The sequence below is a fragment of the Gossypium hirsutum genome, chromosome A04 (genome assembly GCF_007990345.1).
Source record: "Gossypium hirsutum isolate 1008001.06 chromosome A04, Gossypium_hirsutum_v2.1, whole genome shotgun sequence".
NCBI lineage: Eukaryota > Viridiplantae > Streptophyta > Magnoliopsida > Malvales > Malvaceae > Gossypium > Gossypium hirsutum.
In genome coordinates, this window is record NC_053427.1 from 18,581,894 (window position 1) to 18,653,982 (window position 72,089).

At 33.9% G+C, this 72,089-nt stretch overlaps 2 protein-coding genes across 4 annotated transcripts; one reads left to right on the forward strand and one right to left on the reverse strand.

The window, feature by feature from the left end:
• Nucleotides 1-16,231: 16,231 nt before the first annotated feature.
• Nucleotides 16,232-51,960, reverse strand: LOC121228147 (uncharacterized). Of its 3 annotated transcripts, none has more exons than XM_041111324.1 (4): nucleotides 51,506-51,936; nucleotides 51,108-51,215; nucleotides 50,667-51,009; nucleotides 16,232-16,347 (listed from the first exon to the last, which is right to left on the reverse strand). In XM_041111324.1, the coding sequence occupies exons 1-3, from the start codon at nucleotides 51,803-51,805 to the stop codon at nucleotides 50,698-50,700; spliced, it is 720 nt and encodes a 239-aa protein (XP_040967258.1). In that variant the 5' UTR covers nucleotides 51,806-51,936; the 3' UTR covers nucleotides 16,232-16,347; nucleotides 50,667-50,697. The 3 variants fall into 3 exon arrangements, with proteins under 3 accessions (XP_040967258.1, XP_040967257.1, XP_040967256.1); XM_041111323.1 differs by lacking the exon at nucleotides 16,232-16,347 and adding an exon at nucleotides 28,050-28,300; XM_041111322.1 differs by lacking the exon at nucleotides 16,232-16,347 and having other exon boundaries at nucleotides 50,417-51,009; nucleotides 51,506-51,960.
• On the forward strand, nucleotides 48,255-48,617 carry LOC121228055 (uncharacterized). Its single transcript, XM_041111184.1, has one exon. It carries the CDS (start codon nucleotides 48,255-48,257, stop codon nucleotides 48,615-48,617), a length of 363 nt encoding a protein of 120 aa, XP_040967118.1.
• Nucleotides 51,961-72,089: the final 20,129 nt, after the last annotated feature.

A 72,089-nucleotide genomic window follows, 5' to 3' on the forward strand; every position in this document is an offset into this window, starting at 1 on the left:
AATAGTGAAAGTTGAATTATAGATTAAAGAAAAAGTAAAAGGACTAAATAAGTAATTATGCCAATTACATTAAATGAGGCGGCATAAGTGTTTATTAGTATAAAAATTAAAAGTTAAAATATATTATAATATTATAATAAAATCTTAACATTTAAGTAAAATATATTATATTATATTATATTATTTAAATAAACCAAATAAATGAAAAGAAAAAGAATAGAAGAACAAAGTAGAAAACGAAATAGGGAGAAAAAAAGGAAAGAAAGAAAAGAAAGAAAGGAGAAACTAGGATTTCAAGGTTTCAAGCTTAATTGGTAAGCCAATTTAGTTAATTTTCTTGTAATTTTTATGTTTTTAAAATCCTGGTATTAAATATTACTTAACCTATGTCAAAATTTTTAAAATTATTGAGTTTTTAAATATTGTCTATGTTGAATAATTTGAGTATTATGGACTAAATTGATAGATTTTTAAGTTAGAATTGAAAAAAGATTGAATTGTGGAATAAATTGTAAATTTTGAGTATTAGGGACGAACTTGTGAAATTTCAAAATTTAGAGATTTAAGTGAAATTAGAGAGTTAAAACTAGTTTAAAGTGGGAATTGAATGAAAATATAGAATTAATTGTGAAAAACAAAGTTAGTCTCGGTTTAAGGACAAAATTGAAATTTTGACAAATGTTGAGTAAAAAGTTGAAATATTCAATGTGAAATTGAATTGTATTGTATTAATGAATTTTAATTATTTTAAATTTCCGTAGCCAATGTTGTGCCAGATACCTCGACTAAGAAAGGAAAGATAAAGTTAACGAGGAGTAGCTCGGAAGTTTCGGTTTATTTTTCTATAATCCGAATTTAATTATTAATTGTTGTATTTTGATTTAAATATTTATGGTAAGTAAATAAGGTAAGTGTTAGCATTTTTTATATTGAATTGAATGCATGTGAAATTGTGATTAATGTGATAATTGAGTATTGGATCATTGTGGCCTTTGAAAAGTGAGTTGAAACCCTATTGACTGTATTGGGCTGAGTCGGATATAGATGGCATACCATAGGATTGGAAGAGTTCAAGGATTCTTCGACTTCAAGTCGATGAGACACTAGGTGTCAAATTATTACTTCAGATAAATTCAATGAGGTACTAGGTACCAATTTACTTCGGCATGGCCGATGAGACACTAGGTGTCAACTTATTGCTTCGAATTATCCGATGAGGCACTGCGTGCCAAACTGGTGTGTTTTGGTTAGATCCGTGTATCCGTCTGAGTCCGTGTCATGTTAATAGGGGTTATTGAATAAAATAGTGTTATAATTGATATTGAGTGGTGATTTGAAATATGGTTAGAGACCCCATGATTTGAGTATGTATGAATTGAATATGAATGAACAATATTGTTGTTTAAATGATTTATGTTCATATTGTGAAAAGCTATCTGGGATAGCAAATGATAAAAATTGAATGTGTTATAAATACCTTATTTATGAATTGAATAATTGTATGACTATAGTTGTTGTATGTTATATTATTTTACCTTTAAACATTCGGCTTATAGAAATACCATTGAGTTTATACTTAGCGTACGGTTTGTTTTTTGTGCGCAGGTTAGGTTAAAGTCAGATTGCCGATTCAGTATCCATCAACGATCCCGATCTCGAAACGTGGTGAAGTATATTTCTTTTTGTGTCGGCATGTACCTAGGGTGTCTAAACGTTAAGTATTATATGGATTGATTGTAAATAAGATTTATAAGTTGATATTGATTGGTTTTATATTATGAATATGTGTTATGTTAAAACTATAATATGGCATGTTTTATATTAGAGTATAAATGTTCATGAATAGGGTAAAAATTTGATTGAAATTAGTATGCTTAGAATTTGGATTAAATTTAAGTTTTGATGTTATGTTTTGATAATATAAATATGGAATTTATGGAGAAACTTTAGATAGACATCTATATTGAGTAATTTGACATGCTTTAAATGTATTTGATTGTGTTTTGAATTGGTTGAATAAATGATTTTTAAGTTGCTTGGTGCTCAAAATTTCAGGATATGGTAAACTTGATGTTTAAGGTTTATTTTGAGTCCACAAGGTCAGACACACGGGTGTGTGACTAGACCGTGTGAGACACACGGCTAACACATGGGCATGTGTCCCTTAATTCTATAAATTTTTTTTATGTTTTCGAAAAAAATTTTGAATACCCAGTTTTGTCCCAATTTATTTCTAGCACATATATTGGGCCTCAAAGGCTCATAAAAGGGATAATATGATTTATTTACAATATTTTTTTGTTAAATGGTATGAAATATTCGTATATGATCTGAAAAGTCCGGTAATACTTCGTAATCTTATTTCGGCGATGGATAAGGGTTAGGGGTTGTTACAGTTGACCACTTGTTGTGATAGAATAAAATTAAGTGGTGAGTGTTTGTAAGGGAAATTTGGTAAATTGACCCTCATTTATGTTTAATTACTAGCTTAATTGATGATTTCAATTGATTAATTATGGTTGAATGACTGATTTTTGTAAGATTAATATTATATGTACAATAGTTGAATTTTTATTGAATAATGGTAAGTAAGCATTTAGGAGATTTTATGCAATTTAATTAGGCTAATTATATTGATGACTAGAGCATGGTTACTGGAGTTTTTTTTGTAACGCCCCAATTTTCGAGAATTCTGTGAATGTTGGCATAGATTTAATTATGTTAGTGGGCCTCTAGAAGGCCCAAGCTTAAGATAGAACCCGGGAATTTTAGTTAATTTTTGTTCCATAAGAAAAAGGGGGTGAAATTATGAAATAGAACCTATGTGAAAATGTTTGAAAATGCTATAGGCTAAATTGAAGTGGCCAAATAAATAGGAGTGCAAAATAGGAGGATTTGCATGACAAACCTCCCATTTTACATGAAGTGGCCAGCCATCATGTTGTTGTAGACAATATGAGCACTTGATATCCATAATTCATGGTACAAATTGATAATGGGTTAGGTAAATGTTCCATGATAATGGATTAGATAAATATTCCATGATAATGGGTTAGGTAAATGTTCCATGATAATGGTTTAGGTAAATGTTCCATGATGGTCATTTCATATCTTTTGTATTAAAGAATTAAATGGATGAAATATGAAATTTTATTAAAAGAAAAAGGGGTGAAAAGAACAAAGTTTTGTCCATCTTTGTTCATCATAGCCGAAATTTAGAGAAGAGAAAGGAGAGGAGAAAGCTCTTGAATGTTTGGTCACTTGGGGAAGAAAATTGAAGGTAAGTTCATGGTAGTTTGCTTCTATCTTGATGTTCATGAGTTCTTCTTGATTCTACCTTAACTCTTGAAGCATATTGTGGTTTTTAGTTGTGTTGTAAGAATTTAGTCATGAATTAAAATGAAGGAAATGGTTGTTGTTTCATGTTCTTTTGATGAAAAATGGAAGATAGGTGAAGTTGAGCCAAACAAATGAGCATGCATGTGCCTTAGATGCTAAGGGAAAAAAATCGGCTAACATGTTGTGCTTTAAAATGATGAAATGGAGATTATACTTAAGTAAAATCATAGATATGTGATGATTGATTGGTGATATACATGTTTAAATAACATGCATGCAAGTTAGGTGTGTGAAAGAGTGATTTTGTAATAAATCTGCTTGGGACAGCAGCAGTAATGTGACTTTGGAAAATCACCATAAATTGTGGGAGATGAGTTAGAAGCTGAGTAAATTATGTAATTAAATCTTAATGAGTCTAGTTTCAAATGAAATAAACGAGAACATATTTTGAATTCTGTACAATGAGAAATTTGATTCGTAAAGAAGAGTGGTCAGATTAGTTAAACAGTGAAACATGGGAAACTTTGAGAAAAATCTGGTATTGATTGGATAAACCAAAAATTCTGAAAATTTTATGGATAGAAGATATATGAGTCTATTTTTAGGGAAAATTAATGGAACTTGATTTGGAGTTTCGTAGCTCCATTTATAAATGATTTAGTGATTGTTGCTCAGGAAGACAGCTTGCAGTGAAATTATGATTATGTGGTAAACACTGACAAAAATTTGTTAATGAGTTGCTTATTGATTTCTTATAAGCTTACTCTGATCTATAGGTGTGGTTGGCCGAATATTGTAAGGGTTAATACGTAGTTCGTATTTGAATAGTTAGATTAACGTGTTAGTAATCCAATTGTAGGCGGTTCGTGTGTGGATCTCGTCAACATATCGTCGCAAACAGGTGTGTAACTAACACCCTCTTATAGACTAGATTGGCACAAGTCGAAAAACCAAAATGCCGAAAAGCCGGTATTTTGAGATCTTGCGAGTGTGTGAATGCTCATGAGATTAATAGTTTGATGTATATGGTAAATTAAAGTGATAAGACTGCAGAGTGAGCGATTCTGTGCATTTCGATATTTTTGGGCTTAATGGGCCAAAAAAAATGGGATAATGGGCCAACGGGCCCAAATTGGTAAGAAAACGCGGTAAGTGTTTCTGATCGTACGTAAATGACTATGTTATGTATGAAAACCTTAAGAATAGTTAAATTACTTGAATACCCCTATGTATGCAAAATTACCATTATAACCCTAGGGTTACTTTTGACTAAAAAGCATGACGATCTGATTCTGTATGATGTATGCCATGATTATATATCTGTTGCATGGGGACTTGGGTTATACTATGGAGGAAGCGTCCTGGTGGCTATGCCACAATTATCTAATCTGGTGGCTCTACCACATATATCTGTTCTGGTGGCTCTGCCACAATATCTGTATCTGGTGACTTCGTCACAATATCTGGCAGCCTCGCTGCGATTTCTGTGGTGTGTAGCGGTTGGGTGGGTTGAGTAGTCTCCCCACATGGTGTAAGGCTGGTACGGAGGTGTTATGGATGAATCTGGGTTGGGTTTCTGCATAAACATGTAATATCTGTTCTGTTCTGTTATGGGCCTATGGGCTTTATTCTGAATTCTGTTCTGGGCCAAGGCCAACTTATTCTATTTCTGTGGGTTGAGCTGATTTAGACTATGGTTGGGTTATTTTACACACTGAGTTTCCCCAAACTCACCCTTTTTATTTCCATCCACGCAGGTAATCCCCAACAATAGTGGGCTTAGAGCTGTGAGGGAATTCGGAGTGGCCACCTGTTCTGAAAGTTTGATTTTCTTCTAGTGAACTGAACATCCTTTTATTTACGTTTGAAGTTTTGGGTTTTTAAATGTAATAAGGCCGCTTAATTATTTTTGATGGTTTTAATATGTATTACTAAGATAGGTATTACTTATTTTAACTGTTGAAATTGGATAGCTTTAGGGCGCGTTTTCAAAAACAGTAATTGATTTCAAAATAACACGAAAACAAGCAAAGCTTCCGCAATGAAGATATTTTCCAAAATTAATCACTTTTCCTAAAAAGGACTTAATCAAATCGGTTTCCTAGAATATACATGACGTTAAGGTATGGCAATGGCGGTTTGCATGTCTAGGATTGGATTCGAAGGGAGTTTGGTACTTAAGCAGTCCGATGGACTCACCTCCTCTTTTTCGGTTTCCTACCTGGTGCACAGCTTCCATCCACTTTAACCTATAATGAAATCATCTTTTAAAACACTAAGTAAGTTTTTCTGGATCAACAATATAAAATGTTTTGAATGCTTCGATGTGGCATGTCGGATCCGACCATAACGTCTGGGCCGGGTTTGGGGTGCTACATTTTTTATCATGATATACTGGTGTTACAATTGTTAATTGAACATTCGAAAATGACAAATGAAATGCTTCATATAATTGGATGTTAAACGGCTATGTTACATGTTACACATAAGCATTTTGTCACATTAAATTGAGCACAATAATAACTCATTTATATGCTATGTTTGACTGAATATATTGACAACATGCATGGTAGATCCATTGGATATAGTGAGCATGCCATAGGATGTAACACCCCTTAACCCGTATCCGTCACCGAAACAGGGTTACGGAGTATTACAGGAACTTTCAAAACATTTTTCAGATAATTCACGTAAATTACTATTCATTAACCGAGATTATTCAAAACAACTTAAATGGACCCTCGAGGCCCAATACGAGCATTAGGATCAAGTCGGGACTTAATTGAAAACTCTAAGAATTTTTCATGAATTTTCAAAAATTTTCCAAGGTGCAGGACTCACATGCTCGTGTGGTCCAAGGGACACACCCGTGTGACCCTAGGACATGCTCATGCTGCAGCTTATGTTCAACCCGGTGTAACTCTCCAACTTGTGCACACGGCCATGCCACACACCCGTGTACTAGGCCGTATGGTTAATTAAATTCTTTCGAAATTAGGCGCAGGTTTCACACGGTCAAGACGTACGCCCGTGTTCTAGGCGATGTAGCACACACGGTTGAGACATATGCCCGAGACACATGCCCATGTCTCTACCCATGTGCTCAATTCTGAACATTCTGTTTCTCATAATTTAAGGTGCAGGGGACACACAGCCTAACCACACGCCCATGTACCAGGTAGTGTGTCACACATGGTTTAGACACACGCCCGTGTGTCTTCCCGTGTGGACAAAATAAAGTCATTTCTAGCTTCATTTCTCCCCCAAATTCACACCAATGACCTGCACTTAAACTTACATCCAATTGCCAACCAACTCAAGCATTCAAATTAAGCAACTTTATCATTCAACATGGCATATCGTTACATGCATACATGTTTATAATCTTACTAGGCATAATTTGAACAACCATTTAACATGTATATAGCTACCATAGTATGACATTGCAGTATATAAAAAACAACCATTACTAGCTATTCCAATGGCTAGATTACAAACCACATATTTAAGCCATCTATGGCCAAGTTAGCCTATACATACCATTATACCAAAATGATTTTACTATATATACCCAAAATGAGCTAGTGGATAGTGTGATGATGCTTCAATGACCTCTAACCTTTGCGAGCTTCCGAGCACTATAAAATAGGGGAAAATAAAACAAATTAAGCATTACATGCTTAGTAAGTTCGTATAACGAAAACTAAACTTATCAATCTCGTTTATTAAATCTAAGCATACAATATCCTATTTTCCATCCATTTGGCAAAATTGCCTAAACACATGCATTCAATCAAATATGTTAGTCAAAAAATCTTCACATCAATCAAGTAAACATAGATGAACTCATCAACGCAACATTCTTTCAAGATATTATATTTCATCTCATAATTCTATCATCATGCCAATTCTATCATCATGCCAAAGAGTTTTGTTAGTTGAATCATTGATATTCCGATGGATACTTAAGTAGTACACTCAAGGTGTACAATTTAATAACCCGTCAATTCTTATCCAGATGTACCCATTAGGGCACTTAATCGAAGAACACACTCTTGAGCCACATATTGTACTACAAGATTACTAGTCCAGGCTAAATCCTTTATGTAACGTATGCTCAGAAGAGCTCAATTAAGATTACCAATCTAGGCTAAATCTTAATTATAACATATGATCAAGAGGGATTACATCAAGATTACCCATCCGAGCTAAATCCCGTCAGCAACAAATACAGCATCTCCTTCATTTCGGGAAGACACATTTATCCATCGAAATTCAATATTCAAACGACATTTTACCCTTTTTCCAACATTTCTGAACATGTAATCATTTTAAACATTTAAAACATTCACATAAATATAATTTATATTGCATACAACCATAACATTCAAGTTAACATATTTACATGCTCGATTAAGTTACATAAACTTACCTCGACACTAGCTCGCGTATAAAATTTACTAGTTCGAAACATTTTCTTTTTCTCGATCTAACTTCAAATTTGTGTTGTCCGAATCTATATAAATAATTTAATCATCAATTTCACATATTTCATATTTATTTGGACTCAATTTTCGTCTTAGGAGAAATTACCATTTTGCCCCTAATTTTTCCATAAATTCCAATTTCGTCCCTAGGCTCGAAAAATGAAATTCATGCAATTTACTCCCTATTCCAAGCCTTATTGAAATTTAAATCTAAAATTTACAGCATATTTTCTATAAATTTCAAAAATTTTCATCAATTTTCACAACTTTGCATTTTAGTCCCTAAATCATGTTTTCATCAAAAATCACTTTGTAAAAGTTGTTTATCTATCAACAACCTTCCATTTTTTACCATAAATTTATAATTTTTAGCATATACATCCATTACCTAATTTCCATACTTTGATAACTCTTCAAATTGATCCCCCAAATAAATAAATTAAGCTATCTCGGTTTCAAAGATATCAAAATTACTAAAAACGGGACAAGGAAACTTACCCAATTAAGCCATGAAAGTTTCTTTTCTCTCTCTCCTAGAGTTTCCATGTATTTTTAGGGAAGAAGATGAGAAAATAAGATGATAATTCTTTTATCATCTTTTAATTAATTAAATTGTTTCAATTTCCAATTTAGACCTTGCCTTTTTTTCTAAATTTCCATGGATGAGTCACTAAAATATCTACATACTGTAATTTAATGGTCTAATATCATATAAGGACCTCAAGTTTTGAATTCCATAGCTATTTAGTCCTTCTAGCTACTAGAATTTAACTTTTGCATTTTATGCGATTTAGTCCTCGTAATTAAGCACATAACCGATAAAATTTTCTTATTAGAATTTTCACATGACATTTCTAACATATTACGGACTAAATAATACAATAAAAATAAATTTTATTTTCGAATCGGATTTATGGTCTCAAAACCATTGTTCTGATTTTCATTGAAAAATGCGTTGTTACAACTCTCCCCCCTTTTAGGATTTTTGTCCTCGAAAATCTTACCAGTAAAAAGATTCGGGTATTACTTCCTCATAGTATTTTCTAGTTCCCAGGTAGCCTCTTCTATACTGTGTCGTTGCCAAAGAACTTTTACTAAAGCTACATTTTTATTTCTTAACTCTTTTGTTTCCCGAGCTAGGAATTTGATCAATTCTTCACTATATGTCATATCATGCTGAATCTCTACCTCTATCGGAGAAATAACATGTGAAGGATCAGATCGATACCATCGTAGCATAGACACATGAAAAACATTATGAATCTGATCAAGTTTTGGTGGTAAAGATAACCGATATGCAATCGGTCCGATTCTTTTTGTAATATCATACGATCCAATGAACCGTGGACTCAGTTTTCCTTTACAACCAAATCGGAGAACTTTCTTCCAAGGCGATACTTTCAAGAATACCTTGTCACCAATTCAAAATTCTATTTCTTTTCATTTCAGATCAGCGTAAGACTTTTGATGATCAGAGGCTGCTTTCAAACTGTCCCAAATTACTTTCACTTTTTCTTCGATTTCACGGACTAAATCAACTCCGTGTAACTTTTTCTCACTGAGTTCTATCCAATACAATGGAGTTCTACATTTACGACCATACAAAGCTTCGTACGGTACCATTTTGATGCTGGACTGATAACTATTATTGTAAGCAAATTCAACTAAAGGCAAATACTTTTCCTGTAATATCCCGATTTTTGGTCTACTTAAAACAGTAGTTTCGGGACCACAAATCCGACGCAATAAAATTTATTTTATTATATTTTTATGGTCTACAATTTTATGAAACTATTCTGTGAAAATCTTGTTCGAAAATTTCGATGTTTGGGCACTCAATTTAGTTTTAAGGACTAAATTATAAAAAGTGTAGAACTTCAATTTTAGATGTTAAAGGTGTCCAATTTCTATGCAATTTTAAATTAGAGGTTCTTATATGATAATTAGACCATTGGTTAAGTTTATGGACAAAAATGGACATGATTAGGTGAAATTTTAAAGTAAGGCATTAAGGGCATTTTGGCTATTTGGTTATTAAATGAATTAAAAAGGGAAAATAAAGCCAAAATTTTGTCCATCTTCTTCACCATAGCCGAAATTTTCAAGCTCTCCATAGCTAGGGTTTGTTCAACTTTCAAGCTTGATTGTAAGTACATCCTAGCCCCGTTTTTAATGCTCTTATGTTTTTGAAGTCGTATTCACCTGATCTTTCTATTTCTACAAATGTTTTGAAGTAGGGTTCATGTTTAAAATTTTACTGATGTATGTGTTTTTATGTTTTATGGTAGAAAATGAAAGTTTGATATATAATAAACAACTTTTAGTAGGTGATTTTTTATGGAAATGCATAAAAGGACCTATTTGTAAAAATTTATAAAATGGGTAGTAAAAATATGATTTAATGGAAAATGTGGGCTGATATGAGCATGTATATGCTTCGGCTAGACTTCGGTTACCAAGAAATTGAACACATTTCATTTTACGAGCCTAGGAACTAAAATGTAAAATGTCAAAAAGTTAGGCAGAAAATGGTAACTTTGTCTAGGATGCAAATTAATGTAAATGCATGTGTAAAACGATAAATTGATAGTCAAATTTACTTATATAGACCTGAAACAACCGATTACAAAACTAAATCGAGAAAACGAAAGGTCTCTGAATAGTTGAGTTCGAATATGAACCATTCTCAAGGTAAGTTCGTGTAATTTAATTTGGTATGTTATTATGTTTTAATTGAATTGTGTGATTGGATAATATATACGTAATGATACACACTATGAAATAATCATAAGATGAAAAAGATGAATAAAATGTCATTTTTCCGGTTGAGCATTGTATTTCGATGGATTATAATAATTTCCTTGAACTGAACAAAAATAATATAGAAAGGACTTAGCCCGGACGGGTAATCTTGAGCTACACTCTCTTGAGAAAATGTTATGAAATGGATTTAGCTCGAACGAGTAATCTATAGTAGGCTCATTAGAGCTAACGTTACTGAAGGGATTTAGCCTGGACTGGTAATCCTGAATAAGCTCTTGAGAGCAAATGCCAAAGATGGGATTTAGCCTGGACTGGTAATCTTATTATATAAATGTGGCTTGAGATTGTGCTCTATGAATATGTGCTCAATGAGCACTCTGGATGTAAATTGATGGACGATTGACATGTATACCTCGAGTATACTACCCGAGTCTCCGTTGAGATTTACAATAGTTCAACGAAAAGAAATCTTGAAAAATGAAAATTGTGAATGATATGGAAATTTATATTATGGTGAGCACATCTATGTTGGTTTGAATACTTCATGATGTGTATGACTAACTTGTTAAATTAGCGAATGTATTTAGGTAACTTGTCAAAATTACTGATGGAATGAATGCGTAAGTATGCTTATTTTAATAATTATGACTGGTAAGTTTTCTTTCTATTACGCAAACTTACTAAGCATGAAAATGCTTACCCCATTTCACTTTTCATTATTTTATAGTGCTCGTAAGGCTCGCGAAGGTTGAAGGATTCGGTTGGAGCAAGATCACACTATCCACACATCTCATTTTGGTATAGCTAAATGATTCATTTTCGTATAATGACCTGTATAAGCTATTTGGCATAGATGAAGGGTTGTAAGTAATATTTTGTGACTTAGCCATTGGAATGGCTAAGGATGTTCAAGTGGTGCATGTCTAATGTTAATGTATATCCAAACTCTTAAGTGTCAAGTATGGTGGATGATACTTTTTGTAAATGGCCATTGAAATTGGCTAACATTGGTTTAAGTTTATATGCATATGATAATGTCTTTCATTGATGTGGAAATTACATGGTATAAGTTAATAAGTATGTAAATGATGTGTGGATCCCTTGGTTGTGGCTGAATTGGTTGTATATTTATACTTGGAATGGTATTACATATTGTTGTGTAGGTTGTGTAACACCCCGAACCCGAGACCGATACCGGAGTCGAACACGAGGTGTTAACTGACTTTAACCCCTTACAAAATTTATTTTCCAGACACTGCCCAATCTGTGTACTAGTCGTTTTAAAAATCATATCTTGAGTTTCGTAACTCGAAAATCAGTTTCGTAATTTTTCCCCGAAACTAGACTCATGTGCCCATCTATGTATATTTTTCTAGAATTTTTGGTCGGGCCAATTAGTACAGTTTATTAGTCAAAGTCTCCCAAGTTGCAGGGATCGACTATACTGACCTTTGCCCATTACGACTTGGATATCTCCCTACACGGGGCTTCAATACTGATGCCGTTTGTTTCTATGAAAACTAGACTCAGAGAGGAATCTGTACATATATGGTACGACCCCTAATTATCTCTGGTTAATTTGTAATGAATTTCCAAAGTCGGAACAGGGAATCCAGAAACCGTTCTGGCCCTGTCCCACTATAATCTGATTTTCTCTTAATATACTGCCCATATGATCTTTTCGTTACTTCCTCATGAAAGCAGACTCATCGAGCTTCGATTACATAATTTATTCATCAATTAATTCCACTCCTACTATTTTTAGTGATTTTCAATCTCATGACACTGCTGCTGCCAGCATCTGTTACGAAAGTAACTGAGTCCATCTCATGCCTACCCTTGATCCAACTCAATCGAACATTCGTGCCATTTTCGCATGGCTTAAAGTTTACATGCCAAAATTCAAACACAACGTAATAGCTTATACATGCCAAAATGTTCTTCTAAGCCAACTAAGAAGAAAGTACCAAAACTTGCTATCCGGTGTGATGACTTCGATGACGGCCCGACCCCGCAAAAAAAATAGATGAGTCCAAGCAACCTATAATGGGTGACAAGGAAACATCGAGTGAGTTTATAACTCAGTAAGTCATAAGCAATGCACTACCATCAATCAATAACATTATCACAAGAGGAAACAAAATGGAACGAGACAATTTACTCCATCCATACCGAACCATACCATAGTTCCTCCAACCTATCGATTCAATTTCATATCAATTCATGCATTCACAATCCATATACTCATCAATAGGACATTGAAGCATTTACATAAATCAATTTATTTTCGTTACAATCAAACGACTAAACGGCCTTTCACCCATCCTACGATAAATTTTATGTACGTGACTTCAAGTATAGTTGTCACATAGGTTCAACTTACCGAGCTCAACACCAAGAATAAGCATAGCACCTATTAGCCATGTACTCAAGACACTTACCCGATCCGCTGTCCGCGATCGACTCAATAGTGTCGCACACATAGTGTCCATAATGATTCACGAATGTATATTGAGCCCGCACACTCAGTGCTATATAATCAACTCGCACACTTAGTGCTACGTAATCAAATCGCACACTTAGTGCTACATAGTCAAACTCGCACACTTAGTGCCGCATGGTCAATTCGCACACTTAGTGCATCATATTCATTTCGCACACTTAGTGCAACATAGTCAAATCGCACACTTAGTGCTGTACAATTTAATCCCGCGCACTTAGCGCCAATCTCATGGTCATAAATGGTTATCCCGCACGTTTAGTGCCGAGATCAACAACTCAGTACATCTTACCTCTTTTCTTTAATTCAACAATTTCATCATCACATACGTACATGCATATATATATGTATATTTATTCATTCCATTCAGCATCAATACATAAACATTATGACCATTTGAAATAATACCAACTACATGCTTAATGACTTACCTCGTGTTGGGTAAGACGGTTCCAACTCGGCTACTCGATAACCTTTTCTTTGCCTTTGCTCGATTCACCTCCTTTAACTCCTTGAGCTAAATCAATAATTTAACTAGTTTAACCACCTTGCTAAATATTTACAATCCAATTTCACATGTATATGTATGTTAGTATATTCGGCTAATAACCTCATGCAACTACCAAAGCCGAATCAACTAAATATACTTATGAATATATATATATCATCATCGAAATCACCTAAGCTTAGACATCAATTTTTTTAATTCCAAGCAAGTTGCCGAATGCAACCTTACTAAATTTTCATGGATTCAAGTCATGGATTCAATATACCATTACCATGAAATCAACAACCAAAAATTCATAGACAATTTAGGAAAATCACATTACAAATCTCATATTCAAGCAAAGACCATGGCCGAAATGCACATATGACCACATAACAAAAATATTGAACCTTTGGTTGCCTAACTAGCTTAACATCCATCAAATTTTAAATCAAGAAACTCACCTCATCTATAATCAACCCTCAATACCCTAAAGCATCAAAAACGACATCAAAGAAATACAACCATCCATGGCCGAATGTCATAGCCGAATTGTTTTAACCATGAGTAACATAACAAGCATAGATCGTGTTTATGGATATACCATGGCCGATTCAAGCTAATCACCTCCAAAATCATCAACCATTTTCAATGCATATAACATATATAAACATGAATAAGTTTCATATAATCTCTTAACACATTAATTTCTTTCATCAACAACCTTTTGTTTCTTTATCCATCAAAACTTAAAGGTAAGAAAAAATCAAGTTCTTCTCACACATACCATAACCGAAAGCTCCATCCAACACTCTAAATTCGAAATTTTAGTATGGCTAGGTAAGAAAAACGTGATGATTAACCCAAACAACTATTATTTCAAAAGAAAAATTAACAAAATTTACTAACCTCCTCTTCATTCAAAAGGCCGAATGCCTTTGCTCCCCCTCCTTTTTCTTCTTCTTGTACGGCTAAGAAGAACAAGGTAATGACCCCCTTTTGTTTTTTTGTTACTTCTTTTATTATCCTTAGTATTTCTTTTTATTATTTCCTTTCCTTTACATAAAATAATGACCACTTCATGGAAACTTACCACCTATTCTAATATATGCTCCATCATGGCCGGCCACTATGTATAAAAGAAGGGGTATTTGACATGCAAAGCCATTATTCTCACCACATGCTTTAATAGGTCCTTGTAATTTAACCAATCACATTTCCAGATTTTCTCACATAGGTCCTATTTACTAAAATTCACCTTCAATTAAAAAAAATTCAAACATGGAATTTTCACACATGCATATATACATATAATAAGCATCAAATATGACAGCTAATTATTTTTATGACGCGGTTTAGCGGTCCCGAAACCACTTCCCGACTAGGGTAAATTTTGGGGTGTCACAGGTTGTGCATGGAAGGGTGGCAAAAAATCTTGGTAAATAGCTTTATTTTTGTCCACGTGGGTAGACACACGAGCGTGTGTCTAGTTGTGACACATGGCTTGCCCCATGAGCCTGTGTTCTGGCCGTGTGTCCCTTACACCTTAATTTTTACAAAACAGAATGCCTAGTATCGAGCACACGAGCAAAAACACGGGCATGTGTCTCAGCCGTGTGGACGGCATGGCCTTGAACACATGCGTGTGCCCTGGCTGTGTGAAGTCTGCACCTATTTTATGAAAAATTATGAAAATTTATGGACGTCAATTTGTTGATGACGTCACAAACAGAGAGTTACACGGGATAGAGATACAGGCGTGTGTGACCACATGGCCTGCCCACACGGGCGTGTCTCAAGCCACATGTGCGTGTGAGCCCTATTTTGATGAAAAATTTCTAAGCATTGTAAAATTTTCTAAAGTTCTCGGTTTAGTCCCGAACTACTTTCAATGTATGTTTTCAGTCTTGTAAGCTCGTTTTAGGGACGAAATGAATGTTTATGAAAAGTTTTAAATTTGAGTGAAAATTCGTGTCTTGGTTTTGAATGTTTGTTTGAATTCAAGTCCGGTAATGCCTCGTACCTTGTTCTGGAGTCGAATACGGGTAAGGGGTGTTACATTTCCCAGTTACCTTCAAACTCAAGTATACAACAAAAAAGCATATCCTCTAAGATCTGTATTACACGTTCGAGTTGACCATCTGTATGTGGATGCAATGCAGTGCTAAAGTGTAATTGAGTACCCAGAGCTTCTTGCAATTTGTTCCAGAATCGAGATGTAAATCTAGTGTCTCTACCTGAAATAATGGAGACAAGCACTCCCTGCAATCTGACAATCTCAGAGATATATAATTCAACCAATCTGTCTAGAGAATAATCCATACGTACCGGAATAAAGTGTGTAGACTTTGTCGACCGATCAACAATCACCCAAATGACATCTTTCTTCTTTAGAGATAGAGGTAATCCCGATACAAAGTCCATGGTAATTGTAACGCCCCTTACCCGTATTCAACACCGAAACAAGGTACGAGGTATTACCAGAATATAACACATACCATTAAATAAAACCAAGACAAAAATATGGCATCCAATTAGATCATGAATCGTTATAACATATGCCTTTACAATATTAGCCAACTTGGCTTTGTACAAAATAATCAGTCAAATACTACAACCAATATTTTAAACCTAGGCAATTATGACACGTAACAAAATAACTAAGCCTACTATACATGCCATAATTCAAAATGTTTAGTTCAAATACCAAAAGTATTAATAGTGCAGGCAGATCTTCAACGATCCCTAACTCTTGTGCTAGCTGGGTGACACTATAAGACAAAAGAGAGAAAAGAAAGTAGGCTTATAGCTTAGTAAGTATGTATATAAATAATAAATAAGGAATCTAATATGTTTACAAAATAACTCAATTATATCTATTTTTAATTTCACTATTTACTCCAATTTGATCAAACTGTCCCTCCTGCGTCATGTTCACAGAATAAATAATAACTCGAGTTACGAAACTCGAAATTCAAATCCATAAAATTTTTATGAAATTAGACTCATATTACTTCTTACTAAAATTTTTCTAGAATTTTTGGTCTAGCCAATTAGTACAGTTTATTAGTTAAAGTTTCCCCTGTTATAAAGCTCAACTGATCTGACCTCTATTCACTATGAATTAATTTTGTACCTGTGCAAAAGTCAAATAGCCATGAAATTTGTTTTATTTAAAACTATACTCAATAAGGAATCTAGTAATGTAAACTATATTTCTTAATTACCTTTGTACAATTTTTAATGATTTTTCAAAGTTAGAACAGGGGATCACATAGTCATTCTGAACAAGTCTCACAAAAATATAAATATCTCAAAATATAGGATTCCTTTACTTGCTCTATTTATTTTACATGAAAATAGACTCATTAAGATTTAATTTAGTATCTCATTCAGTTTCTAATTAAATTCCTACTATTTTTGGTGATTTTTCAAATTCACGTCTCTGCGACTGTCCAAATAGTTTTATTATCAATTTTGATCTTTGGTTGCATTCTTTGCTTATCCTTAACAATTTTTCCAACTTCCAGTCACATATCGAGCTTATTACTCATACGTTACACATGTGTATTCTTACACTTATCATTACAAGGTTATACATAATTTCATTTAGTCGATTTTCCCGTTGAACACTTCGGATCGAGTCTCCAATACTTGGTGGTTTCAGCGCGTAGTTCCACCCATCACATAGTTCAGCTCTCTTGTACACATGGTGAACATGAACACTTAGTACCACTCATGTGACCTAGCCATTTTACCTCGTAGCTCTCTTATCTACATGGTGTCCTTCACCTAAAACCACACATGCGACCTAGCTACATTTATCCCGTAACTCTCTTGTCTACATGGTATACATCCCGTATCACACATGTGCCCTAGCTACCACATAGTATCTCATAGCTCTCTTGTACACATGATGTGCACTTGGCACCATACATGTGACCTAGCTACATACCATCTATATCTTTCGATTCCGAAGGTTCAACCAGGAAGTATTTCACTTTCTAATACTTGTTTTCATTCTTCCAATAGTCGATTATGATTCAAAATCAGCTACAATATATAAAATATGCTGAAATATAAAAACGTAAATAAAGATAGTGTATTATTTACATACAAACTTACCTCAGTGCAAAATATAGAAATTTTGTAATTTAGTCCAAAATATTTTCCTTCCCCCATTCGAGGTCGATTTCACGCCTTTCTTGATCTATAACAACACATTTAGCTCATTTAACATTCATACTATCTATTTCAATCCAAAAACCAAATTATGAAAAAAATTACGTTTTTGCCCCCTAACTTTTACAAAATTACGATTTTTCCCCTAGGCTCGAAAATTTAATTTCAGCCCTTATTCTTATGTTTTATGACATGATGAACATTTTTCTCTTCTATGACAACATCAAATTCTCACTCTAACATGTACTTATGAACATTAGGTATTTTTACCGATTATGCCGTTTTGCTCGTTTTCGCTAAAAATCGCTTAGAAAAGATCGTTCTCATAACTTCAAACATTCATATTGTACCATCAAACATCAAAATACATGCATATCATTCATGGGTAAATTTTTAAACATAAACTTTAACTCGAAATAATGGTAGAAATAGGTAGACCGAGCTACGAGGATTTCAAAAATGTAAAGAACATTAAAAACGGGTCTTGAATGCACTTACTATGAAGCTTGAAAGCTTGGGAAAAACCCTAGCTATGGTGTTTATGAGAGTTTTGGCCAAGCTTGGTGAAGATGATACCAATTTTGGCTTTGTTTTCCCATTTTATTATTTTACTTACCAAATGACTAAATTGCCCTTCATTAAAAACTATAGTGTTTTATCTTCCTTTAGGTATTTTTGTCCAAACTAGTATAATGGTCTAATTACTATTTAAGGTCCTCTACTTAAAACTCCCATTTCAATCAAGTACTTTATGAACTAGAACACACAGTTTTCACCTATTTCAATTTAGTCCTAAACATCAAATTAAACACCCAGTCATAAAATTTTCAACCTCAGATTCGTGGTTTTGAAACCACTGTTCTGTTTTGGCCCTAAATCGGGCTGTTATAGTAATTCTTTTCCATTTCCATTCTGGTATTGTGACTGGCTGTAGTAATTTCGAAAGCAACTGATGTTCAGCTTTTACTTGCTGACATATCAAACATTTAGATACAAACTCAGACCCGGCCACTAGTACATCTTTTTCAAATCATTATACATTTTATTACTACCAGGATGGATAGACATGTTACCATTATGAGCTTCATTCAAAATCTTCTGTACTAGTTCTGAATCTTCATTATGAGTTTTTGGGGGTTTGAATTTTTGTCTCTTTAAATTGGTATTCTAATTTGTCCAAGTTACAATTTAGCCTTGAAAATTGACTAGTCTAATTAGAGCTTTAGATGATAAGGAAACTTGGTAAAATTTTAGGATTAGTCTCATAATGGGTAAAATTCGATAGGAATGCACTTAATTTATAATTTGGAATAAGTACTGATAGTTTACATTTGTTACAATTTACTCCCTAATAATAAAAACTTGATTTAGACATAGTAAACGAACTCAAATTGAGTTGAAAATTTTTAGGCTTCTATAATTTGAATAAAAGAAGGTCAATAAATACTTAGATCTAAAATTAGGTTATTTTTACCATAGGTGATAAAATGACGAAAATGTCCTTAGGTTAAATTACCTATGAAAAGTTTAAAATTGGTTTATAATTTGCTTCTGAATTAATAAATAACTAATAATTAGATAAGATTGAAGTGTTATAAGTCGGGGTGTGTCTTGAGTGGTTGTTAGCCAAAGGGTCACTTAGATGGATAATGTAACGCTTTGAATTCAGGCTAGTCAGTCCCGGTTAGGTTTGAGGTGTCACATTCATAGTCTCAGGAAAGGATGTCCGTGTTTGCTTGCTGAAAAAGTCTCTTTATTACTTGAAACAGTCACCTAGGCAGTGGTACAAGAGGTTTGTTCATTTATGAGTACTCATGATTTCAAAAGAAACAGTTTTGACAGTTGTGTTTATTTTAAGAAGAGTAATGATGGTTTATTTGTAAATTTACTTCTCTATGTTGATGACATGTTGATAGCAGCCAAAGATAAAGGAGAGATAAGAAATGTTAAAATCCAACTTAGTGAAAAATTTAAGATGAAATATTTGGGAACAACAAAGAAGATACTCGAGATGGAGATTCTTAGAGATAGAAAAACATGTAAATGTACCTAAGTCATAAATATGGTACATTGAGAAAGTTCTTTGCAGGTTCAATATGCAAAGTGCTAAGCTTGTTATTTCGCAATCTGCATATGAGTATGTTAATCATGTTAACCTGTTATTTTTGTATCTTCTTCCTTTATTTGTTTTGGGGTGAGATTTGTATATGTGGAAGAAGTATTCTGTACGGCGATAATCGCCTATTTTCTGGCAGCTTGGTTGCAAATTATCTTATGTGTCATAATGACACGATATGGTGTGTAGGGTTAGGTAAGTGTTTTTAACCCCACATGGTGTGATGGGATGGTCGGAGTTGGTGTGTAGAGGATGAGGTTAGGATTCTGATTATCTGATTTTTTTATCTAACTCTGTTATCTATATCCGAAATGGGCATGAGCCCGAATCTATATCTGACTGTATGTGAGTTTTCTACATGTTTGCATGTCTATTTCTGTTGAGTTACACACTGAGTTTATGTAAACTCACCTTTGTTTGTCTATTCTGTTCAGGTAATCCACAAATATAGGCAGATTAGTGCGACGGAGACTCAGCGGTGACCACTCATCTGTAAAATTGTTTAAACTTAGTATTTATGGTTTATTTAAATATTTTGGATTTATTTAGAAGTTTGTAAATTCTGGGACTCTCTAGACTGTTTGGTTTTTAACTGTTAATTTTCTGTTTGTTTGACAATTTGATTGCTTTGGTAAAATGTGTTATGAAAACGACAATTTTACGTAAATAAAGGTTTTCTGAAAATGGGAACTGGATTTTTAAAATAGAATGGTTTTCGTAAGCTTTCGCTGCAGAACATGTATTAAGGCAAATTAACAAATCAGGTAACATTTTGATATTGGATACAAGCAAATAAGTATTGAAAAACTGAAATGGTTTTATCGTATTGACTTCGTTTTCAAACTCATTCTTTGTAACATCTCCGGATTTGGCCATAACGTCTAGGCCAGGTTTGGGGTGTTACAATATTTATTTAATATTACATCTTATATATTGTATATTTTTGATTGATTAGGAATGATATTTTTTCTTTTTTTTAGTTTGCCTTTTAATGAGAATTTTAATTTTAAAAAATATTATCTTTTAAGTTTTGAATATTAAATTTGTCAATAACTTCAATTATGAATTCTTGGTCTTCAGTTAACATAATTATTAAAGGCTCTTTTTCATCAGGGGATTCAAATATTCTATTTAATTCATCTATTTATAATCCATCTAGTTCAATAGATGTGTCATTTTTTGAGGTAGTGGATTCTAGAAAAATTTCATTGATCATTTGTTCTGTTTCTTCATCTAGATTGAACTTATCAAATTTTCTCTCAATCTTACAATATTTTGAGATTTGTTCTAGATTTCCAAATCTATGACATTTTATTGTTTTGTTTATTTTGTTTTATGATTTTTGTTGTTTCTTTTCCTTTCAATATTTATTATATTTTGGTTTTTTATAATATTTTGATATGTTATTTTTCCTATTTTTTGATTCTACATGACAACATATTTTTGAGAAAGAAAGTTTACTTCTAACATTAAATTGGTGGTAAAATTATTTCAATTACTTTTTACATTGATATCGTTCTTTCGTTAGTTATTCCTTTTTAATTTTAAATCTTGATAGATTTTTTATCCCTCCTTCTGTGAAACTAATTAGTTCACCCGTATATAAGTTTTACATATAGAATAATACATTTGTAATTCTCCTTAATTTAATTTCTAATTTTTTCTCTTAATGAAGTAGAAAGTCCTACTCGAAAATTTTCTTTTTAAAATTGTTGTTGGTTATCAGATCTTTATATGATTCTACAAATAAAGACATCTTTATACCATTTAAAATCTATTAATTTTTTACATTTTAAATTTAATAATAATTTTGAAGTTCTATCTTTAAGATGACAATGATCTCCTATAAAATTTTTAGAGACTAAAAAAATCAAAGTTACAACCGCATCTTGGATTTGTTTTACTTGTTCATCTAAAATGATTTTTCCTTGCTCATCCTTTTTTACTACTTTTAGAATTTCTTTTTGTTGGGTTTCAGTAAGGGTATGGTTCCACCATCCTTTTATTTGGTCAATAAATCTGGTAACTAAAAGATTGATTATAGCATGATCACTAATCAACACATTTTGGTTTTAAGTTTTATAAACATTTGAAGTAATTGTCATTTTGTTGTAATAAACTGAGAATATTATCTTCAGACATTTTGTCTCTATTCCATTCATAAATAGTGTTAGCATTATATTTATTTTGGAAGATGGGTTTTCTTTTATATTAGGATTAGGTGCAGTAATTTTTTTTGGTAATATAATCTTTTTGGCTAACTCCAAGCCATTTTGTTAATTTTTGTTCTTTTGATTGATCAGAGTCAAATTGAAAAGATTGGTGTAATGTGCTTACTGAATGTTGAGCTTGCATTGGGGGTATTTGTGGCTACTAATTCAAACTTGTAACATTCCAAAGCATCAAGTCTATTTTGGATTTCTGTTAAGAAATCATTTTGGGGTTTTTGAAAAGATATTGGTATTTCATATGGTGTAAACATTGATTCGTTAGAACTTTTTTCAATTATTTCTTTTGCTAATTATTTCCTAATTGACTAACTTTCTAAAAATTTTCAATATAATCTAATTGTTTTCCTAATTTATGAAGGCCAAGATCTGTATAGTTGTTTTGTCTCACTATCATTTTAACGTCTTTTGATAAGATTTATTATCTTACATTAGGAGCTCTCATTCTTAAAGGGTTTGTTGCTTTTTTTTCTAGTATTTGTATGAAGATATTGATCCTCTATTAGAGAGGATGTTGATATTCAACTTCTCTATTTCTTTGCCATATAGTATTATTATTTTTATAATATTGATAGTTTCCAAATAATACTTTTCAAACTCCCTAAAGAATTTTATATGAATTTTATGAGTGTTCACAAATTTGTAATATTTTTGGAGAATGCTCTTTTTCTCGTTATAATTTTTAAAGGAATCTTCTCTTTTTGTTCATTCATGTTGGAATAGAAGTGTTTCTTACACCATTTTTCATTGATCTTAAAAGACTTTTCTAGTACAAAAGTTTCTAAATATTAAGTGCATTTTTGGGGCTCCCTTCCTATCTGATATTGATAGGTTAGGCAATATTTGAGGAATTATCTATTCCTTTTAAATTGGTTCTAAATGTTATTGGGATGGAAGAGAAAGAGACTCTAATAGTTTTAAAACCTATTCTGTGTGTTTTGTGATTTGATTCTTCATCTATATTTAACCTTCTAAAGGTTATACTAGTAATTTCTATTTCAAAAGAATGCCTCAAGGGCATTCTGAGTGGTTTATTGAATATTAATTCAATTGTCACCTTGGTCTTAAGAAATTTCATTAAATAAAGTGTTTCTAATAGGTGTTGGTGCAATTGGGTCTTTAGCACCTTCTAGCTTCCATTTGGCAAGGACATTGATTTCATATCATTGTATTGTTTTTGAAATTGTAGTATGAAATCTTAAAGTGTTTATTTCTATTAAAAGGGTTTCTCCTTTTGAGCTTTAGAGTAAAGCTTTGGTGTTGACTACAGAATACATGACTTTGAAATGGAGTTGATAGACTAATGTTAGCACTTTGGATCTAGGGTGCATTTGGTAATTATGAGTATGAATTTGAAGGGTCAATGATTTTAAAATGTTTTTATCAATTAATGAAACCATAAAATTTGGGTAGACATTACAATGTATCGAGCCATTACATAAGTTTGTTTCTACTGTTTCTAGTAAGGTGTCATTAAACATTGTCTTTGGTCCATTAAGACAATTAAAATTGAAAATATTTTGGTTGCTTTAACACTAACAGGTTTGACACCGACTTGAACTAATCCAAAATGAATGTATTTATGGTGTAGTTCTTTAAGCTTATTGATGATAACTCTATCTAATAATTAAATAGTTTCATATTCCTTTTGGATAGGTAAACTTTTTTCTTTTGCTTTTATAATATTGCTACAAAAGGCTTTTAAAGTTTCAAATCTTTTTTTATTTATAAATTTTGTTTGTTGAAACTCTTAAAAGAGTCCAAGTATCACATCTTAGGGGAACATTTTCATAATGCTCTTGTTCATTGACTATTATTGGAAGTTTGGTCAAGCCCTTGAGATTGATTAAAGGTAAAGCTTGTAGAAGAATTAGTTTTCCTAAGGAAATGAAATATTTTTTTTCATTTTTTAATTTACTACTATGGGTTCTACAATCAAAGTTTCAGGATTACTAAAATTGTCTATAGGGATACTTTGTCATTAATACGCCTAACTCATGACTACCTGGACTGTGTATCATTGCTCAACATAAATAATAATACATGAATAAAAACAATTAAACCATAACTCAAAAATATTGAAAAAAAATTAAAGATTTCCAAAATTTAGAATTATCTATTCCTCCTTAGCTCTGACACCAAACGAGTCTCAATGATCTGAGGGATAGATAGAAATGTGAAATTTAAATTTTTGAATTTAAATTTTTAAAAAGCAAAAACTTAAAATTTTTTGAAGCTAAGAGACTATTTTGGAGAAACTTTACCCAAGAGAATTTATTATGTCGTTACAACAACCCGCCCGACAGAGACTCAATATCAAGTTACTGTTTGGTAACTAAGTTGGTTAAGTCGAGTAGAATTGAGTAAGTAAAATATTTGTTTTGGCTGAGTGACTTACTTGGTGGGATTCATCATCTAACGAACTCCAAGTTTTTGTGAACTCTAGGGCTTGACAGACTCATATGTTAAGTATCTGCCCACCCTAGATGTTTAGAGCGAACTCGTTAAGTTCACAAGTTTTAATAGTTATATTTATATATTTAGTGCATATTATGAAAACTTAGCTAGTCATGTTGGGATTTAGTTGAGACCTAATTAGAACTAAACTAGAATAATGTAAATAATTAGACCTAAAACTTGTTAAGTGTGTTTAATCATGAAAATCAAGTGTTAGTGAAATCATCTAATTTTCCCACTAAACATTGTCTCTGTTGCATGAGTATATAAGGATATTGTTGGCTATCATGAGTCACTTTTACTATTCTGTAAGTTTCTGAAAAACCTTAATAAAGATATCAATGTTTAGGGAGTACTTACGTTTGTACCAACTTACTGGTAATTTCTAATAAACCCATATGTTATTATAAAAGAGATTCATGTGTTCTAGTATTACATACATAGACCTTAGAACTGTTCGTGAGGAAGGAAACTTCTTGATTCTGGGATATTTGATACTAAATCTTACATACATGTTAAGTTTCAATAGTTTAATAATCTGATGAGATATTTATCTTTCTTTTAGCTTAAGAAGCTACGAATGTCCCAATAATAAATGTAAAAGACCTGTTGAGTATATCATTGTACTAGAGTTCCTGGTCAGTTTTCACTTCAATGTTTTGTAAATTCCCTTTTGTATAAATTGTGTAAAGTAAGTAATCTCTCTCAGTAATGAATAGTGTCTGTCTTGGTAGTGGTCATCCAATGTCATTAGTGTGAGTATAGTCTGTCAGTATGAGTACCCTCTTTATTACACAAGCTAGTACCACCAATATGTAATATGTGACAGGTGATATGTGAGATGTGATGATGAAAAAAGGGATTATGTTTGTGATGCCTCTGGTAAAGTAACTATATTACTTAGTGAACCACTATAACCATACCTTTAGGGATACTTGGCAATCTTGTTTGAATTGCCATGAGTCAACCATATACTACACCATTTATTTCGACTGATACCATCACAATGTTATTTTAACGCCCCAAATTTTTGAAATGTTGTTATTTGTTTCTGTCAATAATTAAGTATCTGCTTCAATGATTAAGTATTCTATGGTGTGATTGGGGTTAGGGGTTCAAGTCTCACTTTTAGAAAATTTTGTTATTCTTTTGGTTAAAATCTTATCCTTTAATGTTTGCCTTAAGTTTATTTTTGTGTTAATCTATGTTAAGAATAAGTATGCTAGTTTGATGGTTAAGTTCTGTGTAGTATCAGGTCCTATGTCTGAGTCTCCAAGCATGCGATAAGAAAATATTTTTATGCTACTTGGTAAAATTTTAGTTATAATTTTTTCCTGAATTAAATAGTTTTTAAAAAATAAAAACAAAATGTTCTTTTCTTTTCTTCCTCTTACCATATTTCTTCCTTATTCTCCTTATTTTCTTTTCTTTTTTATTACTTCCATAAATTGTGACTAGGTTGAATTGGGAGTTTTATGTTGCTCATCGTGTCGATTGGAAGGTTATTGTGTAAGTTCTGTCGCGATTCTGTTATACTTTAGCGAGTTTGCGTTTGTTATGGTTCATTTTGTCGATATAGGTTTTTTGTTTATTTTGATCGGATTCCCTGTTTAAGCATTCGATTAATTTCATTTTTAGGTTGAGGTTTTACTAGAGATGCTCCTCCAACGTGCTAGTTCCATTTTTTGATTTTACGTGTAAGGTGAGTGGGTGAATTTTGGGGTTAAGATTATGTCTAACTTCAACATAATTTTGGGTTGCTTATTATTTCTTACGATTTGTTTGAGATTGATTGTGTAATTGGTCATTAGATTGTCATTTTTAAGTCTCATATTAACCCCGGTTATTTATACGTTAAAATAATGTCAAGTGTATAATAAAAACCTAAATTTTGGGATTTGCGAATGCCGAAAAATATGACTGTCGGCGCACATGGCCGTGTGGCAAGCCGTAACTCATTATTTTTGAATTAGGGTCATACGGGTCAAGGACACAGATGTATGTCCGAGCCGTGTAACTCACTATTTTGGAATTAGAGTCACACAGACCAGAAACACGGTGTATGTCCATGCTGTGTGAGAGATATTTTGAGTTTTGAGTTAAACAAGCGTGTACTTGGTCGTGCATGGCATTAAGAAGGTCATACGAACGTGTGCTAAGCCGTATGGACAATATTGGTGAACCGTCTAGGCCGTGTGAGTCTACAATAACGTGTGGGCCAAAAATTAGAAATTTTCTTTCAGGTCGTAATCATCATTCGAATCGAACGTAAGCCTACCGTAAGGTCTATATGATCTGAATTAGACAATAAGACTGTATTCTTATGATTTGTTACTGAACATTCTGTTATTTTTAAATATATAGTTGACATGAAATTTGAAAAGTAATTGTTGTAATTTTATAAGAGCATGATCTGAATTGGTATTTCTGTATATACATATCTTATATATTAATATGCATCTGTATTGGGTTAGGATTGCGAAAAGGAGGAAGTGTGGGCAATTTAATATTCTGCCAAACTTAGTGGCTAAATCAAAATCTCATATCTGACTTAGCGAGTTATCACATTTTGATCCGACAGCTTGACTGCAATATTTCTAAAGCGTGACACATAATAACTATGCGATGTGTAAGGATGGACAGAGACGATGTGTAACGGTTAGGGGTAAGAATTTGCATTTGTATCTTAATTGTTATGCAATTGTGTCTGATATATTTTGTTTTTGTTTCTGTATCTAATTTTAAGAATTGACTAACTAAAGACAAACTAAAATCACATATGTTATTTTACTATTTAATTGAGAATGTAAGTTACACACTAATTTGTAAACTTATTAGTTGCCTGTTTTGATTACAGGTAACCCACAGGCTTATGCGAGTTGGCATGACATGAGCTCGGTCATTCTTCTTTAGTTATTTTATCGTTCCTTTTATAAACTTATACTAGTGTGCTTATTTTGGATTACGTTTTAGAAGTTGAATTTTATGTTTGATCTATCTAATTAAATGCTTTTCGACTGTTCAATTTTTAAGTAATTAAAGGTTGGTTGGTTTTAAAATAATTTGATGTAACCTTCAAACTTGGGGTGTTACAGTTATCATACTTAATCTTCCATATCTTGTTAATTGAGGTATCCTTCTAATCATTTTATCAATTTCTCGTCCCATAATTCTTTCTTAACAGAACATACCCTTATAAACCACTTCCAACAATCCATACATTAAACCATACTCTTATTTCAAACAGCTGTTCACTGATATTATCTTAGGCGGATACTTCCGCAGTGTTTCACACTATTGGTTCACACTCAAACCTACCCTAGTCCAGTTCTGTTCACATTTCCATACTGATAATTCATTACGTATAATGTCCAAATGAACTTCATATTATGCTATAACAGAATCTCATAATTCAAAATATCATTGATTCAGATTCAAACCAAATTTAAAAGATGTTATACCCCCTTACTTTTTATAATTATATATCATCATAACAAATACTCATATCTTATACATTTCAGACATATACATATTCAGCCATGCTTCAATGTTTTAATACTTATTTCAATCATCACATATCATACTCTTTATGACTTCAAACTAGAATTCAATCAATTTTCTATAGATGACTCATAATATGAACAATATACATGCAAAAGTCAACATAGGATTCACCTAAATCTCACATACTGCAATTCAAAGCTCCAGATTCAGATATCCATCACAAACCCGTAGCAACCACTGCTTAGAAACATAATTTCACCATTAATACTCTTGTACAATAAAATTACTTATCATTTCAATCACTGACAACCTCATACAGAAATCTTATACTTACAGTCTTACTGTTCAATTACCAAATACAAATTTATCCATTCAGTACGTAACATACAGAGTTAAAATATTTACCTTGATGCCAAGTAACTACTACTAATAAAAGAACCTTAACCTCTAGATCATTGAGGTAGGATACATTCAAATTTAAGAAAGATTTCAATATATACCACTTAAGAAAGAGGAAGAAGAAGAAATAACCCCTTTCAGAACACATTCTCACATATAAATATTACTTATCTTGCTTAGTGAAATTTAAAAAGTGACATGCGTATCATAACTTACTTTCTTATTAACCTACAATTTTCGAGAAAAATATAAATAACTTCCTTTCATAAAACTTATCAGACTAAACTATACAGTTGATTTCTAACTAATGTACTTAAAATCTAACTAGCACGGTATTCCATACAATTCAAGCGTACTATATTTTTGGCAAATACTCATACCATATTTCTCTTATCCTTTAACACGAATATCTCCTTAATACATGGTAAAATATTTTAAAAAATCAAATTCGTACTCTTATGACGTTTACTACACACCCACACGTATACGCCAAAACAATCTTTTGGGACGATAACACTACGCTAGACAAACTATTTACTGTTATACGCCGAAATTTTGGATCCACCAGATCTAGGGTGTTACAATTGGCGTATTGAATCTGTCTGTATTATGAACACAATTTGGCATATTATGATCATTGTGTTGTGCTTCTCTAAAAGGTTTGGTACTATATTGGGTATTAATGCGTATGATTTATATGTGCTTTCTTTATCATTGTAACTCATTAATTTCATTTGAATTGACTCGATTATCTTTTCATTCTCAAGAGTGTTAATTGAAGAAAGAGAATCTTAAAAGGTCTACACCAGAGCAATGTTGATTGTGAGCCTTCCGTTAATTTCTATATCATGTATACTATAGACAACGTGGTGTGTAGAAACGTTTTGTATCAACTATTGTAATGAATTACAGTTTTTGCTAAGCTGTGTTTTATAAAATCCTTAGTTAACTCTAGTAATATATATAAGTTTTTTTTTATCAAATGAGATGATTTATGACATAATAATTTTAGGCGTGCACCAAACTCTTTGATAATTAATTACTAAAGATGCACCTGAAACTTTTGTAAAGGAGATAACTCTAATGATTTTTATAAGACTTCCGCTACATGTTTTGTTTTATAATTTTTTTCTTCGCATATAAATAATTTGATTATTTTCATTGTCGTATTGAGAACTACGCCAATATCTTAAGTTTTATAAGTTTCAAATAATTTTACTATCCGTATGATTTTAACTTATGACACACCATACTCGGATTCAATTATTGGGTCGGGTAAGACATGTTATAGTCATGCCTTCCATTGCCAAACTGAGAGCCTCTTATAAAGGGCTTTTGCCTCTTTCCATTGTCTTTTTTAGAGAATATGATCGCTTACATTATTATAATGATTTTTCTCTTCCTACACAATTGCTACTTTCAAGGCTATAATTATAATTGTAAAAAATATGTTCTTTAAATGACAATTTTTGCAAAGAATCTCTACTATGTATTTTCGTCTTTTGTTTTATAAGAATATTTCCAGAAAATTTTTATTGTTCATCTCCATATTTTCTTTGTAGGGAATCGTTCCTATTTATCTGTCTTTTCTTCCATAGAATCTTTAAACGTTGCAAACTTTTTTTTTCTATTTCTTTCTAGTTTTGGTGATTGCCACTAATGTGATGTCATCTACAAGATCCACCACTTTGATTAAAGATGTCAAGTATTTCTCATCATCCGAGTGGAAATCCATTGAGTTAATAATTTCAATCATAAAGTTTTTGTATTCTTTCCTAGTTTGGTTTGAGACAACAATGCGTTGGCAATCGATTTGTCTTGAAGAAACTTTGCAATAGTTTGGTTCGAAGCAATAGAGATGCATAATCTAGGAGTTTTTGTTATTAAAATACTTGGAATCATATTTTTCATTATTAAATTTGTCCCACCATTTCATTTTGAATTAACAATAGGATTTTCATATATGGATCTTGTTCATAAGCATAATTCTAGGAAATAATCCAATAAAATACAATTTTGAAAAGAAATGGATTGTTTTGTATGTTTTTTGTCTAGTTTTAGCTGAAATCTGTAAAAGAACTTGGACCATAAATTTTTTATGGTAAGAAGTCAAAAAAAGGTGAATTATATCAATTCAATCATTTTTTTAAACTAATTTGGGAAATTAAATTAGGTGTCATCCTTGAAATATATGAGCTGAGAATGCCTCATATATTGGTTGTTGATAAAGAAAGCCTTGTACTATGTAGTCTGATAGTCCACGTATATAAAATATGGGCGGTAATCTATTTTTATGGTGAATTTGATTGGGAATTTCTTTAATGAGTTTAGGTTTTCACCCTAATCTCTTGATCAAAGAATTTTGATTATTTGGACTGTTAAATGGATAATAAAGTTAGGGTATTATGGATATGTATAATGTTTGAATAATACTAGTTCAATTTGAAACAATATGTTTTCATAATATTGCTTAGTTTTTTGTAAGTCTAATGGCTTAAAATACCATCTTTTGAAAAGAAAAAGTAAAAAAATTCTCCCAAAAAACAAAAATACCGTTAAAACCCCTCAAATTATAGTATAATTTTTTTTTGTAGAAAGAAATTGAGGGATCATTACCCTCATCAAGAACGTCCAATAATGCATCCTAGAAAGATGCATAAGACCCAAATGAAATTAGTTTACAAATCAAAATTGGATTGAGTCTCTCAATTGGATTGAGTCTCTCTTTCAATCTCTAGAAGCCATAGCCTTGTCTAAAAATGAAACTTCTCTCAAACAAATTGCTACTGAAGCAACCAAGATTTAAAAAAATAAAGACTTGTTTTACACAAACAAAATATATCTCGAAAATATTTCAAAAGAAACATCTCTTCAAGAGGTTTTTCCAAAAGAAGTAGCATATTTGCAGACTACTACACAAAAATACTTACAATATTTTACAAATAAATGTTGTGAAAAAAATTTCATTATAGAGGAAGAATTTTTTGGAAATCCACCACATATTGTTATCAAAGAAATTTTTAAAGGATGACATTTTAAGTTACTAGAATAAAAAAAACCCAACAATATTATGAAAACATATTGGTTCAAACTAAATCAGTATTGTTCAAAAATTACACAAATCTATATGACCCTAACTTTATTATCCATTCATCAATCCAAATAATTAAAATTCTTAAACCAAAAGATTAAGGTGATCACTCGAACACTCCAAAAAAAATCCTAACCAAATTCACCACCAAAATAGACCACCACTCATATTTTACATGCTAGACTATCAAACAGTCTGGTATAACGCCTTCCATATCAACAACCAACATATGAAACATTTTTTTGCTCATATTTTAATTATGGCACCCAATTGAAATTCCCAAATTAGTTTCAAAAATGGTGGAACTGGTATGGATCATCTATTGATATTTCTACTAGCAAAAATTCAAAATTTATGACACAAGTTCTTTGACAAATTCCAACAAGTACTAGACAAAAAACACATACAGAACAATCCTTTTCTTTTCAAAATTGTATATTTCTTGTATTGCTTCTTAGAATTATGCTTATGAATAAAACCCATACATGGAAATTTCATTGCTAATTCAAAATTTTAGAACAAAATGGTGAGACATTCAATAATGAAAAATATGATTCCAAGCACAGAGTCATAATAATCTAAATGAATTACCTCAAAATCCACATTGTCTTTCCAGTCGTCGATTTGTAGCTTAACTCCTTGTGCTACTCCTACAATTAAGACCTATTTAGAATTAACCATCTTGATCTTCTTAGTCAATTTAGCAACTTTGAGACCAATTTTACCCACAGCTTTCCCTAATATACACAAGTCAAACACCCCCGTATCAACAAGAGCACTCCTTCGACTTGTGTTGTTGATGAACATAAATATTAACCCTTTCTACTTGTGATATTTTTTTCACTTTAGCAAAATTATCATCGATCCAAGCTTCAATAGCCTTTCATTATTGAGTTTCATTTCCTTTTCTTTGTTGATCTCGATGAACTCAAATTATTGTGGGCCATTCCGCACCCTATACAGGCCACAACATAAGTATTGAATCTCATTTTTCTTTCATTCAAGTTATTGTTAGGTTTTCACTTATCATTTTATGATTTCCTATTAGCACCATTACTATTGTTATACTCAAATTGTCTTTCATCATCTCCCCCACCATTACCCTTCTCTTTGGGCTTGAAAGACTCAAACTTGTCTTTCCTTAAAACAAGTTTGATTAAGGCCTACCATGATCATGGCTTTCGATATTTCTTGGACCCTTCAACGTCTCAATTCCTATTTAACCCATAGCTTCAACCTATCCATGAAATAGAATAATATTTCTTTCTCACTTAAATTTGTGATTGAGGGCATCAATTCAATAAACTCGTTCACATACTCCCAAATTATGCATTGTTGCAAATACTGACGCAACTTAGCCCGACCTTCCTAGATATATTGAGAGTAAAACTGCTCCTTGAACTCTTTTAAGAACTCCCAAGTCCCAATTGTGACCTGATCACACCTTTCATCTTTGGACCTACGCTACCACCATAGAAGAACAAAATCAGTAAAATATCTAGCAATAGTATTTACCTTAGCATCATCATCCTTGATACGAATGATACAGAAGTATTAGTTCATCTCCCACAAGTTGTCCACTTACCTTTTGGGCCTTGCCCTCTTAAACTTCTCCACTTCTGGAACATCAATCTTTTTGGTTTAATGTTGCACCCAACACCCCTTTACCCACAGCGGCTTAACAAACAACAAGTTCTCCCTCGAGCTCCTCAATTATCGTGCTCAAAGCCTTTGTCATGACTTTAATTTCCTCTTCCAAAGTCATCACCAAGGTCTCGAAAACATCGTCCCTCATTGTCAACTTATCCTCAATGGAATTGACCAATGCTCACACTACTTCAACATTGGAACTAAGAGACTCCAATATAAATTTCCTAAATTGCTCTTCCATCAAGTCCAACTTTGCAGTACATCCCTCAATTGCTTCGAGTGTCCCCCTCACATCCCTAATAGATTCCTCGAGATTTACCATTCAACCTTTCAAAGTTGACAACTTGCCCTCGATCAGCTAACTTTTTTAGCTCTTTTACAAGTCTCCGTTGACTCAATCTAATCTTCTACTCCTTTCATCATTTCAATCAACACCTTTAAACCTTAGCTCCGATACCAACTATCACAAAGGTAAAACTTTAATCTCACAATTCGTGCAACTTTAGGTAATTTCTTTGTCGCAAATCCCCTTAAATCAACCTAGCTCTCGAGAAATGAAAATTCACAACAGAAATTCTCCAAAGCTCCTAAAGTAAAACAAAAGCAACTATAAAAAAGCAACGAGAGAACAAAAAGAGCCACAAGAAAACAACCCTCACAAGATGATTAAGTAAATGCTCTCAATAATATTCAATAATTATGAATAAAGATACAATGGTATTATATGGGATAATTATAAATAAAAAAGAATACCATGACTCCCCTCGATTAAACAGTACAATTTAATTTATATCGACGATCAAAATCGAAACCAATCTTTAATTTGAGTTTTTTAAGGGATTGACATGATCCCTTAATATTACAAATCAAATTTTTTAAAATTACAAATCTCCTAAGATTAATTTTCACATTTACCATGGCAACCCTAATTTTCTTTTAAGTATTTTACTAGGCCACCAAAGCTTGAAGTAGATGAACTTCTCGACATATTATACGAATCGAGCCAATTCAAGTGGGTCGAATGAGCCTCATCTAAATAATTAACCTCCATTAGACGCTCTTTGTACATTAGTCATGGGTTTTGATCCGCGACCCATGACACTAGTATGTACAATACCACAAGTGCTAATTTTGTTTTGAAATATAGTTTGCCCTTATTGTTAGTCCTTTTACCATACACAGACCACTTCAACTAGTTACTTTCCTTTCACATAACATGTCTATTTCCTCGTAATCTTCCAGTATACTAATGATTGGAGTCTAACTATCCTAAGTGATAAGCACTGTTAAACCTTAATTTAGTGCCTAATTTCTTCTACACCACTCTATTAGGGGGTAAAGTGACAAACCTTAATGAAGTGAGATGAATGTTGGTCGCATTAAATTCTCTTTTGTTCCCTCTTTTATGCAAATGATATTGTATTCTCCTAGAATGTAAAAATACTAATAGTGCAATAGTATTCCCCTAGAATGTAAAATACTATTAATGTTTTTATTCTCCTCATATGTAAACTACTACTATTGCAGTTAATTTTGTTGAAAATGTTCTATCACTAATCGTCTGGTTATTATTTTGGTGTAATTGATTATGATGTGATACATTGCTCTAGTTTCAATTGGTTTTAGAATTCTAAAGGGAATTGAGGAATGTATTAAAAAGGTTTAGCACTAACCTTAAATTGAGAAGACGAAACTTTTATGAGTTTTTGATAAAGTAGGTCTTAAATTCTTTACTTTTTTTAAGGGTAAATAAGAGTAAATGAAGATAGAGCCCTAGCATCTATTGATAGAGTACTGAACTTGTAATTTTTGAGCAAGCATCAAACCCAAGTGGCCTTAGTTAAGAAAAATGATAATTCGAGTACGAACAAGAATTAGATAAAAAAAACAACCAAAAAGTGAGTGGTTTTCTAATATAGATGTTTTCATTGGAAAACAATATCAATGGAGGAATAGGAACTAGAGTTTTACATTTATTTAATTTCTTTAAGAGTTTTAGTTTTACTAGGTTTTCTATTTCCTTATAAACTTTAAATTAAGAATTCTATTAGGACTTTAAATTAGGAATTAGATTAGGATTTTACTTTATAATTACCAGCCTATAAAAAGGCTGCCAATATGAAACAAAGGGAGGAGTTTATTTTTATCACAAACGTTAGTTTGGGAAGGGGGTTCAGTCAAAGACGAATCTGCCTTTGAGTAACCATAGGTCGAAGCAAGGATACTTTCTCGTCTAGACCTGTGACTAGATCTTACGCCAATGCGCATAACAACTTGGTATCAGAGCCAGCTGTCATGGGTGACGAAAAAACTTTGACAGCCAAGCTAGAGGCATTCATAGAACAAATGACTACAAGGCAACAAGCATTAGAAGAGCAGATGGCGATCTTATCTCTTTCAGTCCAAAAGACAACGAAAGGGAATTCAGAAAAAAATAATGAAGAACAAGGCAGCAGTGGAGGCAAGAAAAAAAATTCAGATTCGCAACATGGTGTCGGCATGGTGCCAAGATACTCCAAGTATGATGGTGTTGGAGATCCTTTAGGATGGTTAAAAAGATGCGATAATTTTTTTGGCAATCAGCGGACCAACGAAGAAGACAAAGTCGGCTTAGCTTCATTCCATCTCTTAAGAGAAGCACAATTGTGGTTTGATCAAATCGAGGAAGAAGAGGTAAATCTGGATTGGGAGCGCTTTAGAGAGTGTTGTCATGTCAGGTTTGGGCCACCTATGAGTAATAACCCCTTGGGGGAACTTGCAAACTTAAGACAAATTGGGACGGTAGAAGAATATCAACGCCAATTTCAATCACTACTGGTTAGGACTACTGATTTTAAACCTCGACAACAAGTAAACCTTTTTACTGCCGGATTGGTAAAGGAACTTAGAATTGATATCGAGATGCAACAACCGGGAAACCTTGGAGTTGCAATGAAAATGGCTCGAGCTTTGGAACGTAAACAAAAAGTCTCTTCCAAGATGTTATCTCAAACCAATCTAAACTTATCAGCTTTCCAAAACGCTAGCAGCACTTCAATTTCTCCAACAACTAAGAGCTTTGCAAAGGGAGGAGGACAAACAACGAAACGAATGGGGAATAACAGCAAAATAGGTTCTTCCGCACCATTTATCAAAAGATTGACACAAGCAGAAATGGCGGAGAGAAAAGCCAAGGGATTGTGTTATAATTGTGACGAGTCTTACTCCATGGGGCACAAATGTAAAAGGCTATTTTGGATAGAAGTACCAGATATTGAAGATGAGCAAGATGATGAGGTAGATGATCTTGAAATTTCCTTACATGCCATTAGAGGAACTGTGACAGCCTAAATTGACCCTAGTCGGAAAGCGGTTTCGGGACCGTTAAACCGAGTCACCAAAGTATTTGAATATGATATTTATTGTCTAAAATATGTGAATATAAATGTGTGAAAGTTTTAAGCTTCGATTTAGTCGATTGCATGTGAATTTAGTTAATAGGACTTATGTGTGACACTTTTGAAATGTGATAGGTTAATCTATAAGGACCTATTAATGCATGTTAAATTACCCAAGTTTTAGATAGTGGCTGGCCATGCAATGGGTTAAAACATATTATAAACATTTTGTGTTAATGTGTTGTGTTAAAAATAATAAAATAAAAGGTTAGTAATAAAGTAATTAAAAGGGAGGGGTGATGAAAACAAAATTGTTTCATCCATGCTCCTCCATTGCCGTGACTTGAAGAAGGAAGAAGAAGAAGATTCTCTTGCTTCATGTTCGGTTGGTTGATGTTTAGGAAGAGGTATGTTTGATGATTATTCCATAAAACTCATGCATACTTTTAGTTGTTAGTTTGAATTCTACCTAGCCCATGGTTTAAATTTTTGCTATTTGAGGGAGATGATACTCGGCCATGGAAGTTGCCTTCCTTAGTTGGTGTTTGATGTTGTGGTAATGAGGCTAGAAGATGATTGAGTTTGAGTGCTTAACAAAAAGGATTAGATGTGAGGGTGTGTGAGAATTAGAAAAGGATGGGTCTTAGCAACTTCATGAAGTATTCGGCCATGGTACTAGAATGTTGTAATTGTGTTTAAACTTAGAATTATGTAGTTGTATGGTTAGTATAGGTAGGGATGACCAAATATGAGAGCATGAATAGATGAAGAGTTTTGTAATTATAAAAAAATTGGTTAATTGATATGTGGTAAATGTTAAGTGTTAAATGAAATAGGAATGATATCATGTTGGAATAGGTGTATTCGGCCTTTGATTAAGTATGTAGATGATAGTGATAGATTGATGTTGCACATTCGGCTATAGGTAAGCATATTGATGATCTATCTTAACTTAGATAATCGGCTAAAGGAGAATATTAGCTAATATGTTGAATTTGATTCATGATTTCATATATATCACTCTAATGTCTGATATATATATGGGCTAAGTACCTTGAATTTCTCTCGATGTTCAAGATGATTGAATCAATTTATTTGTTAAATTAAGCTCGAAAGCAAAGGGGAACTAAATCCGATAAAGGGAAAGAAAAAGTAATTGAATAGCTGTTGGAGTCGTTCGACAACATTCGAGGTAAGTTTTCGAGTAATGGAACTTAGTTTATGATTTGTTTAAGTCATGACATATAAGCATAACAAATAAACGGTGATATAATGATTCTATTTGAGTTATATATTGAGGTAATTAGTTCATACTTATGACGGGCAGCCGAATGCGTATAGAGATCATGTTATAAAGCAAATCGAAATCATGTTCTTTGTATGTGGCTATTGAGCCGAAAATGGTAATGGTTGATAAATGTCTTGTGTTTGAATTCTAGTATGAAAATGAAATATAGATGTGTTATGACTTATTGATATATGTGCATGATTATTCGGATGATATCCGGGCTAAATCCTGAAGGCCTTTGTGCTAGTGACTATATCCGGGCTAAGTCCCGAAGGCCTTTGTGCTAGTGACTATATCCGGGCTAAGTCCCGAAGGCATTTGCGCTAGTGACTATATCCGGGCTAAGACCCGAAGGCATTTGTGCGAGTTGCTATATTCGGCTAATTCCCGAAGGTACTTGGATTTGGAAATGAGTGATCTTGCTGTAATAATTTCAATTAACACGCTCATAAAATTCATGAAGGTTAGAGTAGTCGAACCCTGAAACAGGGGAGACTTTAACTAATAAACTGTACTAATGGGCATGACCAAAAATTCTAGAAAAATATTTGTAGATGGATATATGAGTCTAGTTTTAGGAAAAATTTACGGAATCAGTTTTCGAGTTTTGGAACTCGAGATATGATTTTTGAGGTGACTGTGACACAGTTAGCCAGCTTGACTGGAAATTTTAAAATAATCTGTGTATATAAATGAATTAAGTCTGTTAACACCTCGTGTTCGACTCCGGCAACGGTCTGGGGTATGGGGCGTTACAATTTTATTGGTATCAGAGCTACAGTTTAGTCAATTCTAGGACTACCGTAATACGTTCGGGTCTAGCTATGCATGCCATTGTGTGTCTATTTGATAGTGTGGTGATTTCTGACAGTTAAAAATGTGTTTGTATATAGTAATGGATCTCGATCCCAACCGAGCAGTAGCTGATGATCTTCAGAGTGTAGCGCCTACTCCCGCACAAGGGACAGCACCGGTGGACTCTCAACCTATTGCTCGTAATCAGAATGATGAAGCTAGACAGGCTTTTTATAGCGTGATGAATGATTGGTTCAACCAATACATTCGAACTAATACGGCTGTTCCACAACCCCCATTCCCGACTAATACAACCCCTGCACATGCGATACCTCCGGTAACTGACCAGATAAGGTTAAATAAGCCCCCAGTTGATAGAATCCGAAAACACGAGGCTACTGAATTTAAAGCTACAGACAGCGACGATGCCGAGCAAGCTGAATTTTGGTTGGACAACACTATTCAGGTACTTAATGAACTATCTTGCACACCCGATGAATGCCTAAAGTGTACTATCTCCTTGCTACGTGATTCCGCCTACTATTGGTGGAATACGTTGATTTCTGTTGTGCCCAAAGAGCAAGTAACTTGGGAGTTTTTCCAAACCGAGTTTCGAAAAAAGTATATCAGCCAGAGATTCATTGATCAAAAACGGAAAGAATTTCTTGAACTTAAACAAGGTTCCATGTCAATTACTGACTATGAAAGAAAGTTTGTAAGGCTTAGCCGGTACGCGCGAGAATGCATTTCTTCAGAAGCTGTGATGTGTAAACGTTTCGAAGATGGACTGAACGATGATATAAAGCTGTATGTTGGCATTTTAGAAATCAGAGAATTTGTGGTACTTGTCGAGCGAGCTTGCAAAGCCGAAGAGCTCAGTAAGGAGAAAAGAAAAGCTCATAAGGGAGCAAAGGAGTTTCGTAAGAGATCTTCGGGAAAGCCCTTTCAACAGTCATCAAAAAAATTTAGAGATGATTTAGGCCGATCTAGAGACACTTCGGGCTTTTCTAGACGATATCGTGATCGACCCCCTGTGAGTACACAAGTCACTTCGGTCGCCAGTGTTGGAAATGATCGTTGAGACAGAACAGAGTGCCAGTATTATGGTAAATGGCATTCGGGGAGTTGTAGATTCCATGACCGCTCCTGTTATAAGTGCGGATCAGTTGACCACTTTATTAAAGATTGCCCGAGATTGTCTGAACAGAATGTAAATCAGAGTGGGAAACCGGGTGCTACTACTGCTCGAGGTAGACCATCTAGAAATACGAGAAATCCTAGTGGCGGTCAGAGATGATCTAGAGACGCTACAACCAAATCTGAGGCTCGTGCTCCTGCTAGAGCTTATGCTATACGTGCACGCAATGATGCTTCTTCGCCTGATGTTATTACCGATACTTTCACTCTCTTTGATACTAATGTGATTACTTTGATTGACCCTGGGTCTACTCATTCTTATGTATATGCGACTTTAGCATCCAGTAAGACTTTACCTGTTGAGTCTACTGAGTTCGTTATTAGAGTGTCGAATCCTTTGGGTCGTTATGACTTGTTGACAAAGTGTGTAAGAAATGTCCCTTAGTAATCCGAGGTTCCTGTTTTCCGGCCGATTTGATGCTTTTACCGTTTGATGAATTTGATGTTATTTTCGGTTTGGACTGGTTGAGCATACATGATGCAGTTGTGAATTGCAAAAGTAAGACTATTGATTTGAGGTGTGCAAATAATGAGATAATCCGAATTGAGTCTACTGTTTCGAATGGATTGCCAACAATAATATCCTCGATGTTAGCTCAAAAATATGTGAGAAAGGGGTGTGAAGCGTACATTGCATACGTACTCGATAATAAAGAGTCAGAAAAGAGACTTGAATCGGTACCAGTGGTTTGTGAATATCCGGTTGTTTTTCCCGAAGAATTACCGGGGTTACCACCTGTTCGGGAGGTAGAGTTTAGCATCGAACTTGTACCTGGGACTACACCGATTTCGATAGCTCCGTATCATATGGCACCAACGAAATTGAAAGAATTGAAAACTCAGTTGCAAGAGTTGATGGATAGAGGTTTCGCTCGACCGAGTTTCTCGCCGTGGGGTGCACCAGTATTGTTTGTGAAAAAGGACGGAACCATGAAATTGTGCATCGACTATCGTCAGCTGAATAAAGCGACAATAAAGAATAAATATCCGTTACCGCGTATTGATGATTTGTTTGATCAACTAAAGGGAGCCTCAATGTTTTTAAAGATAGATTTGAGATCGGGTTATTATCAGTTGCGAATTCGAGATTCGGATATACCCAAAACTACTTTCAGAACGAGATACAGTCACTACGAGTTTTTAGTGATGCTGTTTGGGCTCACTAATGCCCCGGCGGTATTTATGGATTTGATGAATCGGATCTTCAGACCGTATTTGGATCGGTTTGTAGTTGTGTTTATCGATGATATTTTCGTTTATTCGGAAAATGAAACCGAACATGCTGAACACCTGAGATTAGTGTTGCAGATTCTACGGGATAAGCAGTTATATGCTAAGTTCAGTAAATGTGAGTTCTGGTTGAGAGAAGTTAGCTTTTTGGGGCATGTGGTATCTGCATTGGGTATTCGAGTTGATCCGAGCAAAATTTCAACCATACTTAACTAGAAGCCTCCGAGAAATATTACTGAGGTTCGGAGCTTTTTGGGACTTGCCGGTTACTACAGACGGTTTGTAAAGGGTTTCTCGATGATAGCCACACCAATAACGAAACTACTTCAGAAAGATGTTAAGTTTGAATAGACAGAAAAATGTCAGAAAAGTTTTGATCAATTGAAAACTTATTTGACTGAAGCTCCAGTACTAGTGCAGCCCGAATCAGGTAAGGAGTTTGTTATTTACAGTGATGCATCCTCACTTGGGTTTGGTTGTGTATTGATGCAAGAAGGTCGAGTTGTAGCTTATGCGTCGAGACAATTGAAGCCTCATGAGAAAAATTATCCAACCCATGATCTCGAACTGGCTGCCATTGTATTCACCTTGAAAATATGGCGACATTACTTATTTGGTGAGAAGTGCCATGTATATTCGGATCACAAAAGTCTCAAATATTTGATGACTCAAAAAGACTTGAATCTGCGACAAAGGCGTTGGCTTGAGTTATTGAAAGATTATGAGCTTGTCATTGACTATCACCCGGGAAAGGCTAATGTGGTTGCAGATACTTTAAGTCGTAAATCACTGTTTGCTTTACGAGCGATGAATGTACACCTGTCTGTTCTATCCGACAATGTGTTAGTAGCTGAATTAAAGGCCAAACCATTGTTGATTTATCAAATTCGTGAAGCTCAGAAAGTCGATGATGAATTGGTTGCAAAACGGGCTGAATGTGTTTTGAATATGGAATTAGAGTTTCAAATTGACAATGAAGATTGTTTGAGGTTACGGAGCCGTTTCTGTGTTCTAAGAAATTCAGAACTTATTTCGATGATTCTGAACGAAGCTCATTGTAGCCGAATGTCAATTCACCCGGGGAGTACGAAAAAGTACAACGATCTAAGACGTCAGTTTTGGTGGCATGGTATGAAACGAGACATTTTCGATTTTGTTTCGAAATGTTTAATATGTCAACAAGTGAAAGCGGAACATCAAGTGCCTACAGGTTTACTTCAGCCGATCATGATACCTGAATGGAAATGGGATCGAGTCACGATGGATTTTGTATCTGGGTTGCCATTGTCGGCAAGTAAGAAAGATGCGATTTGGGTTGTTGTTGATAGACTGACTAAGTCGGCTCACTTTATCCCCGTACGTACGGATTTTTCATTGGATAAACTAGCTCAATTGTATGTTTCTCAGATTGTAAGATTATACGGGGTACCTATTTCTATTGTGTCGGATAAAGATCCGAGATTTACCTCGCGATTTTGAAAGAAATTGCAAGAAGCTTTGGGTACCAAGTTGCATTTTAGCACTGCTTTTCATCCACAGACTGATGGTCAATCCGAGTGGATAATTCAGATACTCGAGGATATGTTCAGATGTTGCATCCTTGAGTTTAGTGGTTCATGGGAGCAGTATTTACCTTTGATTGAATTCGCTTACAATAATAATTTTCAATCAAGTATTAAGATGGCACCTTACGAGGCTTTGTACGGACGTAAATGCCGTACACCATTGTTTTGGACCGAGCTCGGTGAAAGTAAAATTTTCGGAGTTGATTTGATTAAAGATACTGAGCAGAAAATAAAAATAATTCGCGAAAGTCTAAAGGCAGCATCAGATCGTCAAAAGTCGTACGCGAATTTAAAACGAAGAGATATTGAGTATCAGGTGGGAGACAAAGTATTTCTTAAGGTTTCAACTTGGAAAAAGATACTCAGATTTGGCCGTAAGGGCAAACTGAGTCCGAGGTTCATAGGGCCGTATGAAATATCCGAACGAGTTAGTCCAGTGGCATATAGATTGATTTTACCCCCTGATCTCGAGAAGATTCACAACGTTTTTCATGTTTCGATGCTTCGACGTTACAAATTTGATCCTTCGAACATAATAAATCCCTCCGAGGTTGAAATTCAAGCCGATATGAATTATGAAGAAGAACCGATTCGTATCCTAGCCCGTGAAGTGAAAGAGTTGCGAAACAAAAGGGTTCCGTTAGTAAAGGTGTTATGGCTCAAACACGGGATCGAAGAAGCTACTTGGGAAACCGAGAACTCTATGAAAGAACGATACCCAAACCTATTTACCAGTAAGATTTTCGGGGACGAAAATTTATTAAGTGGGGGAGAGTTGTGACAGCCCTAAATTGACTCTAGTCGGAAAGCGGTTTCGGGACCGCTAAACCGAGTCACCAAAGTATTTGAATATGATATTTATTGTCTAAAATATGTGAATATGAATGTGTGAAAGTTTTAAGCTTCGATTTAGTCGATTACATGTGAATTTAGTTAATAGGACTTATGTGTAACACTTTTGAAATGTGATAGGTTAATCTATAAGGACCTATTAATGCATGTTGTATAAATGATGGGTTTGCATGTCAAATTACCCAAGTTTTAGATAGTGGCCGGCCATGCAATGGGTTAAAACATATTATAAACATTTTTTGTTAATGTGTTGTGTTAAAAATAATAAAATAAAATGTTAGTAATAAAGTAATGAAAAGGGAAGGGTGATGAAAACAAAGTTGTTTCATCCATGCTCCTCCATTGCAATGACTTGAGGAAGGAAGAAGAAGAGGATTCTCTTGCTTCATGTTCGATTGGTTGATGTTTAGGAAGAGGTATGTTTGATGATTATTCCATAAAACTCATGCATACTTTTAGTTGTTAGTTTGAATTCTACCTAGCCCATGGTTTAAATTTTTGCTATTTAAGGGAGATGATACTCAGCCATGGAAGTTGCCTTCCTTAGTTGGTGTTTGATGTTGTGGTAATGAGGCTTGAAGATGATTGAGTTTGAGTGCTTAACAAAAAGGATTGGATGTGAGGGTGTGTGAGAATTAGAAAAGGATGGGTCTTAGCAACTTCATGAAGTATTCGGCCATAGTACTAGAATGTTGTAATTGTGTTTAAACTTAGAATTATGTAGTTGTATGGTTAGTATAGGTAGGGATGACCGAATATGAGAGCATGAATAGATGAAAAGTTTTGTAATTATAAAAAAATTGGTTAATTGATATGTGGTAAATGTTAAGTGTTAAATGAAATAGGAATGATATCATGTTGGAATAGGTGTATTCGGCCTTTGATTAAGTATGTAGATGATAGTGATAGATTGATGTTGCACATTCGACTATAGGTAAGCATATTGATGATCTATCTTGACTTAGATAATCGGCTAAAGGAGAATATTAGCTAATATGTTGAATTTGATTCATGATTTCATATATATCACTCTAATGTCTGATATATATATGGGCTAAGTACCTTGAATTTCTCTCGATGTTCAAGATGATTAAATCAATTTATTTGTTAAATTAAGCTCAAGAGCAAAGGGGAACTAAATCCGATAAAGGGAAGGAAAAAGTAATTGAATAGCCGTTGGAGTCGTTCGACAACATCCGAGGTAAGTTTTCGAGTAATGGAACTTAGTTTATGATTTGTTTAAGTCATGACATATAAGCATAACAAATAAACGGTGATATAATGATTCTATTTGAGTTATATATTGAGGTAATTAGTTCATACTTATGACGGGCAGCCGAATGCGTATAGAGATCATGTTATAAAGCAAATCGAAATCATGTTCTTTGTATGTGGCTATTGAGCCGAAAATGGTAATGGTTGATAAATGTCTTGTGTTTGAATTCTAGTATGAAAATGAAATATAGATGTGTTATGACTTATTGATATATGTGCATGATTATTCGGATGATATCCGAGCTAAGTCCCGAAGGCCTTTGTGCTAGTGACTATATCCGGGCTAAGTCTCGAAGACATTTATGCTAGTGACTATATCCGGGCTAAGTCCCGAAGGCATTTGCGCTAGTGACTATATCCCGGCTAAGACCCGAAGGCATTTGTGCGAGTTGCTATATCTGGCTAATTCCCGAAGGTACTTGGGTTTGGAAATGAGTGATCTTGCTGTAATAATTTCAATTAACACGCTCATAAAATCCAAACGATAAGGTATGTTCCGTATATGCATCGGAAAGGTTGATTCCTTTCAAATAGTATTTGCTCAATTGATTAACGAGCTTCCGGCCTCTAGTTAGGTTTGATTCCCTGTGTATGAATATAATGGTTGAAGCGTGAAGTAAGTATGATTTTGAGAACATACATATATGAAATTATTCATTTAGTCATATGAATGCTATACTTTAGTTGTAAATAATTTCATTACTCAAAACTTACTAAGCATTAAATGCTTACTCCGTTTCTTTAATTCTCTGTTTTATAAATTTTGTTCATCAGCTATCGGACTCGGGATTGTCAAAGTCGAAGTCGTCCACACTATCTAAGCCCTTTTGGTACTCTTTTAGTTGAACTTTGATAGAGGCATGTATAGGACTGGCCTTGTTGTTAATTAAGTACCTTTTGGTAATGTATATATTCGGTCGGCCATGCGAAAATGGCTTATATATTTTGAGCATAGCGTTATAATCATTTTGTATATATATGGTTATTGAGAGGTGTGGAATTGCTTGGCAATGATTAGCCATTGGAATGGTTAATCACGATCATATTTGGTGCTATGAATGTCAAATGGCTAGTTGAATCATGGAAACTATGAAATAGGTGAGATTTGCCTTAAAATAGATGCTGACAGCAGCAGTGATGTGAGTTTGAAAAATCACTAAAAATAGTAAGAATGTAATTAAATAATGAATAAATTATGTAATCGAATCTTGATGAGTCTATTTTCATATGGAAGAAGCGAAACGACCATATGAGCCGTATTTTATGAGATGTTTAAGTTTTTGTGAAACAGGGCCAGAGCGATTACTGGATCCCCTGTTCTGACTTTGGAAATTCACCATAAATTAACCAGAGATAATTAGAAGTCATGCCTTATATGTACAGATTCTTTTTTGAGTCTAGTTTCATTAGAAACAAACGGCATATGTATTGGAGCCCTGTACAGGGAGATATCTAAGTCGTAATGCATGAAGGTTAGAGTAGTCGAACCTTGAAACAGGGGAGATTTTAACTAATAAACTGTACTAATGGGCATGACAAAAAATTCTAGAAAAAAATTTGCAGATGGATATATGAGTCTAGTTTTAGGAAAAATTTACGGAATCAGTTTTCGAGTTTTGGAACTCGAGATATGATTTTTGAGGTGACTGTGACGCAGTTAGCCAGCTTGACTGGAAATTTTAAAATAATCTGTGTATATAAATGAATTAAGTCTGTTAACACCTCGTGTTCGACTCCGGCAACAGTCTCGGGTACGGGGCGTTACAAGAACTTGCAATTCATCAACTATGCAACTACCAGCAAAGGTGTCAGGGAAAACAGTGTTAGTTCTCATTGATTCAGGCAGTACACATAACTTTCTACTTGAAGGTCTAGTGCCAAGATTGGGACTGAAAATACAAAAGAAATCAGGGTTGCAAGTATGTGTGGCAAACGAAGAACGGGTTCCTAGCATTGGCATTTGTAAATCAGTACAGTTCGTTGTGGCCAATAACAACTTTCAAGCTAATTTTTATACAATACCATTAGAAGGGTTTGATATGATTTTAGGGGTTAAATGGTTGTGTACCCTTGGTCTAATTTTATGGGATTTTAGCTCCTTAACTATGCAATTTGCAGTAAACAAAAAGATACTCTGGCAAGGGTAGCACCCAGAGGAAGTTCCACGACTTAGTTTGATACAGGGACAGGATTTAACTATATAGTATTAGATAAACTACTGGTAGAATTTGCGCATTTATTCCAAGAACCATCTGGGTTACCTCCTAACCGCAAATGTAACCATCGTATAACTCTTAAACCAGGAACGGGACCAATTGTAGTCAGGCCTTATCGATATCCACATTTTCAAAAGGATGAGATTGAGAAGCAGTGTGATTAAATGTTACAACAATGAATCATTCAACCCAGTAGATCACCATTCTCTTCTCCAGTACTATTAGTAAAGAAGCATGACGGGTCATGGCATTTTTGCATCGATTATCGAGAGCTTAATGCTTGCACTGTTAAAGACAAATATCCTATTCCTGTCGTGGATGAATTGTTGGACGAACTTCATAGGGCAAAATATTTTACAAAATTGGATTTACGGTCGGGATATTTTCAAATTAGAATGGCAACCACTGATGTGGAAAAGACAACCTTTCGAACCCACCATGGACACTTTGAGTTTCTTGTCATGCCCTTCGGGCTTACCAATGCCCCTTCCACATTTCAGAGTTTGATGAATGACGTTTTTCACCCTTACTTGCGTAAGTTTGTTTTAGTCTTCTTTGATGACATATTAATTTATAGCAAAACATGGACTGAACATATCCATCATGTAAGATTAGTTTTTGAATTCTTGCGGGATAATATGTTGTTCTTAAAGAAATCCAAGTGTTTCTTTGGAGAGTCTCAGGTAACCTACCTCGGTCATGTCATCCATGGTGAAGGGGTCGAGGTTAATCACACTAAAATTAAAGATGTCATCGATTGGCCAACTCCTAAAACTACCAAGGCTCTACGAGGCTTTCTTAGGTTGGCAAGATATTACAGAAAATTCATCAAGAATTATGGACAAGTGGCTGCACCCTTAACATCTCTTCTAAAGAAAAATGCCTTCAACTGGACTAAGGAAGCTGATGTTGCTTTCACTCAATTAAAAACTTCTCTTTCAGCAGCCCTAGTTTTGCAATTACCCAACTTTGCGGAGGAATTTGTGGTTGAATGTGATGCTTCGGACAGTGGGTTTGGAGCCGTACTGCAACAAAAGGGACACCCCATTGCCTTTTTCAGTTGCAAGGTTGCAAATCGACACTTTAAGTTGGCTACTTACGAACGTGAATTAATTGGTTTGGCAAAGGCAGTGACTCATTGGCGACCCTATCTTTGGGGAAGGCACTTCCTCATCCGTACTGATCACTTCAGTCTTAAGTATTTGTTAGACCAATAACTTACGACATCCTCACAGCAACATTGGATCAGCAAGCTAATGGGGTTTGATTTTCGAGTGGAATGTAAAGCAAGAAAATTGAATAGAGCTGCAGATACTTTATCTAGAAAAGACGAAGACTTACCACACCTCATGATTGTTTCATTCCCTCAAGTTGAAATTCTTAAAGCCATCAGACGAGAAATAGAAGCTTCCCCAGAATTATCACAACTCCAGCAAAGAATTCTACAAAGAGAGTTGGGGTCCGATTGGGTTGCACAAGATGAGTTGATTTTCTTTAAAGGGAGGTTATACCTTTTACCTACCTCACCAATTATTCCCACTCTTATCTCCTCCATACATGCTATGGCACATGAAGGGGAATTGAAAACATTGCATCGTCTTCACCAAGATTTTTTTTAGAAAGGAATGAAGCTTGCAACCTCAGAATTTGTGCAACATTGTTTAGTATGCCAACGCCACAAATGGCAAAATTTACAGCCTACAGGTTTACTTCAACCTCTTCCAATACCACAACATGTTTGGGCTGATATCTCTATGGATTTCGTGGAGGGTCTAACTAAAGTAAAAGGGAAATCGGTACTTATGGTGGTTGTGGACAGACTGTCGAAGTACGCTCATTTTTTACATTTGTCCCATCCATTTACTGCTATATATGTTGCTACCGTTTTCTTTGCAGAGGTATTCCAACTTCATGGCTTGCCGGAATCCATAGTTTCGGACCGTGATAAAGTTTTCCTCAGCCTGTTTTGGAAGGAATTATTTTGTCAAAGTGGTTCTAAGCTTGCTTTTTCCTCAGCATACCATCCCCAATCTGATGGTCAGACAGAGGTAGTTAACCGAACAATAGAAATGTACCTACGATGCCTCTCTAGTGATCGTCCACGACAGTGGGTAGATTGGGTTCCATGGGCTGAGTATTGCTACAACACCTCATATCACACTGCCCTAAAGGCCACTCCTTTCCAATTAGTATACGGTAGGGATCCACCTCGACTTCTCTCCTATTTAGCTGGTTCTACAAGGATTGAAGCTGTGGATAAGGCTCTACAAGATAGGGATGCACTTTTACACAATGCTCGGGATAGACTCTTGCAAGCTCAGCAACGAATGAAAGCCACTTATGATTTAGGGCACAGAGAGTTGAATTTTAAAGTCGGGAATTGGGTTTGGTTATGGCTTCAACAGTATCGACAATTGACGATAACTAAACAGAAGCATCACAAGTTATTGCCAAAATATTTTGGTCCTTTTAAAGTCTTGAACAAAATAGGATCAGTGGCCTATCAGCTTGAATTACCTACAGGCAGCAGAATACATGATGTATTCCATGTTTCTTTCCTCAAAGAATACAAGGGACCTCAACTAGATGCGGTAGGAGACTTGCCCTTAGTATATGATGGCAAGGCCTTGCCTACTCCACAAGCTATTATTAATACCAGGCTTAATCGAGGTCGGCGGGAACTATTAGTGCAATGGGCAGGATGTCCTCAAGAAGATGCCACTTGGGAACCAATTGATAATTTTCGAGCAGCTTATCCTGAATTTGAGCTTGAGGACAAGCTCAACTCCGAGAGGGGGAATAATGATATAGATGTTTTCATTGGAAAACAATATCAACGGAGGAATAGGAATTAGAGTTTTACATTTATTTAATTTCTTTAAGAGTTTTAGTTTTACTAGGTTTTCTATTTCCTTATAAACTTTAAATTAGGAATTCTATTAGGACTTTAAATTAGAAATTAGATTAGGATTTTCCTTTGTAATTACCAGCATATAAAAAGGCTGCCAATATGAAACAAAGGGAGGAGTTTATTTTTTATCACAAACGTTAGTTTGGGAAGGGGGTTCAGTCAAAGACGAATCTGCCTTTGAGTAACCATAGGTCGAAGTAAAGATACTTTCTCGTCTAGACCTGTGACTAGATCTTACGCCAAGGTGCATAACATTTTCATACTCTCACTCAATCATTTATTTATCCACATGATTTAAATAGATTAACTGAAACAAAGTAAAAATACATAAAGTACTATATGATTTAACATTCTGGCATCGACTTGGGGGAAAATATTTGCAAGATAGAAGGCAAGAAGAGCAACCAACAGACGAAAATTAAAACTATACTCTAAATGCAAGGACGGATTGTGGAAATAGCATTTTAATAAAAGCTATACGGTGCAAAATGAGCTAATAACATGGTATTGAACTCCAATCAAACACGAAAATATTACAAAAAACATTCAAAGTTTAAAAAACTAAATAGAGTGAAGAATGAAGTATTCATATGAATCAGATCTCTATTTGTAATCACAAAAAGCTATTCTACCCGATTTACAAACATAAATGTCATAGTACAGTAAGAGCACCAGTTTCATCCCAAGGAGTAGAGGCAAAGACAGATGTAGACATAACATCAATAGAAAAGCAGAAGGAAAAAGAATTAAAACTTACCAATAATAAAAGCCAACCAGTAGAAGCACCATTAAAATATCTTATTATACTGGCTGGTGAGAGAATCTCTGAGGTTAGAATAAAGACCAAACAGTGAGTACTGCCGAAGATTCTCCACTTCATACCACGAGTTGAGAGCAGAAAGGTGCTTATCGGTCCCGGAAAATGCTAGCTGTATCCCGAGACTGCAATCGACAGACCCTCCATGGTTTTTGCAGCTGCTCGTGTTGATTGCACAGTTTTGCTTGTTTAAACACACAAAATTTGAATTTCCTGAGCATTGAGCACATCCATCCCTTTTCCAAAACAAGTTTTGCAACCTTCCTTTCTTAAACTCAAGCACCTGCATAAACGACAATTATCATCAGTTTCTACAGACCTCACAAGGAAAAACTAATACCATAAGAAGGGGAAAAAAAAACATTCTGGTTAATCGCTTACAAGAGTGAAGCTTGTTACAGTGTATGAACTGTTTGCGACAAAAGCGGGCAGGGACCTTGCAGCGTATTTTCGACCAGAAAATGCAACCATATACCCACCAACGGAGTCCTGTAAACATCAAAGCTTACATATTCATGTTATACAAGAAAACATATATTCAACTGTGTTATTCGCTTCGATATTAAATTCTAATCGTTTTCTCATTTTAATTGATTGTGCAAAAAGCAAACACTAAACGGGAACTTAAAGATCAAAGTAAATGTACTAATTTAACTGATTATAATCCATGGATACCGTATCCAAAGATCCCATAATTTCATAATTTCCATAGTTGAAAAATTCATGAAATTATTAAACAGAAATGGAAAAAAGAGAGAGAGAATTGGAGAGGGGCTAACCGGAGAGAAGGAAGAGACGTTGATGGTGAGGAGAGATATCTCGTCAACTTTAGGTCTAAAGAGAGCGACAGGAGAATTGGAGTTGGAGAGAGAGAGGCGGCGGTCGCAAGGAGACAACTGAAACGAACTGTCGAAGAAAAAAGATTGCCTTGATCCGAACGCGATCCCGAACGTGAACCCATCCGATAACTGCACTGTGGTGTCCGAACACGGCGTGTACGGGTTGTTCATGTCGTCACTTGATTCCACTGCCGTCATCATCAGAAGGAGAGGAAGAAAATAAACCGCCGGTTTCACCATTTTTCAAAACTGGAAAATATCCCTTCAAACTTTTGAAGTTGTGTGTTTTTCTGGTTGAGAAAGAATTGAAGAGATCGGGGGGAAGTTGAGAGTAAAAAGGAGGTTGGAATTTGAATTCCTTATGTGTTTGGGCCTCAAAGCTGAACCGGAGATTCAGCCCATTGTGTTCAGGCTAGAACACATCGAGTTGTATGATTTATCTATCAATAATTTATAAACTAGAGGCTAAACTACCCTATTGCTCATTCATGTATTACTCTATTTTTGTTTTGGATTTTCAATTGTAAAATGTTTTAGGTTTATCTGATATTGAATTTTTTTAGTCACTCATTTATTAAATCATTAAAAATATAAATGACTTTTCTTTTAATTGAAATAATATCAAATTTAACTAGCTAACATCTTTCAATTGGGCCTAAATTCTATTTACAAAATAATTTTTTTAAAATATATAAAAATACATAAATTTTAAAAAATATGAAAAATAAAAAATAAGTAAAATATTTCAAAATATTCATAAAAATAAAAAATAGATAAAAATCCAAAAAGATGGAATGATCAATTCCTTTTCTCTTTTCTTGATTATGCTTTTCTAGAATGAAATGGGTTGTGAAGAGATTCTTTTCTTGGTTGATCTTTGTTTGGGTTCTTGTTTTTTTTTTTTTTAGTTTAATAGATTTATTAGTTGGATTTAGCCACTAGAATTGTAAGGGCCTAACCACATGATTAGGCTTAGAGTTGCATTTAGGATTGTTTTGGAGATTCAATTGCTAGGTGGGATTTTTCTTCTTTCTTTCATTCATTCTTTTTTTATTTTTTTGCGAGGTGGAGTGTTAGGGTGTTGATTGTTGTTAAATTTGGTGATGAAGATGAAAATACAAAAAAGAAGATACTTCTACGAAAGAGTTTCTATTCAAGAAGTAAAACACATTAAGTTACAAATGAACATACTTTAATAGCTAAAAGGCTATAGAACTAACTAACCCTTTTCAACTAACTTGCTAACATACTCTTAACACTCCCTCTCAAGTTGGAGGAGTGATAGATGTCCTTCACCCCTAATTTGGAAACAAGATAACCATGTTGCTGAACTCCAAGTGCTTTAGTCATAACATCAAGAAGTAGTTCTTTTGTGCATATATATTGTGTATGTATGAAGCCCTGTTGAATTTTTCCCTTATAAAGTTACAATCGATTTCTATATGCTTAGTTTTTTCATGATAAATAAGCCTTGTTGCAATTTGAAAGGTTGTTTGACTGTCACAATATGGTTTTGCAAGTTGCATATCTTCTACTCTAATGTAACACCCCCGTACCCGAGACTGTAGTCGGAGTCGAGCACGAGGTGTTAACGGACTTAATTCATTAATTAAACAGCTCAAACAATTTATTTTAGAATTTCCAGACAAGCTGGCTAACTGCGTCATAGTCACTAAAAAAATCATATCTCGAGTTACAAAACTCGAAATCCAATTCTGTAAATTTTTCCTGAAACTAGACTCAGATATCTACTTACTAATTTTTTTCTAGAATTTTTGGTCTGGCAAATTAGTACAGTTTATTAGTTAAAGTGTCCCCTGTTTCAGGGTTCGGCTACTCTGACCCATGTGCACTACAATCAAATTTCTTCCTGTACAGAGATCCAATGACTATGAATTTTGTTTCTTTTAAAAATAGACTCAATAAGGAATCCATACATATAAAATTTGGGTCCTAATTATTTTTACACAATTTATGGTGAATTTATAAAGTCAGAACAGGGGATCCAGAAATCGTTCTGACCCTATTTCACCAAAACGTAAATTTATCATAAAATACAACTTTTTTACCTATTTTGTTTCTTCCACATTAAAAATAGATTCATTAAGATTCAATTACATATTTTATTCATCATATAATTCTATTTCTACTATTTTTAGTGATTTTTCAAATTCACATCACTGCTGCTGTATGACACTATTTTATAGCCAATTTCACCATTTTATGGTTTTCCATGGAGTAGGTAATACATTAAGCATACATAGCACTAAATATAAATTTTGATTAGCCATTCCAATAGCTAATCATCAACAAGCATTTCCACATCACTCATTCACCATATCATAAGATTATATACACAAAAGGATTATAATGCTATACATGCCATATTCCCAAAATATGCAAGCCACTATACCGAAATGGTCTGTTGATAGTGTGAGTGTGCCTCCGACCGTCTTGATCTCCAAGCCGGCTTGTCAAAACTACAAGGAATAGAAGGGAGGGAGTAAACATAAATGCTTAGTAAGTTCACATGTAAATAGCAAGTAACATAACCATGCAATAATACGAATTCCACATTTGCATAATATCACCAAAGCATTCATATCATATTTCTCATTCATGATCTTACCATATTATTGTTATATTGAAGTCTCAACCCGAGGGTTAAGTACATACCTGTACAAAGTATCCGTTCTACAACACTTACCAACTAGTCACTTTCATCTTGAGAATTCTTCCATTTCACTAGAACTTTACCTGTTGAACACAATCGGAATATAATTCGGATACATGGATTTCATGCACGTAAGTGCCATACCCGCAGCTAGACAAACTCAATAGCCTGCGGAAATTATGTAGCTAAGCTACCATGTAACCCACCCATAAGTGAACTCAGACTCAACTCAACGAGCTCGGGCGTTCGCATCCATAAGTGAACTCGGACTCAACTCAACGAGCTCGGATGCCTAGTTACATCTTACGAACTCGGACTCAACTCAATGAGTTCGGAACTCAAATATCTTAGTGACATGTCACTTGTATCCTAATCTATTCCCAAGGTTCAAACGGACTTTTTCCTCGATTACACATCTTTTCCCTCTTCCACAGAATGTTGAAACCGATACTCGGTAGCAATTCATATTTAACAAGTACCACACATAATTTGCATATTACTCAATAATAACCACAAAGCATAATATTTCATGATATTAATCATCATATCATATAAATAACATTAAATTACTTAAAATGACAATTATGTTACTACATTTACACATGAACTTACCTCGTATGCGAAAATGGTCATTTTTACCATTTTGTCCATAACTTGGTATTTTACCGATTTTAGCCCGAATTTCGATTTTCCTTGCTCTATCATTTCAAATATAGCCTAATTAGGACTCATATTATTCAAATCAACCCAAAATCATATTTTTTTCAAAATTACAATTTTGCCCCTAAACTTTCACATATTTACACTTTTGCCCCAAATCTCGTAAATTAAACTTCACCCTATTTTCTTATGTTTTGTGACATGCTGGTCATTTTTCCCTTCTATAGCAATATCCAATTCTCACTCTAACATGTATTTATGAACATTAGGTATTTTTACCGATTATGTCATTTTAGTCGTTTTTACGTAAAATCACTTAGCAAAAGTTGTTTAACACAATCTCAAGCTTCATATTCTACCATAAAACATCAAAATTCATGCATATCATTCATGGGTAAATTTTTAAATATAAACCCTAGCTCAAAATATTGGTAGAAATAGGTAAACCGAGCTACGAGGATTTCAAAAATGTAAAGAACATTAAAAACGGGCATAGAATTCATATACAATCAAGGCTTAAAAGTGTTGAAACCCTAGCTATGGTGGAGAGCAAAATTCAACAGCAATTTATGGAGAAGATGATCATTTTTGTGTTATTTTTCCCATTTTATTTCATTTAATATCCAAATGACCAAAATGCCCTTCCTTACTAAACTTTCAAAAATTTCATCCATGTCCAATTTTTTTCCATAAACTTAGAAATTGGTCAAATTGCTATTTAAGACCTCCTAATTAATATTTCAAAGCAATTTCATACTAGAAACTTCTAGAATGCAAGTTTTGCAACTTATTCAATTTAGTCCCAAATTTCAAATTAAGCACTTTATGCATTGAATTTCTTCACGAAAGTTTCACACAATCATGAAATAATATTATAGACCTCAAAATAATTATAAAATAATTATTTCTATCTCGGATTTATGGTCTCAAAACCACTATTCCGATTAGGCCGTAATTTGGGATATCACAACTCTCCCCCCTTTAGGGATTTTCGTCCCAAAAATCTTATCGGAAAAGTGGTCTTCACTTAGATTCCTCAATTTCATATTCAGTGCTGAAGAACTTTCACTCAGGCAATGCCTCCAATATATCTTTTTAATTTCTCATATATTCTTAAAGCTTATGGACTCATCTCTCAATTGTTCTTAAATTTTCAACCCTTCTCAGTTTCCCTTGTCATCTTGACATAAAACCAGATCTCAATTTGGTTAATGGGGACTAGAATTCCAAGAAATCCAACAATAAAAGGGACCTGCACTATTCCAAAATAATCATACATATTTTCATCATCAATAAATCACAATCCAATAACATCTGAATCAAATTACAGTACACGTCATTACACTCTGAATTAATAGGTAAATTTTCACCGTGAGCTTCATACAATTCTTTCTGTATAAGCCTCGGAATAATAATACCATGAATCAGATCCAATTTGAAATTCAACATCAGAAGTCGATCTTCACTGTACTCTTTTAGTTTACTACTCACTATCACATTTTCCTCTTTCCGCTACGGAAATAATTCTGATATAGCCTCGAAAATAATCCTTTCTCATTTTCATCCTAATATCAATACTGGCAGAGATAACTCTGGTAGATCCTGATGCTCGGCTTTAACCCCATTAACAACTCAGATTTTCCGTGGCATCGAACGCTCTAAACTATTACATTACCTTATTGTCTTGAATCACATTACAATTCATACAGATTGAACACTCGAGTCGATCTTAATCACCAGTGAATGACATTTCAAGTAATCCTTTCTTCTAGTTACAAAACAATTCATCATGCCATCCTTTACTATTCATTCCTTACGTTAATCAAAACCGTCTTAATTGTATTAGCTCAAATAACCAAAATATCTCAATTGAAGACATTAACTATAAATGACTTACTTGAGAGAAGTAATCCACCATACCGATTGAAACTCGCACTTTTATCACTTATGCCTTTACTGTTGTCAAACTTTACACGAAAATTAGAAAAATCGCAATACTGAAATCACCACATTACCTAAATCAAATCAGAAGTATAGTCATACTTGACAAGATTATCACGAGCTAAAGAACGCACTTCGAACATGAGTCATAATTGACAAATTACGGAATAAAGATAACAAGAAAACCGAATAAAGAAATCCAAGATAGAGAAACCCAGAATAAAGAAATCTAGAATAAAGAAACCCAAGATACGATACTATGCCGGAAAATCGAAAACCAAACTCATAGGAAAATATAGAAGATCCCGATAATTCCTCAAAGAAAAGAAATCCAGTAGAAAACATCATTTAATCTCATTGGAATCAAATGCAACAAGAACAATGTATCTTCCCATATATACATATCAAATGGAGCATCAAGTAGAAGAAATAGAATCATAGTATCATATATATTCTCCCATCAATTTTTATCAGGTAGAATATAATAGAATGCCCGAAGGAATAGAGCAATACAAATTATAAACCAGTCAGGCTACCAATGCTTTCGTCTAACATCAGGATTACAAAACATCCCCATTTAACAAGAATTTCTTCAAAAGATCAACAACCATAGAAATATTTCTTGGAACGGATAAACACATAGAACATCTTAGAAGAAACTGCTAAAATCTGTCCAGCTGTAACTGTCACACTCAGATATTACACATTTCAGATATCATTTCCCCAACTATTTCTGCCATCACAAATTTCATATTACTTTTCACTAAAGAAGACTAGTTCTGAATAAATTTTGATTTGCACTTTTCTCGACCTTATACCTTAGTAATTCGATTTATCAAAATAAATTTCTTCTCTAACTGGAACAGTGCATAACTCCAATAATCCTTATGCCAATCTGATACTTTTCTAGCTTTGACTTTACTTATCAACTCATTCTTCAATCTCTAATCATATTTATAATTATTCTAGCACTGAACTCTTTAGTTTCTCAACCGGAAACTTATTCAGTATAAATCTCATGAAATTCCATTATAAACACCACTTCGGTAAGGGGAAGGAGTTGTAGGGCCTTTGACTCGATTTTCTCATACATATACAAATGACGCAATTTCCATCATCATAACAACATCATCAAAATCATATCATCTATTCAGGCAATGCATCATTCATGTTGGTTTACACAAATTTTCTAGTTATCCATTTAGACAAGTATACTTATGCATGCATCCTATGTTTTCTGGATAGCTTGACTTATCCATTCATCTACTTAAACAAATCATACTCATGACATCATATAAGGGTTAAACAAACATAGATATTTGCATCACAATCGCAATTTTCATTTCATGCATCATCATATACATATCATTACAATCATATAATTCAGTCCAAACAATTTAACATAGATAAATTCATTTCATTATAATCATTTATCTTATAAAAAAATATCATTAACATTCATCAACATTCAACGTTCAATCAAGGCAATGACATTTTCATTCATATCATGATATTAGGAACTTTTACTCATACCTCTATGAATTTCTATTTATCCCGTTCATCTTATCAAGTAATCCAAGTGCACTACATCATATGAGCATCAAGCAAGTATGGATATTTATCACAACATGACCTTTCATCTCACGTGTTATCACTTATATATATATCATAAACTTTTATTCATACTTTTCTGAATCGAGACTCATCATAATCGTAATTTTATACAAACACCTTCGCATCACATTGAACATGGTCAGTGCAGCTCGGTTGGAGAGTACCTCTGTCTAAACAAGACAGTGCTCATACGCGTCGGGAGGCATCACACTATCACGGATCCGTGGCATGTATAGCTAGACTCTTACACATGCTAGGTTAGTCTGAGAATCGACTAAACCATAGCTTTTATACCACCAAATGTAACGCCCCCGTACCTGATACCTTCGCCGGAGTCGAGGACGAGGTGTTAACGAACTTAATTCATTAATTAAACAGCTCAAACAATTTCTTTTAGAATTTCCAAACAAGTTGGCTAACTGCGTCACAGTCGCTAAAAAAATCATATCTCGAGTTACAAAACTCGAAATCCAATTATGTAAATTTTTCCTGAAACTAGACTCAGATATCTACTTACTAATTTTTTTTCTAGAATTTTTGGACTGGCAAATTAGTACAGTTTATTAGTTAAAGTGTCCCTTGTTTCAGGGTTCGGCTACTCTGACCCCTGTGCACTACAAATCAAAATTTCTTCTTGTACAGAGATCCAATGACTATGAAGTTTGTTTCTATTAAAAATAGACTCAATAAGGAATCCATACATATAAAATTTGAGTCATAATTATTTTTACACAATTTATGGTGAATTTATAAAGTCAAAATAGGGTATCCAGAAATTGCTCTGACCCTGTTTCACCAAAACGTAAATATCTCATAAAATACAACTTTTTTTTTACCTATTTTGTTTCTTCCACATTAAAAATAGATTCATTGAGATTCAATTACATATTTTATTCATCATATAATTCTATTTCTACTATTTTTAGTGATTTTTCAATTTCACGTCACTGCTGCTGGATGACACTGTTTTATAGCCAATTTCACCATTTTATGGTTTTCCATGGAGTAGGTAATAAATTAAGCATACATAACACTAAATATAAATTTTGATTAGCCATTCCAATAGCTAATCATCAACAAGCATTTCCACATCACTCATTCACCATATCATAAGATTATTTACACAAAAGGATTATAATGTTATACATGCCATATTCCCAAAATATGCAAGCCACTATACTGAGATGGTCTGTTGATAGTGTGAGCGTGCCTCCGACTATCTTGATCTCCAAGCCGGCTTGTCAAAAATAAAAGGAATGGAAGGGAGGGAGTAAGAATAAATGCTTAGTAAGTTCACATGTAAATAGCAAGTAACATAACCATGCAATAATACGAAGTCCACATTTGCATAATATCACCAAAGCATTCATATCATATTTCTCATTCATGATCTTACCATATTATTGTTATATTGAAGTCTCAACCCGAGGGTTAAGTACATACCTGTACAAAGTATCCATTCCACAACACTTACCAACTAGTCACTTTCATCTAGAGAATTCTTCCATTTCACTAGAACTTTGCCCGTTGAACATAATCGGAATATAATTTGGATACACGGATTTCATGCACGTAAGTGCCATACCCGTAGCTAGACAAACTCAATAGCCTGCGGAAATTATGTAGCCAAGCTACCATGTAACCCGCCCATAAGTGAACTCGGACTCAACTCAATGAACTCGGGTGTTCGCATCCATAAATGAACTCGGACTCAACTCAACGAGCTCGGATGCCTAGTTACATCTCACGAACTCAGACTCAACTCAACGAGTTTGGAACTCAAATATCCTAGTGACATGTCACTTGTATCCTAATCTATTCCCAAGGTTCAAAAGGGTTTTTTCCTCGATTACACATCTTTGCCCTCTTCCACGAAATGTCGAAACCGATACTCGTAGCACACATAATTTGCATATTACTCAATAATAACCACAAAGCATAATATTTCATGATATTAATCATCATATCATATAAAAAAATTAAATTATTTAAAATGACAATTATGTTACTACATTTACACATGAACTTACCTCGTATGCGAAAATGGTCATTTTTACCATTTTGTCCACAAGTTGGTATTTTGTCGATTTTAGCCCGAATTTCGATTTTTCTTGCTATATCATTTCAAATATAGCCTAATTAGGACTCATATTATTCAAATCAACCCAAAATCATATTTTTTAAAAATTACAATTTTGCCCCTAAACTTTCACATATTTACACTTTTGTCCCAAATCTCGTAAATTAAACTTCATCCTATCTTCTTATGTTTTGTGACATGCAGATCAGTTTTCCCTTCTATAGCAATATCCAATTCTCACTCTAACATGTATTTATGAACATTAGGTATTTTTACCGATTTTGTCATTTTAGTCGTTTTTACGTAAAATCACTTAGCAAAAGTTGTTTAACACAATCTCAAGCTTCATATTCTACCATAAAACATCAAGATTCATGCATATCATTCATGGGTAAATTTTTAAATATAAACCCTAGCTCAAAATATTGGTAGAAATAGGTAAATCGAGCTACGAGGATTTCAAAAATGTAAAGAACATTAAAAACGGGCATAGAAATCACATACAATCAAGGCTTAAAAGTGTTGAAACCCTAGCTATGGTGGAGAGCAAAATTCAGCAGCAACTTATGGAGAAGATGATCATTTTTGTGTTATTTTTCCCATTTTATTTCATTTAATATCCAAATGACCAAAATGCCCTTCCTTACTAAACTTTCAAAAATTCCATCCATGTCCAATTTTTGTCCATAAGCTTAGAAATTGGTCAAATTGCTATTTAAGACCTCCTAATTAATATTTCAAAGGAATTTCATACTAGAAACTTCTAGAATGCAAGTTTTGCTACTTATTCAATTTAGTCTCAAATTTCAAATTAAGCACTTTATGCATAGAATTTCTTCACGAAAGTTTCACACAATCATGCAATCATACCATAGTCCTCAAAATAATTATAAAATAATTATTTCTATCTCGGATTTTTGGTCTCAAAACCACTATTCTGATTAGGTCGTAATTTAGGATATCACACTAATTTCTCGTAACATTCCAAGAAACCACACAAGTTCAGCTAATGTTGACACCATGCTTCTGTATTTGGCTTGTAACGATTCAATTTTTAGTGGTATCAAAAAATATGATTTTGGAACTCCATTTCTATCAACTGAGTCTGTAAATATAAAGTATGAATATTTATGGAGTTAATATACAAATATATTGAAGAGTGGTCGAGAAATCTGGCCGATAAAATAGTTAGTTATGGTACAAGGTCTAAATTGTAAAAGTCCAATCACTATAGATTTTTAATTGATAAAAAGGCTTGGGGACTTATATGAAAATTAGCCAAATATCCAAAATGGTAACTAAATCATTTTCAAATGGGAGATAGTGGATGATGATGACATTTCCCACTAAACATGATTAATGATTAAATAAACCATGATTATGTTAATTAAGTTAAATGAATTAAGCCTAATTATACTATATATGTTAAATTAGTGGGTGGCAGTGTCATCTTCCTCTTCCATCTTCTTCTTGTCATCCCTTGAAGGAAGAAAACCTAGAAAAGTTTTGTTGATATTCGACCATTAATATGGTAAGTAAACCAAGCTTTTTTTTTCTTGTAATTTTTATAGATTCATGATCATGAAAGCTTGATTTAGCTAGAACATGTACTAATTCGATAAAATGTTAGAGTTTTAGAAAGTTTTCATTGTTGATTAATTGATGAATTAGACTTGAATTTGATAGATTTTAAGCTTAGATTATAAAAAGGACTAAATTATGAAGTTAATTTAGCTTGTTTGTCAACATTGTCACATGAGGGACCAAACTGAATAAATGTAAAAATTATCATGAAATTATGTTAGAAATATAAAATATAAGTTCTCTAATGATAATATGTGAAATCATTTTTTAATCCAAAGTTAGGAATTGAAAGTTATGCTTATCCCGAGTTTTAAGACTAAATTGAATAAAATATAAAATATAAAATATAGGGGAAATAAAATAATATATATTTATATAAGATCATGTATCTCATGACATTGTGTAAAAATGTTTGGTATTGATTTGTTAAACAAAGTATTTATATAAATCAGGATTTGGATGAAAGTAGAACTAATACGAAAAAAAGTAAAAATTGTGGATTAGTCCCTGAAGGACCCACTCGTTTTGTATTTTGAAAAGGTAAGTTCATATGAAACTTACTACTCATCTTTGTGTTATATGTGTGCTCGTGTTTTGTTTTGTTTCATTTTAATTATGTTTGAACATGACTTCGAATGTTAATTTTTTTAACATTAATCTCATTATAGGTTCTTATCATATCTCCTCTTTTTTATACGATGCTTAAAACTACCTATTGCCCCTCCCCAACCCTTAAAATAAGAGGATAATGCGCTTTAGCGCATTCGAACCCACGTCCTCCTACATTGGCAACAATGTTGATGTAAATCGAACTAAGAATCAATCAGCAACTTTGAATGTGAATTGGTACAGGGTATGACTGTGAATGATTATTGTAACGACCTGAAAGTCAGTGGTGTCAGAAAGTGTGATTTTAGGACCCCATTTCTGTAACCAGACTTGTAAATATTTTTATTAAATATCTACGAAGTTAGTTTAATAACTGTAACATCCTGATTTTGGGCTTAGTTGGAACAGTGGTTTCGGGACCACAAATCTGATGAGGAAAATTTTATTTTTATTATATTTTTATGGTCTACGATTTCACAAAATGATTTCGTGAAAATTTCGTTTGAAAATTTCGACGTTTGGGCACTCAATTTAGCAAAAAGGACTAAATTGTAAAAGTGTAAAAGTTGAGTTCTACATGTTAAAGGTATCACATTGTTATGAAATTTTAAATGAGAGGTCCTTAAATGATAATTAAACCATTTTATAACTTGTTGGACAAAAATGGCCTTGATTGGGTAAAATTTGAAAGAATAGTAAAAAGGGCATTTTGGTCATTTAGGGGTAAAATGAATTAAAAGACAAATTTTAAACTCCAAATGTGTCCCTTTCTTCTTGCTACAGTAGAATGTACCAAGAGAAACCATGGTTAGGGTTTGTCCAAGCTTCCAAGCTTAATAATCAAGGAAATCGAGATTTGGGCTTAAATTGGGAAAATATAAGTTATGGACTAGAATGGTAAATTGCCATTTCTGGATCCGAGGTAAGTTTGTATATAAATAATTTATGGATTCTTTTTATTTTATTATATTTTGTTATCATATGAAATGTGGCTGCCTATAGAATGATTATTTGTTGTAAATTGCAAATTGAAAAAGGACTATGAATAAATTGTAACATGTTGGAAAGTGAGGAATTTCCCGGTTGAGCCTTCAGAATAAAAATGATACGAATGATCTATTGTGAGGTCACGTGTGTAGTACTAAGTGCAGGCTACTACGTGTACCGGATAATTGGTCGCATGTGTAGTACTAAGTGCAGACTACTATGCGTACCCGATAACTTCTATCACGTGTGTAGTACTAAGTGCAGGCTACTATGTGTACCAGATAATTGGTCGCATGTGTATTACTAAGTGCAGGCTACTATGCGTACCAGATAGCCTTGTCTACATGATTATATGATGAATAAGTGCAGGTATATGTTTAAGAAAATTTTGAGTAATATGCTCAATATTTGAGTGAAATTCGATAAGACAAAATGGATTAAGTGAAATTATGTAAGAGTGAATTTTAGTAGTAAAACAGTGTTGGATAGCAGCAGTTGTGTGACTTTGAAAATTCATAAAAAATTTTTTAAGTTGAATTAAATTTCAATTAAATTATTGAATTAAATCTTAAGGAGTCTATTTAATATAAAAGAAACATGGGGAGCAAAAGAGTTGTATATTATGTGATATTCTAATTTTTGTGAGACAATGCCAGAATGAATTTGAGATCCCCTGTTCTGACTTGGAAAAATTGTTAAATATTTTAGAAAAATAATTATGGGTTATAATTTATATGATTAGAATCTTTGATGAGTTTAATTTTAATAGAAAGAAACAAGAACATTATTTGAGTCTCGTACTATGAGATAAACAAATTTTAGTGAAGAAAGGTCGAAGCCATCAAATAGCGAAATAGGGGAGACTTTGAATAATAAACTGTACTTATTGGATGGACTAAAAATTCTAAAATTTTTTGATGGAAATATAAATGAGTCTAGTTTTTGGAAAAATTTACAGACCTTAATTTGGAGTTCCGTAACTCTAGATATAAATGATTTAGTGAGTGTGACTCAAGAAAGCAGCTTAACCAGAACATGTGTAAATGTACAATTGAGTTAGTTTTACTATGGCAAGCATGTAAATTGTTTATTATTATTTCATGCGAGCTTACTAAGCGTAAAGCTTACCCCCTCCTTTTTATTTCTTTTAATGTTGTCAGGTTAGCTCAGGGTTGGAGATCGTCGGAGGCAGCATCACACTATCAAGCCAACACCTTGATAGTATAAACACATATGCTAGAATTATCAAGTGAGTGGCATGTATAGGGACCTAGTTTTATAACATGTGTTATTATAATTTGGCCGAATATATTGGTCTTTAGTGAGCTAATGATTCTGACTTATAAATCTAGCTATTTATGTTATGTTTGATATTGGTGATGTGTATATGCTTGTTTTTCATGCATGGTTGTTATTATGTTATGTGTTGTTATGAATGTTTAAGTCCGTTAACGCCTCGAACCCTGTCCCGAAATTGGATACGGGTGAGGGGTGTTACATTTAGTGGTATCAGAGTTATGGTTTAGTCGATTCTCGGACTAACCTAGCATGTGTAAAAGTCCAACTATACATGCCACAGATTCGTGATAGTGTGATGTCTCTCGACGCGTATGAAAGCCACTTTGTTTAGACAAAGGTACTCTCCAACCGAGCTACACCAACCATGTTGAATGTGATACTAAAATATTCGAGTAAAGTATAGTCATGACGAACTGAAACTTGGAAAGGTACGAATGAGGATTCATGAAATGTGTACATGGTGAAATGAGCTTATCTATGATTAATAGATAATTCCATGATGTATATGATCAATTTATTTGAACAAATGCATGTGTTTGAGTAACTTATCAAAATATTGATAAGATGAATATTCATGTATATTGGTTGGGATGATTATGATTGGTAAGCTCGTATAACTTGAGTAAATGTATTAAATTGCTTGGACTGATATATATGATTGTAATGATATGTATATGATGATGTGTAAGATGAAAGTTTAGACTGTGGTATACTTATCCATGTTTGTTTGGCCCTTATATGATATTATGTGCTTGACTTGTCTGATTTAATGAATGGATAAGTAATATTATCTAGGAAACATTGAAATACATGTATAAGTACACTTGTTTAAATGAGATAACTAGAAAGTGAGTGTAAAATCAATATGAATGTTAGTTACTCGAAATGAATGACATGATTGAAATATGATTGCTATGATGAAAACTGTGTTACATGTATATAAGAGTTGAGTCAGAGGCCCTACGACCCCCTCCCCCTTACCAAAGTGGTGTTTTATAAGGGAAATTCCTGAGATTTATGTTGAATGAGTTTCCAGGTGAGAAACCAAAGAGTTCAATGATGAAATGGTTATAAGCATGATTAGAGATTGAGAATGGGTTGATAAATACAGGCATGAGCTAGAAAGATATCGGATTGACCGAAAGATTGTTTAATTTTCGCAACATTGCAGTTAGCGAAAAAGGTTAATTTTGGTAAAACGATCTATCCTGGTATGATGTCGAGAAATGTATTGATTGAAATTCCCTCATGAATTGGTTTTCTTAGTAAAGGGAATATTATGGAATTTGGGACGACAAAAATAGTTAAAGGAATAATGTTCGAAATATGAAATGTTCAAGCACAGTAATTATAGTGAACAGTTTGTGACTGTCTCTATTGAGATATTGTATGAGATTACCTGATACTGGAAATATTATTGGGGCTATCTAATCCCTGATGAATTCTTATATTATGAAAATGTTCCTTGATCTTAACGTTAGACGAATATATTGTCAGTCTGATTGGGTTATGATCTGCATGGTTCTGTTTTTCTCTGGTATTTATGTTATATTCTACCTATTGAGAATCGATGAGAAATTGTGTATGGTGGATTTCCTTTCTCAAGAAAGTTAATCAGCGTTAATGTATTCAGTTGAGGTATCAGTATTACTTATGCTAATGCATTTGTTAAGGTATTCGATTGATATGATGAGTGAATTTGGAATGATGCATGTTGAATCGTTCTGTTGACTAGAAGAGAGAATTTCTTGAAATATCAATTATGGATGAATAAGGTTGACTTGATTGTTCAATCTGTATGGAATATATGTCTAGAATTTAATGAGATGTGCATACTTGAGAATAAGATTTTATTTCTTCACGGGTAAAAAGACGAATAGTCTAATTAAGAAGTGTATGTTTCCTAGAAGAATTGTATACAATAAGAAGATCTGATATTGATAATGTGAAGATAATCTAGGTATAAAAAAAATACTGAAACGATCATTGTTTATTTTTGAGTACAAATTCTTGAAATGTTGAAAGTTTAAAGATGTATAGCAAGAATCATCAGAATTATTTTTGCCATTTCGGAAATAGAATGAAAATAGAAAAGGTTAATATGGATTTTCTTGTCTGGATCATTCCTGTCCTTGAAAGAGGAAAGTGATATGTAGTGTTGTTAAACGTTATGAGATGTGTAAATTATGCTGGTATACCCGAATGTCTGCTCACCAGATTCATAGAATTTCTTGTCTTTATGAATTTTGGATATCATGGAATTTTAATCTCCACTAATCGAATTGAGATCTGAGTTTCATATCATGATTTCTTTGGAAAGCTAGAAGAGGCTTGAAATAAAAAGTAGCTGAGGGTTGAATTGACAAATAATTGGACTGTGTGAAATTATAAAGAGTATGAGGTTGAGATGAACTGACTAGTTTTACTATTCGAATCCGAAAGGATTCGGGTGCGAATGTATATGTAACATGATGGTATGGATCGGACTTTTGAGTACATGAGCTTTTTAGTAGAGATTAAGTTTCAGTAAAAGTATTGTAAAGTGAATACCACTTATGACTTTTGTATGTAAAATTTAAAGAGACAGGTAGTAAAAGTTTAGCCTGAGTGAAAGTTCTTTGAAAATAACGAATTGTTTCAATTCGGTAATTTTGTGAATTAGTGTTTAATTTAAGTATAAGGACTAATTGCATAAGTGATTAATATGAATTGATATTAGTTATAAGATGAAACTTGATTAGGGGATTTATTAAATAAATAAATTGTAACACCCCTTACCTGAATCCGACATCGGGACAGGGTTCGAGGCATTATAGGGCTAAAACATTAACATTCACAGAAAACCAGCCAATAATTTCGTTAAAATTTAAAACTTTTCAATTTCATGCAAATTACAAGGGCCTACGAGGCCCAAAACATACATTGAAGGTGGTTCAGGACTAATCGAGGACTTTAGAAAACTTTAGAGCAACTTAGAAAAATTTTCCTAATCTGGGAGTCACATGCCCGTGTGGGTAGGCCGTGTAATTACATACGCCCGTGTAACTCTCTCACTATGACGTCATCATACAATTAGGGTCACACGGCCAAGTCACACGCCCGTGTGCTTAGGCCGTGTGGCAAATTAAGTTCTCGAAATTAAGTGCAAACTTCACACGGCCTGGGCACACACCCATGTCCTAAGGCTGCGCCTGTCACATGGCTGAGACACACGGCCGTGTCTTTGCTCGTGTGTTTACTACTGAGCATTCTTTTTTGCAATAATTAAGGTGTAGGGGTCACACGGTCTAACCGCATGCCCCTGGGGCAGACCGTGTGTCACACATGGCTTAGACACACGCCCGTGTGTCTACCCGTGTGGACAAATTTGAGGCTATTTTCCAAGCCATTTGTCACCCTTAAATGCTCATTTACTCATTCATGTAAGATGACATGCAACCTAGTACGTTTAGTCATTTAAAAACTCACAAATATGATTATGCCATGCCTTTGTAATGACAACATGTCGCTTATCCAAAACATCATACTTTCATATGGCATTCCACACTAATTTCATATTCATTCATTATGATAAACCTACTTTTAATTTACCTAATTATACCATAGATTGAGCATAATTATTAACCATGATTTATTCACTTAGCACATGTGTCATTCATCACATATCTCATCCACAAGCAAACACATCAAACATAAAAAATATTGCGTATATGTATAATTGATTAGGGTTACAACCCAAATGATCAACATGGACAATATCACATGGACATATACAAAATAAATCAAATATTTCCATAAGCCAACACAGTTGACTAGACCAATATGACATACAAAAAAAGGACCAAGTCCCTAAACATGCCATTTTCAAAATATTGAGACTAACTATACCCCAAATGTCCAGTTGATAGTGTGATCGAGCCTCCAACTTTCTTCGATCCCCAAGTTAGCTTGGAGATACTATAAGAAAATGGAGAAAGAGAGGGGAGGAAGCATGAAGCTTAGTAAGTTTACATGCAAATAAATAGCAACAATAATCATAGATATGTATATTTATATATAAACATTAGTGCCATAGTATAAATTTACCTATGTGTTATTTTGAACTCATAAATATAACTCAAATTTGTTAACATAACTTACACATTTACAATCTTACTAAAAATTCATCACATTTTGGGCTTATACATGTGAGTTTATCGTACATACCTATACCAACTCAAATCACTGTGACAGCCCTAAAGTGACCTTAGTAGGAAAGCGGTTTCGGGACCGCTAAACCGAGTCACCAAATTGTTTGAATATGATATTTATTGTCTAAAATAAATGTGTGAAAATTTTAAGCTTCTATTTAGTAAGTTGCATGTGAATTTAGTCAATAGGACTTATGTGTGACATTTTTGAAATGTGATAGATCAAAACATAAGGACCTATTAGTGCATGTTGAAAAAGGAGGGACTTGCATGTCAATTTTCCCCCCCATCTAGTAGTGGCCGGCCATGACATTAGGATGGACAAAGGGTGATGGGCAAAACATGTCATAGACATGTTGTGTTGGTGCATCATGGGAGGAAACAATAAAATAATGAGCATGGTAATTAAATAATGAAAGGGAGGAGTGATGAAAAAAAATGGTCTCATCCATGCCCCCCCTTTGCCGTGAATGGAAGAAAGAAAACAAAGAAAAAAAATGTGTGTTCATCCTTGAACATCCTTGACCGAAATTCAAAAGGAAAGAAAGGAGGAAATGTTGAAGAGGTCCGGCCATGCATGTAACTAGGCTAAGGTATGTTTGAGGTTGCTCCATGAGATTCATGTATATTTTAGTAGTTAGCTTGAGTTCTAACTAGCCCATGGTTCAAATCTTTACTATGTCATGGAGATGATATTCGGCTAAGGTGGATTTGTGTTGATATCATTTGCATGCTAAAAGTGAAGCTTTGTAATGGTGCATGTGATGGTGGATTGATGATTCTTGAATCTTCTTTTTAGCATTTTTGAGTGAGACATTAAGTTCTTTGTTTAACCATGACCAAAAATTGAAATGGTATGGTGTTGTGATGCATTCGGCCATGGTAGGAAGTAGAAGGGAAAAATATGGTTGTTGTTAGATGAAGTAGAGTCTAACGAATGAGCACATATGTGCATTAGTTGCTAGATGGAGAAGAATCGGCTAGCAAGTTGTGTGCTAAGGCCGAATATAATTTTTGTATATTATTGAGTAATGCATGTGTTAAATTGATGGAAAGGGAGAGGATGCTTTAGTAGTGTATATATGTGTGTATTAGCCAAGTTTTGAACTTGAAACAAAATGGTGTTTAGTCAATACAAGTGACCATACTTGTAGAATGTATTAAGTGTTGCAATCGGCCCCAACATAGACATGTATGTTCGGCCACATGAATAAGTACATAAGTTATGTGTATGTTCGGCCATAGGTAGCCTATTGATGGCTTTAGCTTGACTTAGAAAATTCGGCCAAGGGGGAAAATTAGCTAAAATGTTGAGTTTGATTCATGATTCCGTACATATGTGACTTTAATGTCTAATGGATATATGTGGGCCAAGTGCCTTGAGTTCCTCTTTTCGATGCTCAAATGATTAAATCAATTTATTTGTTAAATTAAGCTCAAGAGCAAAGGGGAACTAAATCCGATAAAGGGAAGGAAAAAGTGGTCGAATAGCCATCGGAATCGTTCGACAACATCCGAGGTAAGTTCTTGAGTAATAGAGCTTAAATTATGATTTGATTAGATCATGTTTTAAGCAAATCAAAATCATGCTCTTTGTGTGTGGCTATTGAGCCGAAATTGCAAGAGTGATAAGTGTCTTGTGTTTGAGTTTTGCTAATGAAAATGAAATACGAATGTGTCATGATTTATTGTTAAATGTTCATGGTTATTCGAATGATGTCCGGGCTAAGTCCCGAAGGCTTTGTGCTAAGTGACCATATCCGGACTAAGATCCGAAGGCATTTGTGCGAGATACTAATTCCGGGTTAAGCCCGAAGGCATTGGTACGAGTTACTAAATCCGGGTTAAGTCCCGAAGGCATTTGTGCGAGTTACTATAACCGGGCTAAGTCCCGAAGGCATTTGTGCGAGTTACTATAACCGGGCTATGTCCCGAAGGCATTTGAACGAGTAGCTATATCCGGTTAAATTCCGAAGGTACGTGATTTGGGAATGAATGATCTTGCTGTAAAAATTTCAGTTAATACGCTTGTAACATCCCAACATTGAGGTATGTTTCGTATGTGCTTTGAATTAGTTGAGCCCTTACAAATAAGTATTCGCTCAGTTGATAAATGAGCTACCGGCCTTTGGCCAAGTTGATCTTTTGTGTATGAACATAAGGGTTGGTAATGTGAAGTAAGTATGATATTGAGAATTTGTGCATATGAAATTATCCGTTTAGCTATATGAATGCTATACTTTTGTTGTGCTGGAATCCCTTGCTCAAAACTTACTAAGCATAAATTGCTTACTCCGTTTCTTTGTTTCTCTGTTTTATAGATTTTGGCTCGTCAGCTATCGGACTCGGGATTTTTAGAAGTCGAAGTCTCCCACACTATCAAAGCCCCCTTTTGGTACAATTTTGGTTGAACTTTGAAATGGCATGTATAGGACTACCCTTTTTGTTGTTGGTCATGTACCCTTCGGTTTTGTGTAAATTTGGATAGCCATGCGAAAATGGCTTAAATATACTTTGATCATAGCATTATAATCGTTTTGTATGTCGTCCGTCGAAAGGTATGGATATGTTGGTAAGGGTTAGCCATGGGAAGGGTTATTCTTGATCACTTTTGGAATATGTATGACAAACTCTAGTTGATCCATGGAGGATCATGAAATAGGTAAAGTTTACCTTAAAAAAAAACAGATGCTGGCAGCAGCAGTGATGTGGATGTGAAAAATCACTAAAAATAGTAGGAATGGAATTAAATAGTGAATAAACTATGGAATTAAATAGGAAAGTAACGAAACGATCATATGGACAGTATGTTAAGAGATATTCAGGTTCTCGTGAGACAGGTCCAGAACGGTTTCTGGATTCCCTGTTCCGACTTTGGAAATTCAT

What these genes read in the sequence shown, in the direction of transcription:
- LOC121228055 (XM_041111184.1), top strand. Translation starts at nt 48,255, where the DNA reads ATGGGGTTTGATTTTCGAGTGGAATGTAAAGCAAGAAAATTGAATAGA.
- LOC121228147 (XM_041111324.1), bottom strand. Translation starts at nt 51,805, where the DNA reads ATGGTGAAACCGGCGGTTTATTTTCTTCCTCTCCTTCTGATGATGACG. An exon ending in ACGTCTCTTCCTTCTCTCCG is followed by an intron (nt 51,216 to 51,505) that starts GTTAGCCCCTCT and finishes TGATGTTTACAG; the next exon opens with GACTCCGTTGGTGGGTATAT. An exon ending in CTGTAACAAGCTTCACTCTT is followed by an intron (nt 51,010 to 51,107) that starts GTAAGCGATTAA and finishes TCGTTTATGCAG; the next exon opens with GTGCTTGAGTTTAAGAAAGG.